Genomic DNA, 61971 nt, shown 5'->3' on the forward strand with positions numbered 1-61971 from the left:
AACCTCCAGTGCACAGAGAAGATTGCATGAAGTGCTCAAGAAGACAAAGTCAGAAGGAACAGTGAAGTTTCTTGGAGTATTAATGGGCCCCACTGAGGGCCATTGACAAGCAAGCTTCCCCAGGGACTTGTTAGAGCAGATAATTGGAAGCCATGATTACAGGCAGACCAAGGCACTGGGATGGTGGCTGTGATGCTGAGCAAAGCCTCCTTTGTCTTGTGAAGCAGAAAGGCCAAGGCCTGATCCCCAGAGCCTTGGCAGGGAGATCGTGTCCCTCCTGCTGGCTCAGGGCCCTTCCTGGGGCAGTGGGATGGAGGTTTGTCTGATGTCAAATGAAAGACTGTGGGACAGCAGCTGCCAGACTCTGCATGGGGTGCAAGGATGCCGTGAGGCCCAAGTGCCATGTGGGCAGTGTGTCTCATCCCAGGATGTGGGATGTGAGAATGGCCCAGTCTGAACAAGCAGTCAATCTCAATGAAATTCTGAACATCAGCTCTCTCAGTTCTAGTGCCCTCCTTTGGACAGTCTCCTATAGTTTTAAGTCTTTTATGTTCTATGGTGCCCTGAAGTGCACCCAGTGCTCCAGGTGAGGTTGCAGCAGAGTAGAGCAGATGAGGACAATCCCTTCCCTCACCTAGCTGGCAATGCCATGCTCAATGAACCCCAGGGGACAGTTGGCCTTCCTGGCTGCCTGGGCACACTGCTGACTCACGTTCCATTTGATGTTGGCCAGGACCCCCAATCCCTTTCAGTGGCACTGCTCTCCAGTGTCCCATATCCAGTTAATGTGTACATCCAGGGTTGCCCACACCCAGGTGCAGAATTGGGGACTTGTGCTGGTTATACTTCATGTGCATTTTTTGTTTACCCAGTTCTCTTACTTGTCCACAATGCTTTCAAAGTGTTCTCTACCCTCAGTAGAGGAAACAGCTGTACCCAGCTTGATATCATCAACAAATGTACTCAAAACATCTTCTAGTCCTACATGCAAGTCCTTGATGCAAACATTATAGAGAAGTGGCCCTCAAATGGAGCCCTGGGAACCCTGCTAGTGAACATCCACCAGCCTGATAGAACCCCATTTAATGTAACCCTTTAGAGCCAGACCCATCGGCCAACTGCTCACACATTAGATTATATTTCTGTCTAGCCCAGTGCAGGAAAAAATGGTCCAGAAGAATTATCTAAGTAACAGTATCAGTAGCTCCAGTGAAATCCTCAATGATAACCTCAACTGGCTTCCCTTGGTCAACTAGAAGTGTGACCTTGTCATAAAAGGACATTAAGTTTAATAAGACCTACCCCTCATGGATGTGTGTTGGCTGTGACCAGTGACAGAATTGTCCTTCAGGTGTTTCTCGGTAACTCCCAGCATCATTTTTTTCCATAATTATGCCAGGTACTTAAGAGAGTCTGCCAGCTTTGTAATTGCCTATGTCCTTTTTCTTGCTCTTGTTTAAAACTGTCTCACAGATTTTCCACCACAGTTTACAAGCACGAGCACATAGCTAGGATCACCCCAGGCACCTTGGTCATCACTGTGTCTGTGTGTGAGCAGTGCAGTCCCTGTTGAATAAAGAGCAAGGATTCAGACGAGGGGCTCACACACAGACACCTCAGTGTGCACATCTGAACTCAGCTAAGGAGACTCCCAGCTCCCATGGTTCTGTGAAGGACAGAATCCCACTTCACCTCCAGGGTTTCCATCAGCTGATGAGTTGCCTAATTTTAGGCTAAGGATGTGATGGCCTGATAGTAATTGGACAAATTGAAATGGCTTTTAAATTGTGTTAGAAAGAAACTTCTTACACGCAGGCACTGGAAAATGTTGCCCAAAGAGACTGTGGATGATCCATCCCTGCATGCATTCAAGATCAGGATGGATTGGGTGCTGGACAGTCTGATCTGGTTGTTGGCAACCCGGTCCATGGCTGGGGGCTTGGAAGTAGGTGATCTTCAAAGTCCCCTCCAGCCAAAGCCTTTCTATGATTCTGTAATCTTATGACTGCATTTACAAGTCATGAATGGAGGATTTCCAGATTTGCCATTTGTTTCTCTCATGATCAAATTTCTTCTTGCAGGAACAACTGTGTTTCTGTAATCCAGTGGATGTGTTGGTTAGTTGAGCTGACTTTGAAGTACGTTCTATAGTGATGACCCTGTTGAGTTGGAGGAGCTCTCAGTTCAGGAGGGCCATGGATATCTCCATGGAGAGAAGGAAATCACATCATCTGCTGCTGAGCTGTGCTGGGCTCCTGGAACAAAGGGAGGTCCTACAAATGGGCAGCACCGCAGAGAGACAACTGTGCCCAGGAGCAGCTCCAGTGCAGCACGCAGCAGGGCTGGGGGCATGATCTGCAGGTGACAGGGACAGAAGAAGGAGACCTTACAGGCTGTGTGACACGTTAGGCTGCAAACTCACTAAAGGAGCATTGCTCACAGCCCTTGACAAGGTAAGACTCTCACTGAAGGTAATGCAGCTGCTTTTCCTGGAGGGATCACTAAATCTGGGACATCCCAGTACAGGTCAGGCTGCATAAACTGTTTCTTGATCATGGAAAAAGACCTGCTCCAGCTGAAAGCTTCTGTGCTGCAGCATCAGAGCACAGCCCTGAGGGCTGCGTGTCCCAGGACGGCTGCAGGCTGTGCAGCCGGGGCTGCAGCCGGGTGCCCAGGGCTGTCCTGCAGAGCAGGTCCCTGCTGTGCCCCAGGGGCTGTGTGCCAGAGCAGGGACTCTGCCGCCTGCCAGGCTCAGCACTCCGCACTCAGCACTCAGCCTGCCTGGGGAGCTGCCCAGGGCACTGTGGGGAGACGTGGGGGGGATGGAGCCCCCCGGCAGGGCAGGGCAGGGCAGGGCAGGGGCCTTCTGCTGCCACAGCTACTGCCTGGGGCAGGGGGATCACAGATAGAGTGCACCACAGGGCACTGCCAGGGACCTTTGTATAAGGATAACAAAAGCGGGAATTTTAGGCCAACTTTTCTCTCTCCTGCTTCTATGGAAGGGTAAATCATTTGTCAATTTTGAGCACATCAACTGATAATCCTGAAGTGCCAACACTTTCCTCATAGGAAACTCCCACCCAGAAACATCTCTGTCCTCATGATCATCATGTCCGATGCATGAATCACCTCCTGTGCAGACAGAGCTCCAGAGAGCAGAGCAGAGCATCTCCCTAGGCACATGTCCATCACCCTCTGCAGTCCACAGGGCCTGAAAGTGACTGCCTCGGACTGTGGGCAACGCAGTCTGTGAGGCTGGGAAGGAGTTAGCTTTGCCTTATTTGAGATGCCATCTCCCTGATGTGTCCTTCATAACTGTGAACTGGCCTTAAGGATGCAAATCTTTCCTATAGCCTGGAGAGCCAAGACCAGGGGTGAAGCAGAGAAGGGCTATGTGCAAGGAAATGCTGTGTTGTTGATGAAATGACTGGTAGGAATCCTTTGCAAGAGTGTGATGATGAAACCTTGCTCAGATCCCTGGAGAAACGGTGAATATTTGTTATGGGCAGTGCATTCTTGTTCTCTCAGCAGGATCTGGCTTCTTTATATGTAACACAGAAGTGCAATCATCTTCCATCTTCAAAATTTACAAACTCAAAGCAGTTGGAAGCAAGTCCAACCACCTCCCCTTACCCTGCAGTAAGCAGAGGTGAATCCCTTTGCCTCTCAACTTTCACTCACAGCCTTCTATGCTGAGTGCAGCAGAAGTGCTCAGGATTTCTTATTTAGGCAAAAACTCCTTGGGCATCATGAGTACGATGAGTATTTGTATGAAAAAAAAAAACAAAAAACCTAACATTAAAACTTCTATTTGCTTCCCACACATTTCTGGCATAAATTGTGCAGATGCTAAAAAGTACTTCTGCATTAGAAGTGATTTCATCTGACGCATTCTGGAAAGAAAATCTGTCCCCACAACACCACTACATTCCCATGTACCCACAGGGACAAAACTGCTTCCTTCAGAGACAAAGGGCAGAATAACTCCTGGCAAACTCAACCTCATGAAATGTATCTCAAATCACAGAGCTGAATGCACACTTTCCACACAGAAATTCATTGTCACTGAATTTTGTACTTCTTGGACAGATCTCCATGCCCAGAAGTTCCACATGCCCAACAGCAGCTCCATCAGTGAGTTCCTCCTGCTGGTGTTGGCAGACACGCGGCAGCTGCAGCTCCTGCACTTCGGGCTCTTGCTGGGCATCTACTTGGCTGCCCTCCTGGGCAACGGCCTCATCAGCACAGCTGTAGCCTTCGACTCCCATCTGCACACCCCCATGTACTTCTTCCTCCTCAACCTCGCCCTCCTCGACCTGGGCTGCATCTCCACCACTCTCCCCAAAGCCATGGCCAATGCCCTCTGGGGCACTAGGCACATCTCCTATGCTGGATGTGCTACACAGACCTTTCTGTTTGTCTTCCTGATATCGGCAGAGTATTGCATTCTCACCATCATGTCTTATGAACGCTATGTTGCCATCTGCAAGCCCCTGCACTACGGGACCTTGATGGACAGCAGAGCTTGTGCCAGCATGGCAGCAGCTGCCTGGGGCACTGGGGTTCTATACGCTGGGATGCAAACTACAAATACATTTTCACTGCCTCTCTGTCATAAGAATGTTTTGGACCAGTTCTTCTGTGAAATCCCTCAGATCCTCAAGCTTTCCTGCTCACGCTTCTTCCTGAGGAAACTAGGGCTTCTTGTGTTTGGTATTTTTGTGCTATTTTGGTGCTTTCTTTTCATTGTTGTGTCCTATGTGCAGATCTTCCGGGCCGTGCTGAGGATGCCCTCTGAGCAGGGACGGCACAAAGCCTTCTCCACATGCCTCCCTCACCTGGCTGTGGTCTCCCTCTTTGTCAGCACTGCCACATTTGCCTATCTGAAGCCCTCGACTCTATCATCCCCATCCCTGGACCTGGTGGTGTCATTTCTGTACTCAGTGGTGCCTCCAGCAGTGAATCCTCTCATTTACAGCATGAGGAACCAGGTGCTCAAGAATGCAGTGAGGAAAATGATGTCATGGTCACATTTCAGCAGGCATAAACTTCACATCTGTCTCAACAAATGACTACCAGTGTGTCCCATAACACACCTATATTAAGTTTCTTACAGATTATAATACATATTTATGTTAATAGCTTCATTTTTCTTTGCTGTTCATAAATATATGTGTGTGTGTAATTATCATTAATGGTTATCATGTTCCTATACATATGTTTGGCTTCCTTATACTTGTACTGAGGCATCACCCTGCTCTCTTTCTCCTGGAGCCCATAGGAACTCTGGGTCAGTGCTGACATTCTCACAGCCTCTGTGTTCCATCTCCATATCTGCAGGCAAATGAGATGCAAGGACCATGGGGCTGATATAGGTTTGATTAGCAAACGGGATCAAAGTATTAGTAAAAGGATCAATATATTACATTAGCAAATAGAATCAGTGTGTGCTCATATTAAATCTTCACAGTTTAGTTTTGATTGGTGTGTGAACAGCCCTGTTTTTATCAACAATCCTGTTTCACAGAAGCACTGAAATCACTTTTTTTGCCTCCACCTGGTGCAAGGACTTGTTCTTGAGTTTGGTATGAACTGTTCGCAGTTATACTGCACCAAGACAGAAAGTTGCTGATTGTGGCAAATCTAGCAGTGGAAATTTGCCAAACTGGGGGAAAAGAGCTAAAAGGTGAGCCAAGGTATACTGTGATGAAGAGGAAGATGAGCTAAAGAGGAGGAAGTATGTGTTGTGAGAAGGAAGACATGATATGAGGGGCTGTGTTGGGGGCACATCTCTGTACCACTGCACGAATGCTGCCCCACAAAGTGCCTGCACTGAGCTGCCGGGGGCTACGTGTGGGGCGGTGGGGCCAGGCTGTCCTGCAGAGGGGTAGGCACACGGAGCCTCATGCTGCAGGGCTGGGATCCCAAAATCACCCTAGAACTCAGCACCCAGCTGTGCTGTGCTCACCTTGCCAGGCTCCCAGGTGCCCCCTGTGCTCCTCTGTCACTGTCCCTCCTCAAAAGGATGGGGGAGAAAACACATCTCAACAATTCCTGGTTTGAGGCATAAAAGTGCTTTATTTTTCCCTTGCTTAAAACCCAATGACAATAAGTTGTGAGTGTTAGTAGCTACATATCAAATGCAGGCTTTTTTTTTTTTTTTTTTTTTTTCCCCTTTCTTTTTTTTCCTGCATACTTTGGAACAGGTATTGCATTCAGCGTCCCTTTCACCTTAATATATTATTGGCAACGACACCTAACCCACAACACATTTGACTGATATTCTATTTTATTTTATGGCTTATCTTCCTCTCTGACCGTGAAATACCCCGGGATATGCAGCTCTTCTTCTCTTCTGAGAACCAGGTATCTTCAAAGTTGCCGGTCCAGTGAACTGGAATATTAGCTCTTTAATTACCCGTGCTTTACACGACATTATGATGTATAATACCAATAACAGAAGCATAAAACCGTGAAATGGATGCAGCTAACAGGTTGTGATCAACGGTTCTGGGTCACGGTGGAGGTGGTCACAAGCAGTGTCCCTCAAGGATCCGTCTTGGCACTGCTGCTCTTCATCATCTTCATCAGCAACGTAGATGATGGCATCAAGTGCACCCCCTTCAGGTTTGCCGATGACACCAAGCTGAGCAGTGCAGTTGATCCATTGGAGGGAAGGAAAGCCATCCAGAGGGACCTGGACAGGCTGGAGAAGTGGCCCCATGTGAAACTAATGAGGTTCATCAAGGCCAAGCACAAGGTGATGAACTCGGCCCAGGACAATCCCAGGTGTTTATACAAACTGGGGGAGGATCTCCTTGAGAGCAGCCCTGTGGAGAAGGACTTGGGAGTCCTGGTGGATGAGAAGCTGGACATGAGCCAGCAGTGTGCACTTGCAGCCCGGAAGGCCAACTGTGTGCTGGGCTGCATGAAAAAAGGGGTGGCCAGCAGGGAGAAGGAGGTGATTGTCCCCCTCTACTCGGCTCTTGTGAGGCCCCATCTGCAGTACTGCGTCCAGCCTGGGGCCCCCAGTACAGAAAGGACGTGGAGCTCCAGAGGAGTGGGTCCAGAGGAGGGCCACTAAGGTAATCAGAGTGCTGGGGCATCTCTCCTACGCGGAAAGGTTGAGGGAGCTGGGCTTGTTTAGCTTGGAGAAGAGAAGGCTGCAGGCAGACCTCATTGTGGCCTTTTTCAGTCAGAGGGTGAAGCACAGGGATTGGTTGTCCAAGGAGGCTGTGGATGCCCCATCCCTGGAGGCATTCAAGGCTGGGATGGATGTGACTCTGGACAGCCTGGTCTGGTGGTTGGTGACCCTGCCCGTGGCAGTGGGGTTGAAACTGGATGATCACTGTGGTCCTTTTCAAGCCAGGCCAATCTATGAATCTATGATTCAGTGATAAACTGTGTGTAAACCCGGAGTAAAGTGTGAGTACACTCAGAGTAGTGAGTCAGCAAACCTCAAGTAAGGTCTGAGTAAATCTGAAGTAAAGTGCAAGTAAGCCCAGAGAAAATTTTGTGTAAAGCTGAAGTCAAGTGTGAAGAAACCTGACTAAACTGTTTGTAAACCTGGATACAAGAGTGAGCGATGTCGGAATAGTGTGTGAGTAAACCTGGAGTCATGTGTGAGTAAACCCTGAGTAAAGCATGTGTAAACATGGAGTACAGAGAGAACACCTGGAGTAGAGTGTGAGTAAAAGCAAGAGAAAAGACTGAGTAAACCAGGAGAAGCGTGTGAGCAAACCCAAAGTAAATTGAGAGTAAACCCAGAGTAAAGAGTGAGTAAACCTGGAATAAAGTGTGAGTAAAATCCAGTGTAAGGTGTGGGAACACAGTATGAAGTGTGAGTATAGCCGAAGTTCAGTGTGAGTAAACGTGGAGTAAAGTTAGAATAAGATCCAGTGTAAGGTGTGAGAACACTCTGAGTAGTGTGTGAATACACCTGGAGTATCGTATGAGGAAATCCAAAGAAAAGTGTGAATAAACCTGTAGGAAAAAAAAAAAAAAAAAAAAAAAACCTAAAATAAAAACCAGAGAAAAGTAAGAGTAAACCCAGAGTAAAGTGTGAGTTTACACAGAGTAAATTCAGAATAAACCTGGAATAATGTTTGAGTAAACACAGATAAAAGTGTGAGTAAGCCTGAAGAAAAGTTGGAGTAAACCTGAAGTGTGTGTACACTGGGAGTGGAGTGTGTGTGATCCTGAAGTAACTGAGTAAACATGAAATCAAGTGTGAGAAAAACCATATTGTGAATGCACCCAGTGCAGAGTGTGAGAAAACCAGAACTAAAGTGTGAGTAATCACAAAGAAGAATGTGAGTAAATCCAAAGAAAAGCATGAGAAAACTTGGATGAAAGTTTTGGATGAAAACTGGAGTAAATTGTGAGTAAACCCAGAAAAAATAGTGTGAGTCAAACCAGAAAAACGGTGAGTAAAACCCGAACTAAAATGTAAATATATACTGTGAATGGTTTGAGTAAACCCAGAGTAAAGTTTGAACTTTGCAACACTTGAAGAAAAGTTTGAGTAAGCCTGGAGTAGAGTGTGAGAAAAATGCAATAAAGTGTGAGTAAACCTGCATGAAAGTGTGAGTAGACCAGGAGTGAAGTGCAAGTAAAGCCCGGAGTAAAGAGTCAGTAAAAGTTGTAAATTTGGGGTAAACACTGAGTAAAGTGTGAATAAACCTTAAGTAAAGTGTCAGAAAAAAAAACAGAGTAAAGCGTAAAACCTAGAGTCAAGTCTGCGTAAACCTGAAATAAAGTGTGAGAAAACATAGAGTGTGAGCAAACCCAGTTTAAAGTGTGAGTAAAACCCAAAGTCAGAGAAAACATAGAGTAAAGAGTGAGTAAAATCCAGAGTAGAGAGTGAGTAAAATCTGCAGAAAGGTAAGAGAAAACCCTTTACAAATTGAGAGTAAACCTGAGGTAGTGTGCACAAAAGCCAGAGTGGAAGGTAAGACCCATGTAGAAGTGTCAGTAACCTGCAGTAAAGTGTAAGTAAACTCAGAATAAAGTGTGAGAAAGACCTGGTGTAAAGTGTGATAAAGACCTGTTGGTAAAATCTGGAGAAATTTTGAGTAAATCCAGAGTAAAGTATGAGTAAAATTGAAGAAAAGTTCAAGTAAGCCTTGAGTAAAATGTGAATAAAAGATAAAAATGTGTGAATAAAACCGGAGTAAAGTGTGAGTAAACTCGGTGTAAAGTGTGCGGTAACACAAAGTAAGGTGTGAGTAAACATGGTGTAAACTGTGAGTAAAAACCAGAGTAGATATGAGTAAACCTGAGTAGGCTGTGAGTACACCCAGAGTAGAATGTGAATAAAATTCGGTGTAGCGTGTGTGTAGAACCTGGATTAAATTGAGGGAAAACCTAGAGTAAAACGTGAGTAAATCTTGGAGTAAAGTCTAAAAAAAGCCTAGATGTAACTGTATAAAACTGGGAGTAATGAGTGAGGCAAACACAGCAAATTAAGAGAAAACTCGATGTGAATTGAGAATGTGAGAAACACGCTCAGGATAAAAAGTTCTCATCAGGCAAAGATGTTTGGGAAGGGCATTTTATTCATTAATGCAGTGATGGGTGCACACCCCCTATTGACAAGGGAGAAATTGCACAACTACCAGTGTAATTCTTTCTGTTATGTACCAAGGATCTGACACAGGTATAGCCTCTCCTGGCACTCCAGGTATACTCAAACTTTAATTCAAGTTTTCTCACACTTTCACTCCTTTTTTACTCCTTTTTTAGTCCTTTTTTTCTCACTCCTTGTTTATTCTTACTTTTCTCCAGGTTTTACTCACACCATACTCCAGGTGTACTCTCACCTTCGTGTTTTACTTACAATTCACTCCAGGTTTACTCTTACTCACTTACTAGATGTGCCCAGACTTTATTCAGGGTTTTACTTGCAACTTCCTCTGGTTTTTACTCACTTTTTATTCAAGTCTTACTCACACATTACTCTGGCTTTACTCTTACTTTTCTCCCAGCTTACACTGGGATCACTCACACTTTAACCTGGGATCACTCACTGTTCACTCCAAATTTACTCACACTTTATTTCGGGTTTATTCAGATCTTACTCAGGTTTTACTCACTCTCTATTCCAGTTGTGCTCACAATCTAATCCAGGATTACTCACACTTTTCTTCTGCTAATTTCAGACCTTACTCAGGGTTTACTCACTCTCTACTTTGTGTCTACTCTGGGTTTTACTCATACTTTACTACAGGTAATCTCAAACATTACTCCGGGTTTAACCTTAGTTTTCTCCTGGTTTTACTCACGTTTTACACCGGCTTTACAAACACTTAACACCTGGTTTAACTCTCACTTTACTCCGGGTTTACTCTTACTCTACTCCATGTGGACTCCCCTCTTACTACTGGTTTACTGCAACTGTGCTCAAGGTTTACTCTCACTTTACTCGTGGTTCACTCTTTTCTCTGGTTTTTACTCACACCACTCCTGTTTCACTAACACTTTACAATGGTTTACTCACACTTTTCATCAGGTTTACGCAAACCTTACTCAGAGCTTATTCATTCTCTACATCAGGTGAACTCACAATTTACTCTGTATCTTCACACAGTTTACCCCACATTTACTATCACCTTACTCTGGGTTTACTTATACTTTACTTTGGGTTGTCTCACACATTTCTCCATCTTTACCCTTACTTTTTCTCCTGGTTTTACTCACACTTTGAACCAGGTTAATGGACACTTTATCTTAGGTTTACCTTCCCTTTACTCCGGGTTTACTCTTACTCTACTCAGGTTGTACTGACACCTTTCTGTTGGTTTTGCTCACCCCTTACTTCTGGTTTTACTTACACTTTACTCTGGATTTTACTCACACTTTACTCAAGTTTTTCTCTCGCTTAACTCGTGGTTTACTATGTCTTTTCTTCAGGTTTCACTTACACTTGACTCCAGGTTCACTCACAAGTAACTCTGGGTTTAATCACACTTTACTTTGGGTTTATTCAGACCTTACTCAGGGTTTACTCTCTCTCTACTCCAGGTCTACTCACATTTTACTTTGGGTTTACATACAGTTTACTCCAAGTTTACTTACACTTTACTCCAGGTTTACTCACAATTTTCCCCAGGTTACCACATTCTCTTGCTTTACCCTGTCTTTTCTGTGGCTTTTACTCACACTTTACCCTGGGATCAGGGTACTTGACTCCAGGTTCACTCACAATTGAAATCAGTCCTACTCAAACCTTACTCAAGGTTCACTCACTCTACTCCTGGTGCATTCAAACTTCAGGTTTACTCACACTTTACTCTTGCTGGACTTACATTTTACTTTGTGTCTTCCCACACTTTACTCAGGATTGTAGTTCCAACTTATTATGGGTTCTACTCACACTTTACTCTGGGTTTACTCTTTCTCTGGGTTTACTCACACTTTTCTCCAGGTTTGCTCACATTTTATTCCAGGTTTATTCACACTTTGTTTTTACTGACACTTGCACTGGTATTACTCACACTGGCTTTTTATCTGGCTTTTACTCACATTTTACTCCAGGTTTACTCATTCTTCAAGCTTACTCAAAATTTACTCTAGGTTTACTCACACTTTACTCCTGCTTTTTCTCACCCTGTACCAAAGTTTTACTCACACTCGTTTTACTCAGGGTTTACTCACATTTTAGACAACATTTACTCACACTTTTCTCTGGGTTTACACATACTTTAGTCTGGTTTTTGTCTCAGTTAACTCCATGTCTTCCCACATTTTACTCCGGTTCCACCCACACTTCACTCCTTGTTTACACACACTTCACTACACATTTACTCCTACTCTACACTGGGTGTACTCATGCCTTACTCCAGGGTTTACCCACACTTCCCTCCAGGTTTAATCTGTACTATGGGTTTTACTATCACTTTACTCTGAGTTTACTCACACTTTTCTCCTGCCGTTACTCACCCTTTACCCCAGGTTTAATTAATTGTAGAAAATAATTTAAGTCAAAAGTTTTTTGCCTTCATAGTGTTGAATTGGCAGCTGCAGATTTGACTTTGCTTAGCCAAGTTTTCGCTGCCAGTAACATGCTTTTCTACAGCATCATTTTCTACAGGCAATTAGCACTGACAGTCATTCTCTCATTTTTCGCAATAACGATGCTAACTATCCTATCTCTGGAATGCAAGGTTGCAGGCTCAGACAGTAAAACCACAAATTAATGAAGAAGTAGCAGATTGGTGAATGGAGTTGTGGTCGATGAGATGACCAACCAGAAGCAGCCAAGCGTCCTCCATCCTAACCCAAGCTTAAGAAAGTAACACAATGACTTTCATCGCAAAGACGGTATGTGTAAAATAACTGAGACTCAGGGTTGAGGGGGGGTATCAATCATTTTTGGGAGTCAGTGTAATAAACCAGCCTATTTGTGGACATCTAATGCATATGTAAGCAGCCTGCTCTTTAAGTATGTGCATTTCTTGCCCTCCAGTATGCAGGCTAGGTGGCAATATCCCCTCTGCATCTGGCGTGCATGCAGCCCTGATTAAACACACCTGCTTTAGAACTACTCAGTGGTTATAGAGTTTGATTTCCTCACATCAGTTCCATTCCCCAGTTCAGCCCTTGTCAGCCTTCCTCAAGTGCATCTGGTCCCACCGCCTTCCCGTCAAACTGAAGAGATCACCGCTCTGCCAGTCCCAAAATGGGACCCCGGGAGAAGAACCCTTCTGCACGGCGGGGGGAGGCTGCGGCCCTGAGTCCCAGGCCCTGGACTCAGGTCACTTCCCCACTGCTCTCCAATCTCGGCCCAGCGCGGCTCCTCGGGGCAGAGAGGGAAGCAACCCTTCAAATCCATCTCACATATCTCTCCACAGAGATAAGGATGTGATGTGGGATCATGCCAAAGGACTTTCAACAGTCCAGCTAGATTTTTGTACCGGTCTGTGTAACTGATGTACTGTCAAAGCATCCACATTATCATTCTGACCGTAAAGAACCACAGCATTTAATGAAGCTTTGGGAAAGCACTCATTTCTCATTTATATCCTTAAAATATTGAGCTAAACAAAGCATTGTGAATCTCAGGACAGTGGTTGTGTTATAGTAAAACACATCTTTTTACAGCACACACAAAGAAATTGTTCGTAAGATTGATTCTTTGCTTACAAGTGGCACCTGATAGATGCGTGTGTTTCTGTAACGTAGCAACCTTTACTTTGGGATCCAGAGAGCTGTTATTGGAATGGTCCAGAGTTCTGCAAATGACCAAAGCATTCAGAAGTGAATCATTACCTGAACTGCACTGACACAACAGACTGGGTCTGACAGCAAGAACAGAAATAACTAAGGGGTACACGGGGTTACTTTAGGGAATTATTGGTAAATATTAGGGGAAAAGAAAGAAAGAAAGAAAGAAAGAAAGAAAGAAAGAAAGAAAGAAAGAAAGAAAGAAAGAAAGAAAGAAAGAAAGAAAGAAAGAAAGAAAGAAAGAAAGAAAGAAAGAAAGAAAGAAAGAAAGAAAGAAAGAAAGAAAGAAAGAAAGAAAGAAAGAGAAGAGAAAAGAAAAGAAAAGAAAAGAAAAGAAAAGAAAAGAAAAGAAAAGAAAAGAAAAGAAAAGAAAAGAAAAGAAAAGAAAAGAAAAGAAAAGAAAAGAAAAGAAAAGAAAAGAAAAGAAAAGAAAAGAAAAGAAAAGAAAAGAAAAGAAAAGAAAAGAAAAGAAAAGAAAAGAAAAAGAAAGCTCAGGATGTGAGAGGACAGAGAAATACAAAAGTGGCATATCATTTTAATTAGAGTAAGTAGGTAAAGGAACAAGAGGGATGTGAAATCCTAACTGACTGTGAGCAGATTTCTGTGTTGGAAATCATTTAAATTATATAAACAATTAGTCATGTGTTGTGGGTTACGTATGGTTTCAAATAATATATTAAGGTGGAAAGGACGCTAAATGCAATAGCTGTTCCAAAGTGTGCAGAAAACATTGCATTTGATATGTAGCCATTAATACACACAATTTGTTCTCATGGGTTTTAAGCAAGGAAAGAATAAAGCACCTTTTCCCTCAAACCAGGAATTGTTGAATTCTGTTTTCTCTCCCATCCTGTAGGGGAGGGGCAGTGACAGAGCAGCATAGGAGGCACCTGGGAGCCAGGCAAGGTGAGCACAGCACAGCTGGGCGCTGAGTTCCAGGCTGATTTTGGGGTCCCAGCCCTGCAGCAGGAGGCTCCGTGTGCCTTCCCCTCTGCAGGACAGCCCGGCCCCATCACCCCACAGGCAGCCCGTGGCAGCTCAGTGCAGGCACTGTGTGGCAGCATGCGTGCAGTGGTACATAGATGTGCCCCCAGCACAGCCCCTGATACCGCACGTCCTCCTTCTCACAGCACCTACTTCCTCCCCTTTAGTTCATCTTCCTCTTCATCATGGTGCACCCTGGCTCACCTTTTAGCTCCTTTCCCCCAGTTTGGCAAATTTCCATTGCTTGTTTTGCACAATCAGCAGCTTTCTGTCTTGGTGCACTATAACTGCCAACAGTTCATACCAAACTCAAGAACAAGTCCTTGCACCTGGCGGAGGCAAACAAATGTGATTGCAGTGCTTCTGTGAAACAGAAGTGATAAAAACAGGGCTGTTCACACACGAAGCAAAGCTAAACTGGTAACATTTAAGATGAGTACACACTGATTCGTTCTGCTAATGTAATATATTGATCCTTATACTAATACATTGATCCTTTTGCTAATCCAGCCCATATCATGACCACTGAACCTGCTGGCCTCTCATTTGCCTGCAGATACAGAGATGGAACACAGAGGCTGTGAGAGAGTCAGCACTGACCCCGAGTTCCTGTGGGCTCCAGGAGAAAGAAAGCAGGATGATGCCTCAGAGAAGTGATTGGAATCCAAACACATGTTTAGGAACACAATAACCACTAATGATAATTACGCATATATATGAACAGCAAAGAAAAATGTATCTATTAATATAATTAAATATTTTAAACATTAAAAAAAAATAACATAGGTGTGTTAGGGGACAGACTGGGAATCATTTGTTATGACAGAGGATAAATTTATCCCCACTGAAATGTGACCGTGACATCATTTTCCTCACTGCATCCCTGAGCTCCTGGTTCTTCATGCTGTAGACGAGGGGGTTCACTGCTGGAGGCACCACCGAGTACAGAAATGACACTACCAGGTCCAGGGATGGGGAGGAGAGGGAGGCAGGCCTCAGATGGGCAAAAAAAGCAGTGCTGAGAAACAGGGAGACCACGGCCAGGTGAGGGAGGCACTTGGAGAAGGCTTTGTGCCGTCCCTGCTCAGAGGGCATCCTCAGCACGGCCCTGAAGATCTGCACATAGGACAAAACAATGAATACAAAGCACCCAGATGCTAAAGAGGCACTGATCACAAGAAGACAAATTTCTTTGAGGTAGGACTGTGAGCAGGAGAGCTTGAGAAACTGGGGGATTTCACAGAAGAACTGATCCACTGCACTGCCTTGGCAAAGAGGCAGTGAAAATGTATTGGCAGTGTGCAGCAGGGAATTAAGGACCCCAGTGCCCCAGGCAGCTGCTGCCATGGTGGCACAAGCTCTGCTGTCCATCAAGGTCCCATAGTGCAGGGGCTTGCAGATGGCAACGTAGCGGTCATACGACATGATGGTGAGAATGCAATATTCTGCTGAGATGAAGAAGAGAAAGAAAAAAAGACCTGAGCAGCGCATCCAGCATAGGAAATGTGCCTGATGTCCCAGAGGGCATTGGCCATGGCTTTGGGGAGAGTGGTGGAGATGCAGCCCAGGTCGAGGAGGGCGAGGTTGAGGAGGAAGAAGTCCATGGGGGTGTGCAGGCAGTGGTGGCAGGCTACGCCTGTGCTGATGAGGCCATTGCCCAGGAGGGCAGCCAGGTAGATGCCCAGCAAGAGCCAGAAGTGCAGGAGCTGCAGCTGCCGCGTGTCTGCCAACGCCAGCAGGAGGAACTCGCTGATGGAGCTGCTGTTGGGCATCTGCAGTTCCTGGGCCTGGAGTCCTGTTCACAGTGCAGAAAATAATGACAAGTCAAGACCATTCACACAGAAACTCTTCCCACCATTATATAGAAGTTTTTCTATGTGTATGGAAAATGTTCATTTATCTCCATAGCATGAGTTTATTTTAATGAGCTTTACTGCACCTTAAGAAGTAGAAGCTGAAAGAGCTCTTACTTTCCTCTCATTCCCTAATCATATCCAGGATATTTTACTCTTACAAGTGATTTCCATGTCTCATGTCTTTACCCCTTCTGCACTCAGAGTGCCCATCCCAAACTCTATGCACTTCACTTTCTGTTAGAGAAAGCTGCCTGTTTTCAGGATAAGTGCTTTATACATGTCTGCAGAGAATTACGATAATTTCAGCTGGTGCTGTCCTTTGGGAGAAAAGAGGCTGAAAGCACATGGGGAGGTTGTTCATATAACTGCAGACTGAGAAACAGATAGTTTAAGATTCTCAGAGATGTGTTCATATTTCACAACTCCTTTCAGAATTCTGTGTCCAACTCATTATCTTTCCCTAAGGACAGGTATGGGAAAATCCCTGTCTTGTCTCTCCTCTTGCAAAGTGCCCTTGGAAACTCTCTGGGATGCAAAGAAGCCGTGATCCCGTTGCCCCAGGCAGCAGCTGTGGCAGCAGAAGGCCCCTGCCCAGCCCTGCCCTTCTGGGGGGCTCCTTCCCCCACACATCACCCCGCAGCGCCCTGGGCAGCTCCCTTGGCAGGTTGAATGCTGAGTGCTCAGTGCTCAGTGCTGAGCCTGGCAGGCAGCAGAGTCCCTGCCCTGGCACACAGCCCCTGAGGCACAGCAGGGACCTGCTCTGCAGGACAGCCCTGGGCACCCGGCTGCAGCCCCTGGGCTGTGCTCTGATCCTGCAGCATGGAAACCCTCAGCTGGAGCAGTTCTTTATCCATAATAAAGAAACAGTTTATGCAGCCTGAGCTGCACTGGGATGTCCCAAATTTAGTGATCCCTGCAGGAAAAGCCTCTTCATTTGCTGCAGCCAGAGACTTACCTTGTCAAGGGCTGTGAGAAATGCTTCTTCCGTGAGCACACAGTCTGCTAATGTGCCACACAGCGTGTAAGCTCTCTTTCTTCTCTCCTCTCTCTGTTACCTGCAGATCATGCCCCTAACCTTGCTTGGCTGTGCTGTGCAGAGGAGTTGTTCCTCTGCAGTGCTGCCCACTTGTATGAGATCCCTGTGTCCCAGGAGCCTGGCCCAGCTCAGCAGCACAGGATGGGATTTCCTTCTCTCCATGGAGACCTCCATTGGTCTCCAGAGATGACATCTCCTCAGGGACAGCAGGGTCATCACTGCAGAACGTCCTACACAGTCAGCTCAGTTAATTACCACATGTCCACTGGATTCCACAAGCATGGTTGTTCCTAGAAAAAGATGTTTGACCATGAGAGAAGCAAATGCCAAATCTGGAAACAGCCGCTAAAAAGCTCTAAGTCATAACATTACAGAATCATAGAACGGCATAGTGTGGAGGAGACTTGAAAAATCACCTAGTTCTAGCCCCCCAGCCATGGAAAGGGTTGCCATCTACCAGAACAGGCTGCCCAGGATCCCAACCAACCTGACCTTGAATGCCTGCAGGTATGGGCCTCCACAACTACTCTTGGCAACATTTTCCAGTGCCTGTGTGTAAAAAATGCCTTTCCAATATCAAACCTTAGTCACCCCTTTTTATTTTAAAGCCATTTCCATATGTCCTGTTAATATCAGACCCTCTCATCCTAACCCTAGAGTTATTCATCTCATCCGCTGATGGAAAACCTGAGGCTGAAATGGGATCAGTTCCTCACAGAACCGTGAGAGCAGGGAGTCCTCTTAGCTGAGTTCAGATGTACACAGTGAGGTGTCTGTGTGTGAGCCCCTCATCTGAATCCTTGCTCTTTATTTAACAGGGACTGCACTGCTCACACATAGACACTCAGGGATGACCAAGGTGCCTGGAGTGATCCTAGCTGTGTGCTCGTGCTTGTAAACTGTGGTGGAAAATCTGTGAGACAGACAGCTCCTTCCTGAGCATCAGCTGAGGGCCAGAAGGGAGGTATTCTTGGCCATCCTAAATGCCACCACAGCCCTGTGCTTGGGGCACCCACTGTGCCTTTTGCACCTGTCCCCATGGAGCATGTTGTGTTATTTTGCTGACCAAATGGATGCTCACAAAAGAACAGACAGACCTTCCTCTCTGCTCCATCTGTGGCATAGTCTGGAGTTGAAGGCATTACAAAGCTATGAAACATCTACATTATTTCACTCATGACTCCTTATTAGTTTGCTCTGAGCTCTCATGTGGATGGCATCAGAAGTAGTTTAGGGTAATGTCAGATCCCATACAGAGAAAGATGGCAAACATTGTCCTTATTTTAAACATGAGGAAGTAAGAGGACATCAGTAATTACAGAACTGTCATTCTCACTTCAGTGCCTGGTAAATTTATGGAGAAAATGGTGCTAAGAGTTACTTAAAAACACCTGAAGGATAATTCTCTCGTTGGTCACACCCAACACAAGCTCATGAGGGGAAGGTCCTGTTTAACTTAATGTCCCTTTATGACAGCATCACCCACTGAGTTGACCAAGAGAAACCAGTTGAGGTTATCCTTTAAGATTTCAATAGAGTATAGAGAGAATAGTTTGACTATTTCTCACAGTATCCTTCTGGGCAAAATGTTCTGCACAGGGCTACACAGAAACATAATTTGATGGATAAGCCGCTGGAGAATGGGTCAGAACATAAAGAACATAAAGGACATACAACTATGGGATACTATCTAAAGGAGGGCACTAGAACTGAGTGATCTGAAGTTCAAAGTTTCATTGGGATTGACTGCTTGTTCAGACTGGGCCATTCCCACATCCCACATCCTGGCATGAGACACACTGCTCATATGGGATTTGGGCCTCACGGTATCCCTGCACCCCATGCAGAGTGGCAGCTGCTGTCCCACAGTCTTCCATGTGACATCAGACAAACCTCCATCCCACTGCCCCAGGAAGGGCCCTGAGCCAGCAGGAGGGACACGATCTCCCTGCCAAGGCTCTGGGGATCAGGCCTTGGCCTTTCTGCTTCAGAAGACAAAGGAGGCTTTGCTCAGCATCACAGCCGCCATCCCAGTGCCTTGGTCTGCCTGCAATCATGGCTTCCAATTATCTGCTCTAACAAGTCCCTGGGGAAGCTGGCTTGTGAATGGTCCTCAGTGGGGCCCATTAATACTCCAGGAAACTTCACTGTTCCTTCAGACTTTGTCTTCTTGAGCACTTCATGCAATCTTCTCTGTGCACTGGAGGTTGATGGACTCAGCAGCAAATGCTCCCTGGGACCCATTACAACCTGAAGAGCCTTCCTGTGCCTTGTGCCTTCCTGTCATCTTCTTCAGGTGTTCAGAACTTGTGCAGCAAACTGGACAGGTATCGGGAGAGAGTTAAAATTTGAAGAGAATGATGGGTATTTATGAAGACTATTTATTTATTTATTTATAGTTGGGTTTAAACAAGAAGATGAAGCAGCACTTTGTAAATGATATTGATCCAGGATGTCCCCTAACGACCTTTGCCTCGTCACTGTGTGGACAAATGTCCTCTGCAGCTACCCCACCCCATTTCTACTCCCATTGGCCCCATGGGACTTGCATCAGTTTTCCTCACATCACTTTTCTCCTCTGCAGTCACCTGCTCAGTGCTAAACCTTGTTTGCACCATCTCCCACTGGCTTTCCTCAGAGAACCAGCTGCACATGGGTAATGAAAGATTTCTCTCTCTCTTTTTTTTTTTTTTTTTCCCAATAATTGTAAACATGATGCAATTGAACGAACTGTAGAGCAATGTAATCAACTGCATGCCTTGTCCAAGCCACACCTAATGAGGTTTGTCTTGGGAATATTTGTGCAAGAAATATGTTAGGCAGAGATAGGAAGGCATAGATAGAATCACAGTTAAGGAGTTGATCAAGGAGTCCATCAGACTTTGCAGAAATGTTGCAAGTTCCAATAATCTCCCTGAAGTTCACAGATCAGCCAGATAGTTGGGAGGTATCTGAGTGAACAAAGAGCAAGGGAAGGAAAAGATTGTAGAGCAGTGGGAAGAGCATGTGTCCAGATGGCCTGCTGAAAACTTGTCCTGAATCATGGTCATTGATTTAGGAGAGCTGGAGACAGCTGGAGGATGAGGGACATCAAACACACAGCAGGGTAGAGCAGCGGTGGACGCTGGGCATTGGTCACAGGGCATTGGCACTGGCACCAATTCCTCAGAGAACCAGCTGCACATGGGCAATGAAAGATTTCTCTTTTTTCCAACAAACAGAATTCCTTCATGATGAACAATGAAACACAGTCTGTGTCCCCGTATCTGAAGGCATGTGTTTCCTGCTAACACAGTTCTGCAAAATGTTGTTCTTTTTTGAATAAAATAGAAAGGACACAAAATCCCCTAGAACTCTTGAATTTTCAACTTAAAAAAAAAAACAGATCTCATGAGTATTTCAGAACTTGAGAGGTGTGTTAACTCATTTTCACTGATTTCCATCTTGGTCTTCAATCCATCCAATTCAATTCAATTCAATTCAATTTAGTTCAATTGCTTCAGTTTTATTGACAGGAACATCTTTCAGACTTACAGCTTCAAAAATAAGAGAAAATCCATCTCTGCTTTGAACAGAGCCTGGCACTCCCCAGAATTTCCCTGCTGAGAATTGTCCATGGCAGCTCTCAGTGTTTCCACTAATTGAGTCACACTGTGGTACTGAGATCTTCTCACGTTCTCAGACCTTGTTTTAGAAGGTCACATGCAGCACAGGAGGCTTCACGCCCTTCATGCCAGGTAGCATGCCCCATTTCACTGTGAGCTCACATTCACCCTAGATTTCCTTTTGTTGTGTATATATTTCTAAAAGCCCTTCTGTCTTTGATATGCCTGGGCAGGTTCAACTCTGTGTGAGCTTTAGACTTTCTAAACTAATCTCAGCAGGTACACTAGGACAAACACTCTGCATTGCTCCCAGCTGACCACTTCTTGTTTCCAATTCCTATATCTGCATTCTTTCTGTACTGGGCACCACAGACACTTGAAGAAGCCAAGGTGTGCTCTCCTGAAACCCAAGGTGTGAACTTGACTTTTGCCCTCCCTTCAGACTCCACAGCTCCACCATCCCATGGCCACTGCAGACCAGGTTCACTTGGACCTTCAAATTCTCCACCAGCCCTTCCTTGCCAGTGAGTATGAGATGCAGCAGAGCACCTCTCCTCTTTGGTTTCTCTAAGGCTTGGTGAACAAACTGTCAGCTGTGCTCTCCAGGGATATCCTGGATCTTGTATGCCCTGCTGTGCTGTCCCTGCAGCAGATACTGCAGTGGAAAAGGCCCCCAAAGGGGACAAGGGCCTGAAACATCAGGCTCCTATCTGTCTGCATTGGGCACCTTCCACTTCCTCCTCATGATCAGGAAGCCAGGAACAGACACTGTTGGTCTCCTCTATTTGCCATTGCCATTCACTCTCACCTGGCTGCTCTGCCATCCCAAGGAAGAGCTCAGGGCACACCCACAGAGGGCAGTTCCTCTTTTTTGTCTCCTCTCCCATCTATCATGAAGACTCATGCTACAGTCCAGTTGTGTTCCTGTGATCCAAACAAGAGCTCAGGCCTGCAAGTGTACAAAGCTATGTAGCCCAGCACATACTGGTGTTCTCATCAGTGTAAAATCACATAAGAAAACATCCTATTCAGGAGGCATTATTGGATTCAGTGCATCCATGGTATCTATGAAGGTGGCACATAATCATTGGACCCATTATGGGTAGCTAAGTTATCCAAGCAGCATGGATACTCCTGGACATGTCTTTCCTGAAGGCCCTGTGCTGCATTTGCAGCTGCATGTGAGTGTGCTGGACAGCCCAGGGAACTGGCATGACACTAGGCTGCTTCTGATGTCATTCACATGAGAGCACATAGAAAACTGAGGCTTCTTCAGACGAAGAACAAAGATGTGCGTCAGCTCTGTAGTGCCTTGAGCTCCAGAATAGGCAACAGATGGAGAACAGAGGAAGATCTGCCTCTTCTTTTGTGAGCTCATCCATTTAGTCAGCTGAATAACTCTGCCTGCTCCACGGAGATGAGTAAAAAAGACATACTCCAGTGCCCTAAACGCAGTGGTCTGTTGTCATTTAGGATGGCCAAGAATAGCTCTAACCCCTCTCTGGCCCTCAGCTGATGCTCAGGAAGGAGGTGTCTATCTCAGGGATTTCCCACACACTTCACAAGCACTAGCACACATCCAGGAGCATCGCAGGCACCTTGGTCATCACCCAGGGTCTGTGTGTGAGCAACTGACTCTCCACTGGAGGACCAAGGACTCAGAGCAGGAGCTCACATGCAGGCAACTCCTTGTGCACATCTGAACTGAACCAGAGAAATCCCAAACCCATTTCCACCATAGAGTTTCCATCTAGGGATGAGATGCCAGCACTACCTCAGCTGGATCACTGCCCTGCCCAGGGCAAGTCCACCCCTCCCTGTCCTTGCCTGTGTGCACTTTTTGATACAGCAACACTCACTGAAGGGCTAACCGTATGTCTGGAATTGGTCCTTGTCCAGTGGGCATTTGGTGGTTAATGCAGCAGATTTCAGAGTACAATCATGACACTGCTGTCTTTTAGGAGCTGTTGGCCACAGAGACCCAGGGACATCTCAGGAGAGATCATCGGGAGGATAGAAATCACATCCTCTGCTGCTGAGCTGGTCTGGGCTCCTGGGACACAGGGAGCTCCTACAAGTGGGCAGTGCTGCAGAGACACAGCTCTGACTAAGAGCAGCTCCCGTGTACTCTGCATCAGTACTAGCAGCATGTTCTGAGGTGACATGAAGATAGAAGAGAAAGGAGAGAGGGATTACAGGATGTGTGGGGTGTGAGCAGGCTGCGACCTCACTGCAGGAGCATTGCTTTCAGCCATTGACACAGTAAGTCTCTCACCATAGGTAATGCAAACACTTTTCCAAGAGGGATCACCAAATCTGGCACATCCCAGTGCAGATCAGGCTGCATACACTCTATGTTTCTTTATCATAGAATAAGAGCTGTTCCAGATGAGGTCTTCCCTGCTGCAGCAGGGAATGAATGTTAGGTTTCCTTTGCAATACATGTGCTGATGAGGCACTGCTGAAGTATGTTGAGAAATGATGAATATTCCGTGATGGGCAGTGGATTCCTCTGCTCTCAGCTGGGTCTGCCTTCTTTTCACAGTGTTCTGGGAGTGTAATCCATCTCCCTCTTCAAAACTGACAAGCTCAGAACAATTAGAAACAAGCCCAACCAGCTGCCCTTTCTCCACACTAAGCAGACATGAATCCTTTTGCCTCTCAGGTCTCATAGGCATTCATACTGAGTACAGCAGAAGTGCTCCGAATTTCTCAATTCAGCAAACCCTCCATGGACACACTGAGTGAGAGGATGGAGTGCAGAAAAAACTATCACTGCAACTTCCATTTGTAACCCACATATTTCTGGCTTTGAGTCCACAGATGCTGACAAGCACTTCTCTATTAGAATTTACTTCATGTGATACATTTTGGAAAGAAAACCTTTCCCTACACGACCACATTTCCCTGTCCCTATGGGGACAAGACTGCTTCCTGGAGAGAAAAAGTGCAGAAGCCCTCAAGACAAACTCAACGTCAAGAAATGTGGCTCACATAACTGGGGTTAACTGAAAATTTTCCACACTGAAATCTCTGTCTTTAACTTTTGTACTCCTTGGACAGGTTCTTGTGGCAAGAGGCAGCAGATGCCCAACAGCAGCTCCATCAGCGAGTTCCTCCTGCTGACGTTGGCAGACACGCGGCAGCTGCAGCTCCTGCACTTCTGGCTCTTGCTGGGCATCTACCTGGCTGCCCTCCTGGGCAACGGCCTCATCAGCACAGCCGTAGCCTGCCACCACCGCCTGCACACCCCCATGGACTTCTTCCTCCTCAACCTCGCCCTCCTCGACCTGGGCTGCATCTCCACCACTCTCCCCAAAGCCATGGCCAATGCCCTCTGGGGCACCAGGCACATCTCCTATGCTGGATGTGCTGCTCAGGTCTTTTTCTTTTTGTTTTTGTTTTCAGCAGGGTATTGCATTCTCACCATCATGTCCTATGACCGCTACGTTGCCATCTGCAAGCCCCTGCACTACGGGACCTTGATGGACAGCAGAGCTTGTGCCACCATGGCAGCAGCTGCCTGGGGCACTGGGGTTCTTTTTGCTCTGCTGCACACTGCCAATTCATTTTCACTGCCTCTCTGCCAAGGCAGTGTAGTGGATCAGTTCTTCTGTGAAATCCCCCAGATCCTCAAGCTCTCCTGCTCAGAATCAGACTACCTCAGGGAAATTGGACTTACTGTCCTTAGTGTTCTTGCCTTTTTTGGTTGTTTTATATGCATTGTTGTGTCCTATGTGCAGATCTTCAGGGCTTTGCTGAGGATGCCCTCTGAGCAGGGACGGCACAAAGCCTTCTCCACGTGCCTCCCTCACCTGGCCGTGGTCTCCCTCTTTCTCAGCACTGATTTTTTTGCCTACCTGAAGTCACCCTCTCTGTTGTCCCTTTCACTGAACCTGGTGGTGTCATTTCTATACTCAGTGGTGCCTCCAACACTGAACCCCCACATCTACAGCATGAGGAACCAGGAGCTCAAGGATGCAGTGAGGAAAATGATGTCATGGACAAATTCCATCTATGGCAAACAGGCTCAGACTCTAATGTGAATGATACAAATTGTTTTTTACAGGTTCTCACATCACTTATATACACTCACAAGTTTCCTTTTTTACCTTTCCTATCAGCCTTTACAACTTTCCCATTTGCCTTTTCATGTTGACAATGTATTCCACAAACATTCCTTTTCCGTGCAGACAGGCAGTAACCCAATCAGAGCTGTGCACCATTCCTTTTACTTTTCTTCTAGATATATCCTGTGTTCTCAGCCTTGCTTTCTCATGCTGCTTGTCTTGCTCCACCACTTCTGCTCTAAATAGTCTATCTTGTATTCCCACATCCACCAGGGATAAACTTCTCATCTGTCTCTACAAATAATTCTAAGTCTGTCCAGTAACAGGCCTACATTATGATTTTTAATGTTTATAATATTTATTTATATTAATAGATACGTTTTTCTCTGCTGTTCGTGTGTGTGTGTGTGAGTATCAGTAGTGGTTATCATGGTCCTATACAAGTGTTTGGCTTCCTTCCACTTGTACTGAGGCATCACCGTGCTCTCTTTCTCCTGGAGCCCATATGAACTCTGGGTCAGTGCTGACTCTACCACAGCCTCTGTGTTATCTTTCTGTATCTGTAGGCAAATAAGATGCCAGCAGGCACTGTGGAGGCAGTGGGGATGCAGCAGACCCAGGACAGGAGGCTGAAGGAAGATTCCTCAGGCATACCTGTGCACACACAGTGCCTTTGGAAATGTTCCATTGTCATTCCAAGCATTTTGCACACCCGCAGACTCTCAGGGAGAGGATTTATCAGCACTCATCCCTGTCGACCTGGGTCTGCTGCCCACTCTGATCAGCATGGCCAGCACAGTGTCATCATCAGATCAGATCAGAGGAGGGATGGAGTCTGATGGGAGTTGATGTGCTCATAAAATCTCCCTGAAGAATCAAGTACGACCAGGACCCCATGACCTTGCTGCTGTTGCTCAGTCTCTGTCCCAGGCAGAAGTCCTTGTGACAGTCTCCCAACCCTCAAGCTGGCCATTACCCCAAAGTCAACCGTGGTACAAGATGAGTGTGCTGGGGGACAGATGGAACATCAGAGTCTGGTTGTGACCATTCAAAGGGTAATCCCTCTGCTCAGTCCATGCAAGGACGTCAGCCTCTGAGAGCCCACAAGAGGAGGGAGCTGGCAGAGGTGATCCTGGAGCCCTGGAGACCACCCCATGCCTGTGGGGCCATGAAGCAGGGTGCCTCAGGGCACAGATCCAGCAAAGCTTCCTGTTGTGTGAACAGAAAGGAGACACTGCCCAAGGAAGCTAGCAGCAGATCCAGACCTCATGCCAGTGATTTCCAGCAGCACTTTTCACTGTAATCTGCTGAGGGCTGAGGGCTGAAATGGGACCATTCCACATTCTCCCTGGGTTCAGTGCCTTCACTGGGGAGTGGGCAGCCTGGCCGCACCCTCTCCCAGCCCAGAGCTCAACGGAGCTCAGAACAGGGATGGCTGTGAGCTGTATAGGATATGTTGGAGCTGGGCAGGGAACAGCCTGTGGGGGAGGCTGCTGGAGCAGAAGGTCAGTGCATGCTGACAGGGGCTATGCTGGGGGCACATCTCTGTACCACTGCACGCATGCTGCCCCACACAGTGCCTGCACTGAGCTCCCTGTGGGGCGGTGGGGGAGGGCTATTCTGCAGAGGGGAAGGCATATGGAGCCTCATGCTGCGGGGCTGGGACCCCAAAATCACCCTGGAACTCAGCACCCAGCTGCGCTGTGCTCACCTTGCCTGGCTCCCAGGTGCCCCTCCTCAACAGGACAGGGGAGAAAACACAACTCAACAATTCCTGGGTTGAGGGAAAAGGTGCTTTCTTCTTTCCTTGCTTAAAACCCAGTGACAATAAACTGTGAGTGTTTATGGCTACATATCAAATGCAGGCTTTTTCCTGCAAACTTTGGAACAGCTGATGAATTCAGCGTCCCTTTCACCTTAATATATTAATTGAAACAACGCCTAACCCACAACACATTTGACTAATAGTTTACATAATTTAAATCATTTCCAAGACAGAAATCTGCTCACAGTCAGTTAGGATTTCACATCCTTCATATTCCTTACCTATTTACTGTAATTAAAGTGATTTGCTGTGTTTGTATTTCAGTTTTGTTCTCTCACCTTGTTTGAAGGGTGAGAAAAGGGCCCCACAGTAAAAGAGTAGAAGGTGAGAAAAGGGCTTCACAGGGACTGAGGATAGGGGTAGTTAGAGATAGCTTATAGAAGCAAGAATGTAGAGATTGTTAAAGAAATAAGGGATGGCAGACACTGGGTCTGGGATAGTGAAGGGGATGAAGGCCATACTGATAAGGCTTGAGAACAACCCAAGAACATTTGGCAGGAAGGTGATGAGATGTCCACAGGGCAAGAAGAAACAGGTTTGGGGGGATGTCCTCCTGAAAGATCAGAAGTTTACAGCAAGAAAAGTCAAAAGCTTTTGTGAGGAAGACAACAAATCTTCATCCCATGACCCACAACGCACGTGCAAGAGGGGAGGGTCTGCATGCTAATGAACTCTCGGGGGTGTAATGAATATGTATCTGAATTCCAGGAAAACTATTGATTATGCATTTGTTTGGCCTATATCTGTAGCACCATTTTTCTGGATGGTGTGCAAGTTAGGTGGATCTACCCCTTTGCACCCAGTGTCTGCGCAGCACTGAATAAACCGTACCTGTTTTGCAACCTTACTTGGGTTACAGAGCTTGATTCCGCATGTCTGCACTTAACTCTGGTTTTATTCACACTTTTCTCTGGGTTTTACTGACACCATACTCTGGGTGTGTACACTCTCTCTTCTGGGCCTACACACACTTTACTCTAGGTGTTTCTCACACTGGACTCCGGGTTTGGTCACACTTTACTCCTGGTTTGCTCACAGCTTTCTACCGGTTTTACACACACTTTGCACAAGGCTTGCACACTTTTTACTCTGGGTTTGCACTTGCTCTACTCTGGGTGGACTCACACCTTACTCTGAGTTGTACTCACACTTTACTCCTCATTTACTAACACTTTACTCCGGGTTTTCTCACACTTGACTTGGGCTTACCTCACACTTTATGCCAAGTTTGCTCACTCTTCTTTCTGGGTTTACTCACACTTCTTTTTTTGTGTGTGTGTTTTACTCAAACTTTACTGAAGGTTTTGACGTGTGGAAATCAATCCCTATAGCCTGTAAGGATATAGAGAAGTTATTTTTTATTGGCAATTGCACAAAAGCCCTGGTGCAGGGGGTATCATTCCTCCAAGCTTGCACCACATCAGGAATACTTGTGGAACAGATATAGGCCAAACTAATACATCATCAACAGCTTTCCTGGAACTCGGATACATATTCATTACAATCCCGTGACTTCATTAGCATGCAGACCCTCTCATCTTGTGCGTGGGTAGTGGGTCAAGGGATGAAGATTTCTTGACTTCCTCACAAAGGCTTCTGCCCTTTCTTGCTGTAAACTTCTGACCCAAAGTGAGGGCATCGCCCCAAACTGGTTTCTTCTTGCTCTGTGGACGTCTAATCATCTCTCTGTGAAATGTCCTCGGGCTGTTCTCAGACCTTATTGGTATGGCCTTCTACACCCCCTCACTATCCCAGACCCAGTGTCTGACATCCCTTATTTTCTAACAAGCTCTACATTCTTGCTTCTAGAAGCTATCTTTAATTATTTCCCTTCACTCCCCTTATTCTCATTCACTTTGAAGCCTTCTTGCCTTTTTACTTCCACTTATGGGACCCTTCTCACCTTTCACTCACACTTTTCTCAGGGTTTTACTGACACCCTACTCCGGGTGTGTACGCTCTCTTTTCTGGGCCTACCCACACTTTACTCCAAGTGTTTCTCACACTTTACTCGGAGTTTACACACACTTTATGCCTGGTCTTCTCACCGTTTTCTCTAGGTTTTACTCACACTTTGCACCAGGCTTGCAGACTCTTTCCTCAGGGATTACTCTTGCTCTATTCCGGGTTTCCTTTCTCTGTGTTTAACTCACACCTTACTCTGTCTTAACTTACACTTTACTCCGGGTTTTCTCACACTTCACTTGGGCTTACCTCTCACTTTAGTCCAAGCTTACTCGCACTTTACTCTGGGTTTACTCACACTTCTTTTTTGAGTGTTGTTGACTCATACTTTACTCAAGGTTTCTTCAAACTTTTCTTCAACTTTACTCACACTTTCCTCTGGCTTTACTCAGGCTATTCTCCGGGTTTTACTGATACCCTATTTTGGGTGTGTACACCCTCTCTTCTAGGCCTACCCACACTTTACTCTGGGTGTTTCTCACACTTGACTCCGAGTTTACTCAGTTTTCTCCAGGTTTTACTTACACTTTGCACCAGGCTTGCCCACCCTTTACTGTGTGTTTGAACTTACTCTACTCCGCGTGAACTCAATCCTTCCTCTGGGATTTACTCACACTTTACTCCACACTTTTAGTACTCTTTACTATAGGAAAGAAAGACTTTAAAGGGCACCCAATATAAATGTTTTCTGATTTAAATTAGTGCAACTTGTTGCTTTTGGGGAATCATTCACCATTTGATATTGATTCAGACTGTCTCTGAAGGAGATCTGCATAGACAGGAAAAGCAATTGCTTGAGGCCTGACACTGTACAGACAACCTGACTGCTCACCTCCCCAGGCCTGACGTGTCTGCTGTATGCCACCTGGCACTTGCATCACTTTTCCCGACAGCAGAATCCTCCACTGAAATCTACAGCTGGACATTACAGTTCCTTTACACCGTTCCTTCACCTGCTTTCCTTAGAGAACTGTCTGCACACAAACACAGGGCGTTGCTTCCTACTTTAAAACAAACAACAGTAAAGCATGATACAATTTCACTAAAACAAGACACACTCCTCAGCCGTATCCCACCAGCATGGTTCACTTCCCAAAAGAATAAGTACTTTACATAGGTAGACAGGAAACAATAAATATTAATAGGAAATGCATATTAATTGAAGGATAAATGACAAGGAGCAAAGCTCCACTGTGTGATCACAAGCATTCCATGCCATCTCCAGAGGCCCCAGAGGTCCTGTCTGGGACAGGCAGCTTTCCGAGAGGACCTGCAGGAGACCAGAGCCCTCTAGAAGCTGCAGATGGAACTTGGGAAGAGGGTCTCAGGGCAGTAACTGCCAACTGTTGTCTTTGTCCCTGTAGCTGCAGCCCAACCCAGCACACTCAATGCCCCCCAGACAACTTAGTGGAGCCCTGGGGGTGACCCAGCACTGAAATGGCCACTAGGATGCCAAGAAACTCTGATTTATTCTCAATAAACAGAAACATTCATGAACCATTGTGGGTCATTGGTGTCAAACTCAGCCTAAAAGACTCAAGTATAGGTCACAGTCACTGCGGTGAAACCCATCACATTGGGAAAAGTCCCACCAAACTATGGAAGTTGAAAAAGAACAGTGTGAAAAGAACTATCAGGTCAGTCCTCAGATGAAGGGTATGTAAAATTTATCTGCTACAGAGGCGGAGAGCAAAAGGCATTGGATTGTGACTCAAAGAACTAAAAGAGGTCTAATTCATTTAATCCATGAGCTGATACAAACACTGTCAGAGTGAAGGACACTGGTTTATGACATAACGTGAGGAAGAAAGGAGGTGGCTGGTCTATGAAACGTTGTTCCTGTGCCATGACCAATGCAGATAGCGCTGGAGTAGAAGCTCCGGGCCACAAGCACACTGAGCACAAGTCCTCACTTGCCAAATGAACATGGAGGCCTCCACTGAAAAAATGCTGCTTCACATCACCTTTTCTCTCTGGACTCTGCTCCACACCATCAAGCCTACTATCAGTACCCCCAGGAGCCCACCAGGCTGGCAGCTGGGAAGAGTCAACGTGGGGACAGGAAGCACATCCCTACAGCACTCATCCCAGCAGGGACAGGACAGGGCAGAGGAGCAAGGGAGAGGCAGGCTGAGGACAGGTGGCTGGAGTGGTGATGTGAGCTCACTGTCACTGCAGCACCTGAATGGCCCCTGGAAGATGTGCCGGCCGGCAGCACTGGGAGGTCATGGAGTGCATCAGCAGTGACAGCACTGGAGAGGGGGGAGGGCAAGGCGGGTGGCAGAGCTCCATCCAGGTGCTGGCTGCGAGTCTTCTCTGGTGCAGCCACCTGCAGCAGGAGGGCAAGCAGAGCATGTTCCTTCTCATCCATCCTCTAACTCACAGAAATTCTCCATAGCGCTTCTCCAGGACCAGCCCTACTCCCACAGATCCTTGTCCAGGGCAGTGTGTCCTTGCTGGCCTGGCAGAAGCTCCCTGTTCCCTCCTGCTTCCCTCCCCATGCTCTGTGCAGGGCCCTGAGCTGGTGGAGCTGCTCTGCAGAGTGAGGGAGCTGTGGTGCCCTGGGACACCGGGCTGACCCTGTGCTGCTCAGGGTGGAGGCAGTCCCAACTGGATGGGATCTCTATTGTTGAGTCTCTCTCCATCTGCCCAGTTGGCTCAGCAGCACCACTGCAGAGCCTTCATTTGCCTGTGGGCTCCTCAGACTCCCCTGTTCCTTTGAATCAGTGGTCTGTTATTGCATAAGGAACTATTCTTTGCCTTACACTGACACAGTCTCTTACACTGTCCCTGGAGATCCCCTGGCATCTCCAGGATGCTTCAGATTCCTGTCCAGGACAGCATCTGCCATTAGTCCCACCGCAGTAGGGACAGTCCCACAGAGACATGTTCAAGACCCGTTACCATTTGCTGGGCCATGTACAACCAAGAAGGGAGCTCTCATCCATCCTTTGGTCCTCATTGATCACCCTGGGACTTTGAACCATGCAGAACCCCTGGAAAGCAAGAGGACTTTCCCGAGGGCAACTCCTTGGCTGTATTCCTGGCACAGATTTGGAAGGGGTGTTCAGCCCTCTGACCCTGCCCTGAGCAGCCCCTTCTGTTATGATGGTCTCAGCAGGGTGGCCAGCTGTGGCACACTCCTGCACACTGCCTGCCTGCCTGCAGCCAAAGGGATGCCACCATAGAGACAACAGCACTGCCACCAATTGCACCAGAACTGAGAGCTGACACAAATGCATGGACACAAGATAGCAGTTGGGAACATAAAGAGAGCAGCACTGAAAAGGCCACATCCTGCTGCTGCCCATGGCCGTGGCTCCAGGGAAGCAGCAGCACAATTCAAAGGCAGCAGAAAGTCCCCTCCAGGCTGTGATGAACATCCCTCAGGGACACTGCTGCTCCTTGTGGCATTTGTGTCTTAGTTCATGACCTTCTGCTGATGATCCATACTGGATGGGAGGCAAAAAAAATGATCCTGTGTTGATTTCTTTATCTATTCATAGAACCTGGTTCCTTAAGTACAATAGGTTCAACACATGGAAGTAAAAATAAGTAAACAAAAAGACTGATGATGAATATTATTTAATTGGAATTAAATTTATTTTAAGTATGACAAAGAAATATGAAGAAAAAATGGAAACATCACATAAAATCGATCACACTTTGCTTAACTTCTTTGCAGTCTTGAGGGTATGATGAACATCGTTTTGATGGAGAAACAATGTATAATGGATAACTTTCCTGATGGCACCCTTGAGCTCCTGGTTCCTCATGCTGTAAATGAGGGGGTTCACTGCTGGAGGCACCACCGAGTACAGAAATGAAAACACCAGGTCCAGGGATGGGGAGGAGAGGGAGGCAGGCCTCAGATGGGCAAAAAAAGCAGTGCTGAGAAACAGGGAGACCACGGCCATGTGAGGGAGGCATGTGGAGAAGGCTTTGTGCTATCCCTGCTCAGAAGGCATCCTCAGCACGGCCCTGAAGATCTGCATGTAGGACAGCACTATGAATAAAAAACACCCAAATAAGACAAGGACAGCAGCCATGATAAGTCCAACTTCCCGGAGGTAGGATTCTGAGCAGGCGAGCTTGAGTATCTGGGGGATTTCACAGAAGAACTGATCCACAGCATTGCCTTGGCAGAGAGGCAGAGAAAATGTATTGGCAGTGTGCAGCAGAGCAAAGAGAGCCCCAGTGCCCCAGGCAGCTGCTGCCATGGTAGCACAAGCTCTGCAGTCCATCAAGGTCCCGTAGTGCAGGGGCTTGCAGATGGCAACGTAGCAGTCATAGGACATGATGGTGAGAAGGAAATATTCTGCTAATAACAAAAAGAAAAAGAAAAAGACTTGTGCAGCACATCCTGCGTAGGAGATGTGCCTGGTGCCCCAGAGGGCATTGGCCATTGTCGGAGCTCAGCGGGAGACAAACACACGACCACAGAATTGATCAGAAAGTCTCAACTTTAATCAGAAGGTTGCGTGCATTTATGTTGGCGCTAATGAAGCTCATACACATTGCAAAGCCCGAGCTCCTGCTAGGCTCTTCAGCTACTTGTTGCCCCAGCCCTTCTTTGTACTTTTTGTGATTAGACCATGCCATACATCTTTCTTATTTCTACATTCTCCTGCCTTCCTACACATCCTGTTACATTGCTCAAGGACTCTCGTCTCATTAGCCGAATACTGTCTGTGTGGCCTTTCTCAACCAGCCAGGTCTCAATCACACTCTCCACACTTCCCTTGTTTTCTTTTTGGACAACTAGGCTAACTCCTACTACCTTATCAATTGCTCAGTGTATTAAGTGATGTAGACAAGAGAACACACATGGCACCACCAACAGTAACACAATTAACACCCCCAGTATCATAAGCATGAATCAGATGATGTCTCGAAACCAGGGACCAATTCCTAGCCCACGGAGCCAGTCCTCTAACCCCAAACCCTCTTCCTGCAAATGGCTGGTGAGGGTCTGTAGCTTAGCTATTTGTTGGTGTATTGATGACGAGTGTTCCATGAGGTTCATGCAGCACATTCCATCAAAGTCCTCACATCCGTGCCCATGAGCCAGCAGTAAAAAGTCTATAGCGGCACGATTTTGCAGCGTGGCATGCCTGACTGAATCTGTATCTACCAACAATTCCTCTAATACCCTTGAAGTGGCATTTGTCTGCTTAGCCAATCAGAGCCGTGAGATGTTCTTTCTTCTTCTGAAGGTGTCCTTGGTTCTCATGCCACTTATCTTGCTGCACAGCTGCTGCTCCGTGCAGTTTTTCTTACGTTCCCATATTTCCCCTTTTTTTGTTTATTAGCAAACTTCTACCATGCTATAAAGTAATAACACTAATTATATTAATAATACAATCATTATAACTCAATCAAGGCCTCGATTGACAATGCTATAAGTGTGAGAAAGGAAACAAGGCAAACATAACATCATGACAAGAAATACTGTTAACCTACTAAAAAGAACAAACACGTGTTTGGTCTGCAGCCCAACTTTCTGCAACCTGGAAATAAATCCCCAAGGGCCCCATTCTGTGCTAATCTCTAACTGCTTTGAAAGAAGTCTTCAACTTTTATATATTCTGATATATTGATTTTGAAAAATCACTAAGATTTGTACAACAGATGCTTTTAGAGTGCTCATGATTGTGCCTTTGGGCTAATAGAAAATTAATAGTTGAGGAACTTTACATGCCAGATAGAACTAGGGGCATTATTACGTACTGACCCTTGAGAAACAACAACCTGCAGAAAAAGGGTGGTGAATGCGATAGGCAGTGCCAGCAGGGCGTCCCCTGCTTCAAGGCGCACTTTTCCTCTCTCACCCACCACAGATTCTCTCTTTCTTTTGTTCTTCTCAGGGTCCAAAGAGTATTTTCCATTTGTACACTGCATCCGCATGGCCAATGCGTGATACAGAGGCCAAATGGAACATCTGCTTGCAGAATGAACTATCAAGGTTAACTCTCTTAGCGTGTGCCTTTGTCTCAGGTGCTTCATGATCATATTTTAAATTCCCAAATAGTGGGATGAAAGAGAGTTAATCATTCTATAATATAAGGTCATCCTTTGCTTGGGATTCCTTTCCAGGTTTTGTCTTAGCGCTACTAATACATTAAAATAGCTATCTCCATAGATTTCAGCATTAGTAACATTAAATCCTGTTAATTCACATTCAATCTATTACTAAAAAAAAAAAAAAAAATTAAAAAATAAAAATAAAAACCACACAACAAAGGTTACTACTCTGCTATTTGCAATACAACAAGTTACAAAGCAAAACCAAATAATAAGAAGCACATAATCCCAATCACTATGAGTTCATGGTCGTTTCAAGCCTGGTTTCAGTCTTTCTCATCATTTCACATCCTGACACCGTTCTTTTTGTGGGTTCCGTGAGCTGCAATGGGAGTACGCACAACCATTTCCCCTTTTTCCTTTTGTGCAAGCAAGACAGTAGTGGTCAGTTTGTTAAGTAAGCATGGCGTGACGATTGTGTTGTTTAATATCAGTCCGAGATATTTCCAGGGGGGTGTATGCTGGATCTTTTCCGGTGCTATCACTAGTCCTTTGCTGCCAGTGTTTCATGCAGGAGTGTCATCTGTTGCTCAGTGTGTGTGGACTTCTGACGCTCGCAAAGGTGCAAGAGCTGCCATTCCTGTGGCTGACTAGCTTGTGCCTGGGCTTTTAATCCCTCACCCAGATCTGCGATTGCCTTCACTAATAATGCTTGTGGACCACTAGGTATATTTGATATTCGCTGTAGTGCTTCTTCTATTGTCCATCCACTACTCAATGTGTTTAAAACTCCACGAGTTGTAGAATTGCAATTTTGTAATGCACATTGTTTTAACATAGCTCCCTTCATGTATTCAGGTACCCCTGCAGCCTCTATAGCTGTCGCTACCCTAACAATAAAGCTCCCGAAATCCTCACTCCTTCCTTGCTGGATTCCCATGTATGAGGGGAGTCCACCTGGTGCCTTAATTCTGGACATGGCATGCCTAGCCAATCGCATAGATTCCCTCAATTTGTCTGGACCTAAGAGGGCTTGAGTCTCCATCCTCACGTATGGTCCCAGCCCTAATAGTTCATCAAGTGTTACCCCATGCAGCGGATCTCCTGGCTGCCTCTGAATCATCACACTCTGCTGGCACAGATCATGCCAGTGAGCATTAAACAGCAATAACTGATGCTGAGTAAATATCAACTTTGCTACTCCCCTTATGTCTGCTTGTAGCAATATTTGTGAACCCCAGATAAAATCCAACATTTGCTTCACCGGCTCACCCATGACTCCACACTGGCTAACTGTAGCCCTCAGCTGTGACAATAATTTCCAATCTAATGCTGATATGGTTGCCTGCATTCCTCCTGCAGCCAAAGGAGTATAGGTCACAGGGCACGCCAATTCCTGCACCGCCGCCGCGCCTTCACCATCCCCCTGCTCCATGCATGCTTTCGCTATGCTCGCCCACGCCTCTCTGCGCTCTCTTGCGATTGCCTCCGCCAGGGCACTTTCTGCCCCAGGGACCGGCTCATCGCCTTGCTTTTCTAGGGCAGTTGCTGAAGGGGTTAATGGTTCCACAAGTGGCGCAGTTGGAATAGTCATTGGCTCCGAGCCCGCGGCTGGAGCATTTACAGGCTCTGAGCCCGTAGCCCGTTCAGCTGGGATAACGATTGTGCTTACGGCAGGAGGAACTGCTGGCGGCCAATTCCAGTAACCCTCATTTCGCTGGTGTGCCCCCACAGCTTGTTGAGCTGCCCTTTTCTCTCCCTGACTCTGAAGCAATTCATTATGAACTGCCTTCCATAATTTCCCCAGTTTCCTTGTCACTTTATCGTCCTCTATCATAGCCTCCCACAACACATCTCCAAACTTCCGCCACTCACTCAGCTCATGAACTGAATAAGGGTTAGCAAGCAAACCCCAGCTCTGACCATAGGCCAATAATCCAGGGAGCTCTTTATTAAGATCTATTCCTTTTATCCCGTGCTTTTCTAAAAAGCGAGTAAATAATTGATAAGCTGCTTGTCTTTCCATACCTAAGTTTCAGCGCTGTTGCAGCCTTGCAAGGTCCGGCAGCCCGTATCGGTCAGGTCTCACAGAGTGTCCTGAGGCATGGCACCTCTTCTTTCTTGGAGTGCTTTTGCCATCCCCGCTGCTTAGGGACCCGAACTTCCTACGCCGCTCGTCTGGTTCTATCCAACGGGTTATCACGTCAGGGTCACCATTTGGCGGAGCTCGGCGGGAGACAAACACACGACCACAGAATTGATCAGAAAGTCTCAACTTTAATCAGAAGGTTGCGTGCATTTATGTTGGCGCTAATGAAGCTCATACACATTGCAAAGCCCGAGCTCCTGATAGGCTCTTCAGCCTACGGCTGAACACATCAAAGGCAAGGCTAAGTCATGGAAAACAACAAAGAGAAGGCCGCGTCAGGGGCCGGGCCCAAAGAGAAGGCCGCGTCAGGGGCCGGGCCCAAAGAGAAGGCCGCGTCAGGGGCCGGGCCCAAAGAGAAGGCCGCGTCAGGGGCCGGGCCCAAAGAGAAGGCCGCGTCAGGGGCCGGGCCCAAAGAGAAGGCCGCGTCAGGGGCCGGGCCCAAAGAGAAGGCCGCGTCAGGGGCCGGGCCCAAAGAGAAGGCCGCGTCAGGGGCCGGGCCCAAAGAGAAGGCCGCGTCAGGGGCCGGGCCCAAAGAGAAGGCCGCGTCAGGGGCCGGGCCCAAAGAGAAGGCCGCGTCAGGGGCCGGGCCCAAAGAGAAGGCCGCGTCAGGGGCCGGGCCCAAAGAGAAGGCCGCGTCAGGGGCCGGGCCCAAAGAGAAGGCCGCGTCAGGGGCCGGGCCCAAAGAGAAGGCCGCGTCAGGGGCCGGGCCCAAAGAGAAGGCCGCGTCAGGGGCCGGGCCCAAAGAGAAGGCCGCGTCAGGGGCCGGGCCCAAAGAGAAGGCCGCGTCAGGGGCCGGGCCCAAAGAGAAGGCCGCGTCAGGGGCCGGGCCCAAAGAGAAGGCCGCGTCAGGGAATGCCAAAACAGCACAAGACTGATGAGACCATTACATAGAACACCAAAACGGAGGGCAAGGCCCAAGAAAACACCGCCAGGAACGCCAAAACGAAGGGCAAGGCCCAAGAAAACACCGCCAGGAACGCCAAAACGGAGGGCAAGGCCCAAGAGAAAAATGCAGGGAACGCCAAAACGGAGGGCAGGGCCCAAGAGAAAAATGCAGGGAACGCCAAAACGGAGGGCAGGGCCCAAAAGAACGCCACCACAGACACCAAAACAGAGACCAAAGAGAATGCTGCAAGAAATAATCAGGCAAAGAGGAGAGGCAAGGGGAACGCAGAAAGAAGACAACAGACAGCCTGTAAGGCACGCTGAAATGCAGAAATGAACTCCAGGTACTCTACCTTGTGTCTTACTAAGTAATGGGTAAACATTGCCCTTACCTCTTGGGCAGATTATTACCGTCAGCAAAGTTGGCTTCCGGGGCATCACAGGAAATGTAGATTTCTGTTCCTGGCTGTTCTCATGAAGAGCCACAGATCGCTCTGTGCAGTTGTTATGGCGCTCAGGAGTGCCACAGCTCTCCGCTGCCACCTGTTGGACACAATACAGTAATTAAGGCACTGCTCCACATATGTGGGGGCTGCACCCTGTGCACACTGCTCTAATGATGTCACAAAGGAGCATTAGGGATATAATTAATGCTATTTGTTGGCTTGAATTGTTAAACTAACTATGACTTCTTTTCTGCACTACAATTAGGATGAAGGTTACTTTGACAGAAAAGAAGGGGTGTTATTTTTATTGCTGCATTTCGGGTTAGAGACATTTTTTACATCAGGCTAAGGGTTAGGGTGACAGACACATTGCAGGTAAATGTAATTATCGTTAGAGCTCTCAGTAAGCTAGGGGTTCAGGTCAAGATTACAATTAACACTGCCTCCCAGCCAATCCCAGAGAGCCAAAGGCAAAGGCGAGCCAAACTCCCAGGACAAGCAAAGGGAAATCCAAGGTAAAGGCAAAGCAAACAGCTAAGGCTAAGGGAAGGGCAAAAACAAGGAAAATAGACAACAAAAAGCTATGGTGAGGGCAATGAGAGTGCAGCAGGGAAGGCCAACAGCAAAGGGCAAGAGAACACAGCAAGAAACACCAAAACAGAAGGCCAAGAGAACATGGCAAGAAATGCCTATGCAAGAGCTAAGAGAACATGGCAAGAAATGCCAAAACAGGAGGCCGAGAGGACGTGGCAGGGAACGCCAGAACAAGCGGCCAAAGAGAACATGGCAAAGAAAGCCAATACAGAAGGTCAAGAGAAGGTGGCTGGGTAGGCCAAAACAGGAGGCCAAGGAGAATGCCACAGGGAAGGGAATGCCAAAACAGGGCGCCCAGGAGGACATCACAGGGAACGCCCGGGCAAGGGCTATGAGATGGCAGGAAATGCCGAGGACAACGGGCAAGAGAACATGGCAAGAAATACCAAAACAGAAGGCTAAGAGAACACAGCAGTAAATGCCTAGGCAAGGGCTAAGAGAACATGGCAGGAAGTGCCAAAACAGGAAGCCAAGAGGATGTAGCAGGGAACGCCAGAACAAGTGGCCAGAGAGAACATGGCAAAAAAAGCCCATGCACAAGGCCAAGAAAAGGTGGCTGGGTAGGCCAAAACAGGAGGCCAAGGAGAATGCCACAGGGAATGCCAAAACAGGACACTGAGGAGGATGTCACAGGGAACGCCCAGGCAATGGCTGTGAGATGGCAGGAAATGCTGAGGACAACAGCCAAGATAACATGGCAAGAAATGCCAAAACACGAGGCCAAGAGAACATGGCAAGAAACACCAAAACCAAACACTGAAGAGAATGCAGCAAAGAAAGCCAAGTACAATGGCCAAGACAATGGGGCACAGAACACCAAAACAAGAGAGCAAGAAAATGCAGTAGAGAATGTCTAGGGTAAAGAGAAGGAGAACACTGCAGTGAAAGGCCAGAGACAAATAGAATGTGGGAAGGACAGGCAGCCTTTGGGGTACCCTAAAATGCAATAAAGAGCTCTGGGAGTGCTACGTTGTGCCACGCTACATAATGGGTAAACATTGGTGTGCGTACACTGCCCTTACCTGCTGGGCAGACAATTACCAGTCAGCAAAGTGGGATTCTGGGGCATTCCCGGAAATCCAGCTTTCCATTCCTAGCTCTTCTCATGAAGATCCACACATCACTCCATGCAGTCGTTACAGCACCTGGGAGAACCACAGCTCCCAGTAATGCTGCACAGTAATGAAAGCACTACCCTGCATACATTGGGGGGCTGCATTCTGTGCATGATGCTGCTCACCAGCAGCACTGTAGCTGAGAACAACGCACAAGGAAAAGGCTCAAATACCCAACAACACTTTTGCTTCCATCTTCTCTGATAACTGCTCATTATACCCAGCCCTCACCTTTGGCTGTGCAGGTGGAGATTGAGAAAGCAATGCCACCCCCACCAACAACCTCCCTGCCCCACACTGTGAGTCAAGATAGGGTTTGGGATCACCTGAGGAACCTGAACATCCAGGAGTCTATGGGTCCCAATGAGATGCATCCCAGAGTCACGAGGGTATTCGCTGATGCAGTCAACAAGCCATTCTCAATGGTATTTGAGAAGTTGTGGCAGTCAGGTGAAATCCCTGGTGAGTAGAAAAAAGGCAACAGCACACCTGTTATTACGGATAAAAAGGATGACCCTAGGAACTACCAACATGTCAGTCTCACCTCTGTGCTGTGAATGATCGCAGAACAGATCCTCCTGGAAGTGACTCTAAAGCACATGTTCCAGTGCATCACCACCCTGAGTGAAAAACTTCCTCCTAATATCCAACCTAACCTTCTCCTGTCTTAGTTTAAAACCACTCCCCCTTGTCCTATCATGATCCACCCTCATAAACAGCTGTTTCCCCTCCTGTTTATCCACTCCCTCAAGTACTGGAAGGCCACAATGAGGTCTCTCCAGAGCCTTCTCTTCTCCAGTCTAAACAAGCCCAGTTCCCTCAACCTTTCCTAATAGGAGAGGTGCTCCAGGCCTCTGATCATCTTAGTGCCCTCCTCTGGACCCGCTCTGAGAGTTCCAAGTCCTTCCTGTGCTGGGGGCTCCAGGCCCGGACGCAGTTAAGCAGATGGTGCCTCACGAGAGCCGAGTAGAGGAGGAAAAAAAAAATACAAACAACCTCCCTCTCTCTGCTGGCCGTTCTTCTTTTAATGCAGCCCAGGATATAGTTGTCTTTCCAGGATGCAAGTGCACACTGCTAGCTCACATCCAGCTTCTTATCCACTGGGATCCACAAGTCCTTCTCTGCAGGGCTGCTCTCAAGGGGTTCTTTGCCAAGTTTGTATAAACATCCAGGATTGCCTCTTCATCAGTGACATTGACAGTGAGGGTCAAGTGCACCCTAATGACACCAAGCTGTGGGGTGCAGTGACACACCAGAGGGACAGGACACCATCCAGAGGGACCTCAACAGGCTGAGTAGTGGGCATTCAGCAATGTACCTTCCCAGCCCAGAAAGCCAACTGTATGCTGGGTTCCATCCAAAGATGCGTTGTCAGTAGGTGAAGGGAGATGATCCTGCCCCTCTGCTCTACGCTGGTGAGGCCTCACCTGGAGTGCTGTGTCTGGATTTGGATGGCTGCAGTGTAGGACACAGGCATAGAGCTGTTGGAGTACATCCAGAGAATGGCCACAAATATGAACTGAGGGGTGGAATGCCTTTCCTATAAAGAGAGAAAATTGGGGCTGTTCAGCCTGGAGAATTGAAGGCTCTGAGGTGACCTGGTAACAGCCTTTCAATACCTAAAGGGAAGAATGAGAAAAAATTTAAGTTAGATATCAAGAAAATCTTGTGAGGGTGGTGACACAGTGGAACAGGTTACCCAGACACATGATGGATGCCCTGTCCCTTCCAAGGTGAGGCTGGGACAGGCTCTGGGCAACCTGATCTAGCTGTGAATGTTCCTGTTTATTGTGTGGCAGTTGGACTAGATCATTACAGATGGTACCAAGTACTCCAGCTGGGATAATCTGCATGCGTCACAGAGCCTCTCTGGACCAGTCCCAGTATTCAGCAGACCAGGGACCTCACTTCATCACACTGTTGGGAACCAGAGCTGTAGAGCTATTGAATGGGGGACAGGGGATGGAAGGAAGAGGGATGGGGGTTTGGGTGTCATAGAGATTAGGAAACTAATAGGATCTCCAGACAATTAGGATGAAGATATCTGGGGTGATGCTGAGTACATTGGTCCAGAAGAGGATAATCCTTGGCCTTCTATAAAGATGAAGTCAGATCTGCTGTTCAAACAGAAAGGACTGTAGGATCCCAAGGTGATCAGTCACGATGTGCTCTGAGAACAATGCCTTGGGATCCATTACCATTGACAAATTTGTAAGGGAGATATGGGAGAGAACTAGACAAAATAGGAACAGAATACTTGTTACCACTATGCTCAAGTGGTGCAGACCATATTACGCTCAGTGAGGATGAAGCAGATGGCCACTATGTTCTGGGAGTGTTCTTCATGTCCTGGTCGAAGCACCTCACTCTATCATCAGCCGTGTAGCGCAGCAGGCTGGGAGAATAGACCCCATGGAGAAAAGTGAGCCACCTGCAACCCATTTGATCCCTAAGTGAGCTTCCCACAGCTATCAGAAACCTGCCTGCATACAAGCTAGTGCACAAACACGGGGCTTGGAATGCTCTGTTACCTGCCCAGTAGATCTCAGAGTGCTTACACCCCTGATGAGACAAACTCCAGCAATCCCTAAACCCCATCAAGCTAAAAAAAAAAAAGAGATCAGCTGATTTATTACATGTAAGGGCGCACAGAATGCCCTTAAACAACTCTGTAGGTTTCGAACAGTGCATGACACTCTTAACTACAGTCATGAAATGGGATGATGGAGGTGCACACAAACCATGTTTGGAGCCCCAGGTTGGAGATCATGCTGTAAGAACCATGAAATGGTGAACAGAGGTGGAACCAGAAGATAACGAGCTCAAAGATTTGCTTAGAAGACCTGGAGAATGAAGAACCTCTTTATGGAAAAGGATGTTAGCTCTGGGCATTCCCACAACAGCAATGCTCAGTCAGCTAACCAGCATTATCCTGAGGCTGATAGAAGCATTCCAGAAATGAGGGAGCAATGAAAAAAAGAAACATGTTAGTCCTTCAATCACCATATCAGAGAAAGGGAGATAACACCTTCATCTCCCTTAGAGAAGAAAAAAGGGCATCATGATGACAAACATGCAAATACAGCTGCTCTAATCCAGTTTGGAATCCCCCCAAAAAGGTGGAGCTCACAGCCCTGAAATAAAGAATTACATGCCCCGTTCCAAATACTCACCCCACTCTCCAAGGGAAGCTGCCACCAGGATGCTGCATCTATGGCCACCAGCCCTTAAATGTAGTCAGGATACCCCAGAAGGGGATATCACAGCCCTGAAATAAAAAAAAGAATAAAAGTTATCCCATTCCAAGGATGAACACTCAGCCCACACTGCCAAGGAAGCAGTCTCCAGGTAGAGATGCTGCCCTTGTGGCTTCCACCCCTTAAATGTGGTCAGGATACTTAAAAAAAAAAAAAAAGAGAGAGAGAGAGATTACAGCCCTGAAATAAAGAAACCACTTACCCCCTTCCCAAGGACCAACACTTGCCCATGCTCCACAGGAGACAGCCTACAGAGATAAACGCTGCCCTTACAGGTGCCAGCACTTAAATGTGGTCAGGATGCCCCAAAAACAGGAAAAATCACAGCCCTAAAATAAGAAGGAATCACTCACCCTTTCTCAAGGACCAGACCTCGCCCCATACTCCCAAGGAGGCAGTCTCTGAAGACAGATACCACCTTTAAGGCTGCTACAGCCCTTAAGTGGGGTCAAGATCTACCAAAAAAGGAGAGATTGCAACCCTGAAATAAAGAATGAATCATTCTGTTCTAAGGGTTCACTCTATGCTCTAAAGGAAACATTCTCCAGGTACAGTAGCTGCTCATTCTGATGCCAGACTTTAAATGTGATCAGGAGCCCCCCAGAAAGGGAGATTACAATCTAGCAATAAAGAAGGAACCAATTACCCCATTCCAAACACACTCACCCCACACCCCAAAGGAAGAAGTCTCCATAGAGAAGTACTGCCCTTATGGTCTCCAGCCCTTGAAAGTGGTCAGGAACCCCAAAAAAGGGAAAGATTGAAGCAAGAGCCAACGTAACAACAACAAGCAGCAAGAGCCAACGTAACAACAACAAGCAGCAAGAGCCAACGTAACAACAACAAGCAGCAAGAGCCAACGTAACAACAACAAGCAGCAAGAGCCAACGTAACAACAACAAGCAGCAAGAGCCAACGTAACAACAACAAGCAGCAAGAGCCAACGTAACAACAACAAGCAGCAAGAGCCAACGTAACAACAACAAGCAGCAAGAGCCAACGTAACAACAACAAGCAGCAAGAGCCAACGTAACAACAACAAGCAGCAAGAGCCAACGTAACAACAACAAGCAGCAAGAGCCAACGTAACAACAACAAGCAGCAAGAGCCAACGTAACAACAACAAGCAGCAAGAGCCAACGTAACAACAACAAGCAGCAAGAGCCAACGTAACAACAACAAGCAGCAAGAGCCAACGTAACAACAACAAGCAGCAAGAGCCAACGTAACAACAACAAGCAGCAAGAGCCAACGTAACAACAACAAGCAGCAAGAGCCAACGTAACAACAACAAGCAGCAAGAGCCAACGTAACAACAACAAGCAGCAAGAGCCAACGTAACAACAACAAGCAGCAAGAGCCAACGTAACAACAACAAGCAGCAAGAGCCAACGTAACAACAACAAGCAGCAAGAGCCAACGTAACAACAACAAGCAGCAAGAGCCAACGTAACAACAACAAGCAGCAAGAGCCAACGTAACAACAACAAGCAGCAAGAGCCAACGTAACAACAACAAGCAGCAAGAGCCAACGTAACAACAACAAGCAGCAAGAGCCAACGTAACAACAACAAGCAGCAAGAGCCAACGTAACAACAACAAGCAGCAAGAGCCAACGTAACAACAACAAGCAGCAAGAGCCAACAATCACCATTTTCCAAAGGTCTGCACTCACTCCCAAGGAGGCAACCCCCAGGTAGGGATGCTGCCCTTACTGTTCCCAGCCCTTAAATGTGGTCAGGGAGGGGGTGGAGCCAAGGTCAGCCCTATCCGCTCCCATAGGTGAATTGCTTCCACCTGTGCTCACAGGGCTGGCTACACCCCTCACCACGTGCTCAATCACTGCTTCTGACTGTAACCTAACAGTTCCTATAAGGCCTGAAGCAAAAAAAAAAAGACAAATAACAAGCAGGCGATTGGATCTGCCTGTCCGGCAAGGGGAGTGTTATCAGTGGATGAGCAACAATGGCACACATATTTTGATTCAAGTCTGTCCTCAAAGGCAATTGGTAAAATTGCCTGACTTTCTAAAATTGGTGACTCTGCGGGTGACACTGGGGTGACATAGGGCTGACATTGGGCTGGGATGATGTGGGGGGGTGATGCTGGGGGGTGATGTTGGACTATCACAGGGGGGGACATCAGGGAGTGATGTTGGAGTGATATTGTTGGGGGGAATGTAGTGGAAACCCTAAGTTGTGGCTTGAAACAATGATTGAGAAGGGACAAACCAGAGGAGCTCAGGTTCATGAAACGCACCTGAGTGATGGAAGGGGTGGATCCTGGCTCCACCCTCCTCCCAGGCCTTATTTAAGTGTTGGCAGTGGGAATGAGAGGCTTTTGCTAGAGGTCCCTGCTTGCTTGAGATCTTCTAAAGTTAAGCAGATTTTGTTCCTTGTTTTTGTGTTCACAGCTGCTGTGTTTGAGCAAGTCCTCACTTATTGCAACCTATTAATGCTATTGTTGTTGCATTTTCCACCACATTGCAGTATTACAGGCGGTAATTACTGGTGGGGGTGATGTTGGGGTTTTTTTTTGAGTAGCATTGTTGGAGTGAAGCTGGGAGGTTACACTGAGATAAGACTAGGATGCTGCTGGAGTTTCACTAGGGGGTAACATCAGGGAGTGATATTGGGGTTACATTGTTGGGGTGACACTGATGGGGGCACACTGGTGTGATACTGGGGTGAAACTGGGTCGAGGTTGTGCAGTGATGCTGTAGGGTGATGTTGGAGTTTCTCTGGGGGATGAGATGAAGGAGTGATGTTGTTGGGGGGGTGATATTATTGAGGTGATGCTGGAAGGGAAGTGATGTTGGGGTATCACTGAGGGAGGAATCAGGAAATGACGTTGGGGTGACAAGGAAGAGACATTGGGTGGTGACGTTGGGCTATCGCTTGGGGTAACATCAAGGAATGATATTGTTGGGGTGATGTTACTAGGAAGGATATTGGGCTATCCCTATCTTAAGGGGGTTTCAACAGGGAGTGACGCTGCGGTGATGTTTGGAAATGACTCTGGGGAGTCCTGGTGGGGTGTGGCTGGGATTGACATCAGGAAGTGAAGCTGGGGGGTGACACTGGAGTGAAATTGGGGTGATACAGGGGTGATATTAGGGGGTGACACTGGGGGCGATGTTGGGTTATCACTGGAGGAAGTGATGTTGGGTTGATGTCGGGGAATGAAGTTGTGGGTTGATGTTGGGGTATTACTAGGGTTTAACATCAAGGAGTGATGTTTTGGGGGGAACGTGGGGGTGACACTGGGGTGATGTTAAGTGTGACATTGGGGGAGACATTACTGGGGTGAAATTGTTGGGGTGACACTGGGTTTATTTTGGGGAGTGACACTGAGAGGTAATGAGTATGACTGGGGGTGACATCAGGGGGTGATGCTGGGGGAACATTGTTGGGGTGATACAAGGAATGACACTGGGGTGGCACTGCTGTGACAGTGGGGTGATATTAGGGAGTAATGTTGGGGGGATGAGGTTGGGTTATTGCTGGGGGGGTTCAACAGGGGGGTGACACTGGGGTGATGTTGTAGTATTACTGGGGGCTGACATTGGGGATACTGGAGAATGATTCTGGTGTGTCATTCTAGTGACAAGGGTGATGTTGGGGCTTTTCTGGAGGGAGTGACATCAGGGAGTGAATGCTGGGTGGTGATACTGTTGGGGATCTAAAGGCCCCTGACTGAAGAATGATCCTGGAATTGAATAAGGTATTTTGGCAGTTTTAACAGAGTTGATATTTGTGGCTGTGGCTGCAAATGTTTTGTGGAGAGAGCTGTCCTTGGTATTTGGTCTTGTTCTTGCAAAGACTTGTTTTGCAAGTTGATGTTCCACTTGGGCTCTGTATCACACGCTGACCGCATGAGTACAGCATGCAAGTAGAACAAACCCTACAGACCCTGGGGAGAATGAAAGCGGGAGAAAGCACGGAAGTGCACTTTGAAGTGGGGGATGCTGTGTTGGTGCTGCCAATCGAATCTACCTCTGGCATGTTCCTTCTCTCTCCTCTTCGGTGGCTTGCCATCTCTCAAGGGTCAGATAGTAATAGCACACTTGCTTAGGGAGATTCTGCTTCCCACTTAATGGAATTATCTAACATTTCAGAGAGCGACACTGGAGGAAGTGACACTGTGGTTGTGGTGAAGTGATGTTGGGATATCAATAGGGTTGACATCAGCAAGTAGCACTGGGGTGACACCATTGGGGTGATGTTGGAGTACCACTGGGATTTAACATGAATGACTGATGCTGGGGTGAGAGCGTTGGGGTATGACAATGTTGGAGTGACACTGAGGGTTGATACTGTGGTGATGTTGGGGGGTGACACTGTTGGGTTGATGCTGGTGGGTGACGTTGGGATGATAGGGGGATGATATTAAGGAATAACGCTGGGGGAGTTATTCTGGAGCATCCTTGGGGGGTGACATCAGGGGGTGTTGGGGGCTGATGTTTGGGGTGAAATAGGTAGGGCTTGGGAGTAGAGTTTGGGGGAAAATAGTAAGGATTTGGGGCTGATACTTGGGATGAAATAATGAGGTTTTGGGAGCTCAATTTGGGGTGAATTAGCAAGGACTTGAACCTGGAGTTTGGTCTGAAATACTGATGGTTTGGGGCTGGAGTATGAGGTGAAATAGGCTTTGGAGCCTATTTGGATGGCAGTTTTCAATGTAAAAAACATGTTCTTTACAGTTTCCTTGCAGGAAGAGGATAAAGAAACTCTGCTTTTACACAGGAGGGGATACGATATACCTTCAGCAGACTCCCACTGTTGTTCAAGCCACCTCACTGAACTTTGACAGAAAGTTTCACTGCCTTAGAATGTGAAATTGTATCCGTGTGTAGATATTTTAATTGCAGGCACATACCCTGGAAAGGTGGGGGAAGTGGCAGCAGCACTAGATGACTCAGAAATTGAGATTCCACCTGCAAACTGTCAGGGACTAAGAAAAGAAGTAAAATTTTAAGGCAGCAAAGACCAGCAAAATTGTGCAGACTTGACTGAACCAAAGTGAAGATATGTGAACTAGTGTGAACAGAAGTGAAGCCATGCAAAATTTTACAAAACCACGTGAACTTCATGGAACCTCAGTGAAGACCAGTGATCCTGAAAAGTCTTCAGTGAACCAGGGCGGACTTCTGCAAAGCCCAGTGAAGACCCACAAACCTGTACAAAAATACCATGAATCCGCACAGACAATACAAGTACACCAAGTGAAAACCCACAAAATTGGGCATCCTTTGGTTTATTTGGGTTTGGAATTCTGGCAATGCAACCCAACTGGATAAGTCCCTTGTAGACTGGTAGTATTTTCTTCACAAATAATGAAATCTGAATCAGTAGGACATTGTTCATGCCCTATTACCTGACTCTTACCTTCTCCTCCCCTGGTTTCTCATTGCCTGAGTACTTCAGGTTCACAAAAGACAAAAATGAAACAACAAAAAAAAGAAAATAGGGGGAAAAAAAAAGAAAAAAGGGAAAAGGAAAGAGTAAAAGAAAGATGTAGAAAAAGAAATAGAAAAAGAATAATAAGAGGAAATAGAAAATGAAATAATTAGAATTATAAAAAGAAAAATTATTAGAAAAAGAAAAAAGAAGAATTAAATTAGAACGGGAATAGGAAAAAGACAAAATAATTGGAATTAGGAAAATAAATAGAAAACGAATTGGAAATAAACTAGAAGAAGAATTGGGAAAGGCTGTGGAAAAAGAACTGGAATTAGGAAAAAAAGAACTGGAATTAGAATTACAAAAAGAAAAAGGAAAAGAAAACTAATTAGGGAAAAAAGCATTAGAAAAGGATAACAATTAAGAATTAGAAAAAGATAAAAAGTAAAAGAATGAAAAAGAATTAGAGTAAGAAATAGAAAAAAAAAAACAAGAAAAGGGGAAAGAATGAATTCTAATTATAAAAATTATTAGAATTAGAAACAGAAAAAGAAAATAATTAGAATTAGAAAACGAAAGAGAAAAATAATTAGAAAAAGAAAAATGAAGAAGAATTAGGATTAGAATTGGAAAAAGAAAAAACTGGAAAAAGAATTGGGAAATGAGAAAAAATTAGAAAAAAATATTAGAAAAAGAATTGGAAAAAGAACTAGAATTAGAAAATGAAAAAAGAGTGAAAAAATAAAAAACCATTAGAAAATGAGTGAGAAAAAGTCTAGAAAAAGATAAAAATAGAACATGAAAAATAAAAGAGTAAGAAAAAAGAAAAGAATTAGAAAAAATAGAATTAGAAAAACAAGAATATGGAAAAGAAAATGAAAAGAAAAGGAATTGGACAAAATGAACTGAGAAAATAAGTGGAAAACAAAATAGATGAAGAATTGGAAACAGAACTGGAAATGGAATCAAAACTGAAAAAAGAATTGGAAAATGAAAAAGAAGAGAAAGGAAACAAAAGCACTAGAGCAAGAGAAAGAATATGAAAAGAAAAGGAATTAGAAAAAGAAAAACCAATGGATAAAGAAAAAGAATTAGAATGATAATTGGAAAAGGAAAAAACTGCAAAAACTAAAAATGCAAAAAGAAAAACCTGGAAACAAAAATAATTAGAAAAAGATTGAGAAAAAATAAAATGAATTAGAAAAAGGAAAAATATAAAGAAAAAAAATAGAAAAGTATCAAGAATTACAATGAGAAGTAGAAAAAGATTTAGAATCAGAAAAAGAAAAGAAACTGATTCAGAAAAAGGACAGAAAAAAATCGAAAACGAATTAAAAAGAAGAATCAGAAAAGAATTAGAAAATGTAAAAGAAAAAAACTGAAATAGAAAAAATGAAAAGGATGTGGATTGGGGAAAAGATTTGGAATGGGGAAAAGAAAAAGAACTACAATTAGAAAAAGAGTTGGAGTTAGAAAAAAAAACGAAATAGAAAAAAAGAAAAAAAGACTTGGAAAAAGAATTAGAAAAAGAAAAAAACAAGAGTAGAATAAGAATTAGAAAAAGAATTAGAGAAATCATTAGAAAAGGAAAAAAGAAAATGAAACAAGTATTAGAAAAAACAGAAAGTATTATAAAAAGAAAACGAAGAATTAAAGTTAGAATGAGAAGTGGAAAAAGGAAACGAAAAGGAATTGGAAAAACAATGAAAAAAAATGAAAATTAAAAAAAAAATTAGACAAATAATTAGAATTAGACAAAGAAATAGGAAAAAAAAAAAATGGAAAATTATCCAGAAAAAGAGAACACAAGAACTACAATTAGAAAAAGAACTGGGATTCAAAAAAGAAAAAAAAGGAAATAGAAAAAGGAAAAAGACTTGCAACAGGAAAAAGAAATAGGAAAAGAATTAGAAAAAAAATAGAAAAACAAAATAGATTAGAAACAGGAAAGAAAAAACAGATTTAGAAAGAGAAAAAGAGAGATTTAGAAAAAGGAATGGAAAAATAATTGGTAAAGGAAAAAGAAATTGAATGAGAATTGGAATGGGAATTGTAATATGATGAAGAAAAAAATATGGAAAGGAATATGACAAAGAAAAGGAACATAATGAAGAAAAAGAGAAAGAAACAATTGGAAACGGAAACAGAATTGGAAACAGAATTAGCAAAAGAAAGAATTAGAGGAGTAGAAAAAGAATTCAAAACAAAAAAGAATTGGAAAAAGACTTTTAAAATAAATTAGAAAGAAAAATAAAAGGAAGTAGAAAAGGATGTAAAAGAATTAGAAAATGAAAAGGAGAAAAAAGAAAAAGGTAAAAAGGAAAAGAAAGGGAAAAAACAGATTAGAAAATTATTCAGAAACAGCAATGAAAAAAATAAAAGGAACTGGAAAAGGAATCGGAGAAAAGGAAAGCATTACAATTAGAAAGTGAATTAGAAAATGAAAATAAATTAGAAAAAGGGGGGGAAATAAAAAAAAAGAAACAAAAGAGAACTGGAAAGGGAACTGAAAAAGAAGAAGTTAACTCTAGAAACCCCAAGTCATACATGGCCCTCACTGGAAGCCTGTTTTGGAGCCTACCTCTTCTTTTTGCATCTCACTTGGTCAAAGCAGAGCAGTCAGCATTTGGGTCGCTGTAGCTCCAATGAGGCACAGATTGACAACATGAAACACTAGGAAAGAGAAACAAGAAACATTGCATAATGGCAAGAAATGATATTGAACCCAAAAAGAAAAGAACAAACCTGTGTTTGGTAGGAGTGACAGAAGCCGCAGACATCCCATTGGTAATTGGGAGCCTAAGCCAGCTACTGTGGACGTGGTGAGTGTTGGTCAAGCTAGAGTTGAACTCCATCAGGGTACATTTGAACTTTGTGAGCCCTAGAAGACAAGAGAGAGAAGGAACGTGCAGGCGGCGGATGTGAGAGGCAGTGCCAGTGGAGCATCCCTTCAAGGGACACTTCTCCTGTCTCACCCAGGACAGCTTCTCTCCTGTTTTTTTTTCTTCTCAGGGTCTGCATGCTTTGTTTTGTTGGCACACCGCATCTGCCTGGCCAGAGCGAGATATGGAGACCAAGAGGAACACTTGCTTGTAAGTATATGGTGGGGAAGATGGTGTAAAATAAGAACATCTGGTGAACACAAAGTGAGCACGAGGGACAACCAATGCCATGAATATAGGACCTCTACAAGCATGGGAGTGGCCTCAGGGGTCAACATAGCTTGTCGGACAAAATAAGGAGTGCATCTTGGCACCCATCTATGGCTCTGGTTTCCTGCTGTAACCACCAAGAGCCTCAGTACCGTCCTCGCACGGCTCAGAGGGCCACAGTTCTCCAATGCCACCTGTTGAACACAAGACAAGATTTTCTAATAAGGATGAAGGAATCACCCCTTTCCAAGCATGTGGGCATGTCTAACACTGCAACCCAAAGAGATCAGGAAGGGCAATAGCATCTGGAGTCTCCAGTCCTGGAAGGAGAAAAGAAACCTCCACACGAGATACTAAACAACACGGGTTAGTAAGACTTAGGTGTCATTCTAGAAACCACAAGTCATACACAGCACTCACCCGAAGCCTGTTTTGGAGCCTACCTCTTCTTTTTGCATCTCACTTGGTCAGTGCATAGTAGTCTGTGTTTGGGTCATTGTAGCTCCAATGAGGCGTCAATTAACAGCATGGAAAACAAAGGAAAGGAAGAGAAACACTCCATAATGGCAAGAAATGATACTGAACCCAAAAAGAAAAGAACAAACCCATGCTATTTGGGAGAGACAGAAGAGCTATTAGTACTGACAAACAACACAAGATGGGAGCAGAAACAACGACATAAAATACTCACGTTATTAGTTCTAATGCAGAAACAACATTCCATTCCTACATAAGTACACAAACACTGTGTAATTGCACAAAATGACCATGACCACTTTTGAGGAGCATGCTGCTCCATGAGAGCTCATGCAGTGGGAGAATGAGGAATGCCTGAATCCAGGTCCATGATCTCTTTTGGTACCATGTGGGGTAGCTTCTGGAGACTGCAGGACTCTGGCATGACAAGCAGCCCACAGGCAGGAACAGGAGAGCGTCAAGATCTGCTAGCGAGAAAGAAAAGGAAATCCCTGAATCTTCTTTCTCCACAAGCATTTGGGATTCTTTCTTCTTTGCAGGAAAAAAAACCCAACCCCATTGTGATTCAGTCCCAGCACAATTATTAGGTATATGATATGTACCAAAGCATTGCATATTGTTAGGACAAAAGCTGTGGCATAGTTAGTGAGAGGATCACAAGTAAAATTAACTAGATGTCACCAAGATTAAAATTCTCTTTGAAATTTGTATGCATTGTCCCAAATCACCTTTCAAAATTCAGTGGGTAAAGCATTTCTTTTACCTTCCACAACTTAGAGCTAGGGAGACATTATTTGAATTATGGCAAGTGCATCTACAATTAACTGGTGGACTTTTTATATTAGTTCTTTCCCACTGAGATAATACACTACATAATAACTGCTGATTTGTTCCCAGTGCTGATAGGGAAAACTGCAGGGGTGTAGCAATGCACAAGATCACTTGTTAATCTGACACCCTAGTTTTATTCTTTATCCTGCATCTCTCCGGAGTTGGGGGCAATCGGCCAGTGCTATCCTGGCCCTATTCATTTCCTGAATGCATTTAATCACTGTGTTTAACCATGGTTGAAAGGGTTAAGCCTCTGTTAGAATTAGAATTCAGTCCCATATGCCCAGTACGGCCAATATGGGCATGGCTCCATGAGCAGCCAGTGACTGTGGTAAGGTCATCATAAGCAATTACAAAAATTAATCTGAAGAAGATTCCTGTCCAAAACAGTGACTAATGATACCATGGGGATCCCAGAGAAAGGAACAGAGCGAGAAGGGAACATGTGAGGCACAGAAATAGGATCAGCATTCATTAGCATTTGGAAAACAAGAGAGAACTTCCCGGTTCCAAAGGAACCAAGGTTAGAGGAAGCATAACTGGAAAAGAAAACAAAACAAACATAAAACTTCCTGGTCCCAAGTGAACCAAAGTTAGAAGGTAGGTGAAATCCAGATAGCTAATTTTGTACATTTCCTCCTGATCATCTTGAGCCTTTCAGATGTATTTGTTAAGAGTCTCCCTGAGGGTTAAAGGGACAGGACCAGGGTGGGGCAAATCAATCAACACTAGTTGTCCTGGGGAGTAATCATCCCAATAATCAGCTCTTTGAGTAAGGGACCACGGGGCACAGTGGTTGCCAGTGGTGGTCCCCAGTAACCCTCTGATTCCTTTTCAATCAACAGGATCTCATCTCCCGCTGTTAGTGGCACTTTCCACACATACTGATTTCCTAGGTGTGTAACCAAAAACATTCCTTTATTTGGCTAGTTCTGTAGCAGAATAGGGAGACCTCCTCGATATGAACATCAGAATACCCACTTTCAGTCTCTTCATATGCATGCCCAGTTTCTATCGGAAGGCAGAGAAGGATCACCAGGTTTTCTGATTTGTCTTTGTAACCAATTCCTGCAAGGACTGAATAATTTGGGTTTCTGCCGTGTGCTGTTCATTGTGGATCTCTACGGCAGCAGTAAGAGCAGCTCCTGAAACTGCACAAGTGATTGATTTTCCCTTTTCCTCCACCATACGAGTTTGCTTGTGGAGGGAATCTATATGATCCACAACTCCCTCTAAGTTGGGCCAATTATTCTGTGCCCAATTCATCTCCGTGGGGGAGAATTTGGCACCGTGCTTTTCTAAGAGGTCAAGGAGTGGATTCCTGCCCTCATTCCTTTTTTTTTTTTTTTAATTTGCTTTTTTTTTTTTTTTTTTTTTTTTTGTTAATGATCATGCCTCAAAATGAGGAGCAATCTCTTTGGGGGGGACAAACACATACTATCAAAGTCCCAACAATTTACTCCTTACACCCCCAAAGTGTACACACATACTCTCTTCTACCAATAGGGCACTTGCTGCTACCACCTGGACACATTCAGGCCAACCTCGAGATACAGGGTCTAGTACCTTGGACAAGTATGCAATAGGCTTTCTCTAAGATATTTATAAGCATTGTTGGAAATAGCCAAATAATTTTCCAGGACAGTATCTCTGATCGTTATATCTATCTTTATTCCCAACTGCAATGGCGGGCCTCCTGCAAGCAGGAGAGCGCAGAGAAAACAGTGTTACGTCTTTTATCCCCTACTGCCCGACCCTTATCTCTTTCTCCCCGGCTCCTCACTGGCTGAGTACTGCAGGTTCACACTCTTTCGCGACACTTCACTAATTGTACGAATACCAAGAAAGCACAAATCCTTACCACCCAACCACAAATATCTTAGTTGATCAATTGCCTTCTAACAACTGCTTTCTTAACAAACATCTGGTCGTAAGTTTTGGATGTCTACTTTACAACATAAACATAACCTCTTAACTGCTTCATTACCCCCTAGCATTTGTGCCGTTTACACTGGGTCATTGTTCAGGTCATCCGTCTGTCCTTGCTTAGAGATAAGCTTGGAAAGAGGACAGAGGGCAGTATCTTGGAGCCTGCCTACGGCATCCTAACGTTCCCACAGAGTGGGACAGTTCTGCTTTGTGTAAAGGCCCCGACTCCTTGAGAGTCTGTTCAATGGACTTCACTTCTGCTGGCCTAATGAACAACGTTACAGTACGTTTCCCAGGTCAGAATACTATACCCACATTGTTTAGAACATTTGAAGTCTGTTGCAGCTTTGGGAGAAAGAATTTGTCACGTAATTCGGTAACTATGTCTCTAAAATATGTCACTAATACGTATATGGTAATCTTACTTTTCACATCAGCTATTTCTAAGGACATGCTACAGCTTCATTCTTTAGATCAACTGCCCCTTTCAATATCCAATGCAGAAACACCACTTTCACTTTCCACAGCATTTACCAGAACCACAGAACGGCAGGGGGGCAGAAAAGGACCACAACGATCATCCAGCTCCCCAGAACCCCCACACCCCCTCGCAGCCGCCTACAGCCTCGGATCTCGCTAGAGCCCCCCCCGTCGCCTCCCTGCAGCTTCCTGGAGCCCCGCACGGCCCCCCTCCCCGTCCCGGGACCGTTCTCCCGCACACCTCCGGCACAGCTGTCCTCAGCACTCGCTCCCGTCGCGCCGCGGCTTCCCTCTCGGTGCTGCCCGGACATCTCCGGCTGCCTCCGCGCTCTCCTGCGGGGCGGCCCAGGCGGCAGGAGCGGCGCTCTGCGAGGAGAGCCGCGCCTCCGACAGCCGGCTCCCAACGCTCGCTCCCGCGCACGGCGGCTCGGCCAACGGCAGCCGGCGGAGCTACCGCGGACCAAGGAGACCCCGGGGGCGGGGCGGCGCCGCCGCTGCCCAATCAGAGGCAGGGGGCGGGGCAAGGGAGATGCTGCTCAAGGTGAGCTCCTCCTGCCGCAGCGTGATGACGACAGGTCTGCACGGCCAGCTCCTAGGTCGGGAGCCAGGAATGGACACGGCAGGAGGAGAGAGGCGTTAGGGAGCAGCCGAGGCTTCGAAATGCATCAAAAAGCCCTGAAAAGCATCACAAAGCCACAGCCAGGAAGCTCGGGATTATCACGAGCAGCATCCAGGATGCTAAACATCATTTGCTACCATACCAGATGGTAGCTGAGCTCTCGCTGCAGACGTCCCAAAGCCAGACAGAACGGGAACAAACCCAAAGCTCTGCTGCGCGCACCCCACAGCCATCGCGTTGCAAGCTGGAGTGCCTTGCTCTTCGTTGCATTCGTCCCAGTCTCTGTGAATGAAGACTCGGAAGGCAGTCAAGGCGTTGATTGAGCACGAGCGTGCTTTTATTATTATGTAAAAGACAGGAGGGCATGAGAGGTCCAGGGTAAAGATGGGACTCATCCTCTCTTGTCACAGAGAGAGTGGCTCAGAGCTCTCAGTGCTGCTGCCTGGTGCCTGGAGCTGGAGGCGTGATTCTAAGTCCCCCTCCAAGAGGCTCGGCTTCTCCTCAGCGATGCTGACCTGCTCCTGCGTGGAGGTGCTGCTGCTGGGGCACTCGGACTGTGCTTGGGCTGGGCTGCTCTGCAAAGGCACTGGGTCACAGTCCAGGCTGGTGACCAGGCTGGTGTCTGGCAGGCTCAGGTCAGCATCTTCAGCACAGCCGGGAAAAATGAGGGCATGAACTCAGATGAGCTCCTTCTCTCCATCGCTGTTGTTATGTGGAAGGCTGTCATCTGAACAGCAGCAGTTTGTGCTTCCTAAGAGCTCTCCATTGATGGAAGCACACAGCGCATCATCGCTGCTTGCCCTGGCTCTTCTGGGTAGACAAGGGCTCGATTCACCTAGGAAGGATACACAAGGGTTAGTGTCAAACTTTCACTGTCCAATGTCTTGGTGTTGTCTGTCAGGTAGCTTTAAGCAGCATGCTAGATGCTCCCTGGCCAGCTCTAAACAACAACAACAAAGAATGGAGTTAGCAATAGCTGTTAATTAAGTCTGCGCTGTCAGCTGAGCAAAGAATCCCGTGGTCTCCTCGTCCCCCCTAGGGAAACAAAACCGAGACACTGACAGGCTGAATTATGAAAGCGGTCGTTGACATTTGGTTAGGTAGTGATGGCGGAAAGAAGCAAATAGGCTTCCAGCAACAGTGCCACTGTCTTGACAGCAATCCTTGTGCAGGTCCAGATCTTGACTTAACAAGAGACTCATTTGGGAAAGACAGGAGTTAACCGAAGTTGTGGTTAGGCACGGGCTTGAATGCTAGAAGGAGGTACAAGTCCACTTGTATTGCATGAATTCTATGTTGCTGAAAAGCAAGGCTTTGAAAGCTGGATTCGCACCCTTACCTGCCAGCACCACGACTTCTGTCTCTGAGGGCTCCCTGGGACTGCGCTGCAGTCGGCGTTTGGCCACAGAGGATGGTTTCCGCAGGCTGAAGCAGGAACGCCAACTGCCAGCTGGTGATTCCTTCGTCTTGCTGGGTGGACGTTGTCTGGAGAGAGAAAACAGTGACTGGTGTGAGTCGTGCGTGGTGCGGGGTGAGGGAAGAGCTGCACTGAGCTCTTGCCAACAGTTGCTTGTTCCTGGCACCGCCTGGTTTCTGCTGAAGCACAACTTAGAAACTCGCTCTCTTTCAAGCAGTTGAGGATGGTTCCGCTCCTATAGCTCAGCCCTGAAGTCTTGCTGGCTAAATTCCCCTAAACTGTGTCAAGCAAGATGCAGAGCACGTGAGCAAAGGCTCCGCGGCTGTACAGGACAGCATCTAAGGGATGGCTCTTCTGGAGCCAGCAGGCGTAACTGCTTTCTGAGGAACCGTGCAGCCATAAAGGAAATTCAAAAGCACCTCTGACTCTGACATCAACACCTCGTCGGCCCCATCTCACCGCCAAGTTTAGTTTCTAGTGCCAGCAGGTCTGACCAACAGCTCTGCTTAGAGGAGAACCGGAACTGGTTTCAGGCATGTGGCCCCGACAGCTGGAAAACCCCAACGTTTCAAGGTAGAGCCAGCTCAGGCCAGGGTAGACGTCAGCATGGCTTTATACATCTCGTGACTGCGTGCCCAGCAAGGAAGGAATGGCAGCCTCGTGTGGCTAAACCGAATATGTTAGTTGAATCTCAGAGTCCAAAGGGAGCGGAGATTCACTGCAACAATTCACTTCAGGCACCATTACTTTAATTTAGTTTCCGCATGTTTTGGCGCAAGAAATAATGGGGGAAAAAAAAACAACAACACAACCCACCCAAACAATGATGATGGTTGCTGGAAAACAAAGTCCTCTTTACCTTTCAGATGGAAAGTTGATGATTGTGTGGAATTTCCCCTGTACAGCTGTGGGGCCTTCTTCCACTTCTATGTCCCTGCTCTGTGTCACAACGGAAGAGCTGCTGTGGCCTCGCCTATGAGCCTGTGCCAGACCTTGCCAACTTGGCTGATCTGAGCATGCCAGAGGGGATCAGATCACAAAGTGTCCATTTCAATTGCAGCTTCATGTAGGAAAGAAAACCAGCTAACAGGTGTGAATGAATTAATTCATAAGCTGCACAACGAGGCTATTCTTCATAAAAAGACCCACATGGATTCCTAATCCAAAAAGAGAACAACAAGATTTAATACCGATGGAAGAGGTTCCTGGTCCGAAGCCTCATCCTCTTACCCAACTTTCCTTGCCTCGTACTCTTCCCCAACTCCTGGACGATGCCCACAGGCTTGAACTCAGATCTCAAATTCATAGGACCTGGCCTGGTCCCCAAGCCTCAGTCCTGCCAGACATACCCCGGTGCGTAGACTCATCCCCAGAATCTGACTGGACATTGTCATTCTGCAAACGCCCCATCCCAGCAGCAAGGGATCAAAGCATTGGGACAGCTGAAACAAAAATGTCATGAAAGTTTCCTATTAGCACTGATCAAGAACACATCTACCCCTGAGCAACAGGATGGGAGACAAACAGCAGAAGACAACCAACCTGCAGAACCCGCTCCGTTGGGGTTGGTCCAGATGTTTGTATGCTCCCTTCCATGGCCCAGGCCAAGCTTGCTGAGCTGCTCCTCCTTTGTGCAGGGGGAGAGCGGCGCAGATGCTACGTGGTGGCTATGCACAGCATGCCTTTGACTTGATTCTCCTCTCTCCATCTTCCATTAGCAAGCAGCATTTCAAATCTCTCCTTGCAAAAAATCACCTAGGTAAAAAAGAACTGGCAAACTTGCTTTTAAAGTTTCCTTATTTATACAACTTGATGCTTTAAAGCACAAGCTCACCTAGCAATCACCTACCTTAGACAAGCTCAACCTGCAAGGAAAAGTAATTCTTCTGTGTCTGCAGACTTTGCACACATTTCCAGGTGCAGTAGTCAGCCCAGTTCTCAGCACAGCTTTACCAACCACAGAAACCCAGTTTACGCCCGCCGTGCTTTTCTCTCTTCTGAAACGCTGCATTGCTGCAAGAAGCAATGAATAAAATCACAGAATCACAAAACTGGGGTTGCAAGGGAGCTCCAGAGATCACTGAGTCCAACCCCCCCTGCAAAATGGGTTCCCTACCACAGGCTGCACAGGTGGGCATCCAGGCGAAATATCTCCAGAGAAGGAAAATCTACAGCCTCCCTGCTCCAGTGCTCCATCATCCTTACTGTGAAGAAGTTCCTTTCGTTTTGGTGCGGAACTTCTTGTGTTCCAGTTTATGGCCATATCCCCTTCTTCTGTCCCCAGAGACCTCTAAAAAGTGGTTGGCCACGTCCTTTTGACTCCCACACTTAATATAATAAGCATTAATCCAGATCCCCTTTTAGTCTTCTTTCCTCAAGGCTGAACAGACCCAGGTCACTCAGCCTTTCCACATTGGGGAGATGCTCCAGGCCCTTTATCACCTTCGTGGCCTTCTGCTCGACTCTCTCAAGGAGAACCCTGTCATTTTTGTATCAGGGAACCCACAACTGGATGCAGTACTCCAGGTGAGGCCTGACCAGAGAGGAGCAAAAGGGGAGGATCAGCTCCCTTGCTCTTTTTAATGCACCCCAGGATTCCATTGGCCTTCTTGGCTGCCAAGGCACACTGCTGACTCATGGCCAACCTGTCATCCACCAGGACACCCAGATTCTTCTCTGCAGAGCTCCTCTCCAGCATGTCATATCCCAGCCTGTACTGATACTTGTGGATATTCCTTCCCAGGTGCAAGACTCACCACTTGCTTTCGTTACAGCTCATCTGGTTTGATACTACCCAGCTCTCCAGCCTGTCCAGGTCTAGCAGCACAGCCTTTTGGCGTGCCAACCACTTCACCCGCTTTGTCTCATCAGTGTACTTACTACGGGTGGACACTATCCCCCTCAGCAAGGGAGCTGACAAACATATTGAACAAGACCATGTGAGAAATACTCAAAAATTTCGGGTTAGGCAAGAAACTTAATGATAGCAGCAAAGTTTATTTGTTATTGCAATACTGGGCTCATATGCCCCATTAGCAAGGGAGAAACTGTGCACCAGTCAGCGAAATTCATTCCGTTCTATACTCTAAACTGAACGCAGGTAATGCTCTCCTGGCACTCGCTCACTGGTTGAGCATCTCAGGCTTGCAATCTCCCCGATGCTGTTGCTATGATACATTTCCAATGAGGTCCATTACCAACCTGTTGTTTTTCGGTATGTTTTGTACTTCTCCATGGAGATACGAGGGCCAGATTTCCAAGAGTTCTTAAGAAACTTATCCTTGGTCTTGAGAGTGAGCATCTCACCCCTCCCTCTCAAGTATGGCAACCCAAACAGCATGTTATATGGTGATACTCCTAAGTCTTTTCTGGGAGCGGTTCGTATTCTGAGAAGGGCTAAAGGTAAACGCTTTGTCCATGGTCATTTGGTCTCTAAAATGCATTTTGACAAGTGCTTTGTCAGCATCTGATTGATTCATTCTACTTTCCCTGAAGAAGGAGGGTGCCAGCAAGTATGGAACTCCCACTTGATTTCTAAAGTTCTCATTAGCTCTTGTAGGACTTGAAGTAAAGTGGTTTCCCTTATCTGAGACCATATTCTACATAATCCCATATCTAGGGATCGTGTCCAGATGTAGAGTCCTTAGTGCAGAAAAGACATGGACCTGTTGGAGCATCCAGAGGACCAAGGGTAAATCCTGCTTGACTAATCCATTGGCTGTCTGTGATGGTGTCCCTAGACATCAATAGACAAGCGAAGAGCCACTGATATCATCTACCAGGACTTCAGTAAGGCCTTTGACACAATACCCCGCAACATCCTTTTTTCCAAATTGGAAGGACACGGATTCGATGGGTGGACTGTTCAATGGACAAAGACCCGGCTGCAGGAGGGAGTGCAGGAGCCGATGGCTCCGTGTCCGGATGGCGATCGGTGATGAATGGCATCTCAAAGGGGTCCGTGCCGGGGCTGAGATTTTTCGATATCTTCGTCAGTGACATCACCAGCGGGATCGAGCGCACCCTCAGAAACCCTGCTGACAACACCAAGCTGTGGGGAGCAGCGACACGCCAGAGGGACAGGATGCCAGCCAGGGGGACCTAGACAGGCTTGAGAAGCGGGCACAGACAAACCTCATCAGCTTCAACAAATCCAGGCGCAGTGTCTTGTACCTGGGACAAGAGAACCCCCCACTACCAATACATGCTGGGGGATGAAAGGGCTGAGCCTAGGCCTGTCCCAAAAGAGCTGGTGGATGGCAAGCTGTACACGAGCCAGCAAAGTGCCCTCCCAGCCCAGAAAACCAGCCACATCCTGGGCTGCACCAAAAGATGTGCGGTCAGCAGGTGAAAAGAGGTGATCCTGCCCCTCTGCTCTGTGCTGAAGAGGCCTCACCTGGAGTACTGCGTCCATATGAAGAGCCCTCAGTGCAGAAGAGACATGGACCCGTTGGAGCACATGCAGAGGACGGCCACAAGGAAAAAAAAAAAAGAAGAACCAAAGGATCAAACACCTCACCTGTGAGGACAGGTTGAGAGAGCTGGGGCTGTTCAGCCCGGAGAAGTGAAGGCTCCGAGGTGACCTGGTAACAGCCTTTCGATACCCAAAGGGGAGCTAAAGGAAAGAAG

At 46.4% G+C, this 61971-nt stretch overlaps 4 protein-coding genes, 1 long non-coding RNA gene and 1 pseudogene across 13 annotated transcripts; 2 read left to right on the forward strand and 4 right to left on the reverse strand.

Moving 5' to 3' along the window:
• Nucleotides 1–2883: 2883 nt before the first annotated feature.
• On the forward strand, nt 2884–5072 carry LOC149911587 (olfactory receptor 14J1-like). The gene has a single exon (XM_090133620.1). It carries the CDS (start codon nt 4005–4007, stop codon nt 5070–5072), a length of 1068 nt encoding a protein of 355 aa, XP_089989746.1. The 5' UTR covers nt 2884–4004.
• Nucleotides 5073–15018: 9946 nt separating this feature from the next.
• Nucleotides 15019–15633, reverse strand: LOC149911588 (olfactory receptor 14J1-like). Its single transcript, XM_090133621.1, has one exon. The coding sequence runs from the start codon at nt 15631–15633 to the stop codon at nt 15019–15021; it is 615 nt and encodes a 204-aa protein (XP_089989747.1).
• Nucleotides 15634–23791: 8158 nt separating this feature from the next.
• LOC149911589 (olfactory receptor 14J1-like) lies at nt 23792–24751 on the forward strand. Its single transcript, XM_090133622.1, has one exon. The coding sequence runs from the start codon at nt 23792–23794 to the stop codon at nt 24749–24751; it is 960 nt and encodes a 319-aa protein (XP_089989748.1).
• A 7418-nt stretch (nt 24752–32169) lies between these two features.
• Nucleotides 32170–34738, reverse strand: LOC149911590 (olfactory receptor 14J1-like; annotated as a pseudogene).
• Nucleotides 34739–34802: 64 nt separating this feature from the next.
• LOC149911591 (uncharacterized) lies at nt 34803–37010 on the reverse strand. The gene is made up of 2 exons (XM_090133623.1): nt 36618–37010; nt 34803–35945 (listed from the first exon to the last, which is right to left on the reverse strand). Exon 2 carries the CDS (start codon nt 35938–35940, stop codon nt 35134–35136), a length of 807 nt encoding a protein of 268 aa, XP_089989749.1. The 5' UTR covers nt 35941–35945; nt 36618–37010; the 3' UTR covers nt 34803–35133.
• A 548-nt stretch (nt 37011–37558) lies between these two features.
• On the reverse strand, nt 37559–59137 carry LOC149911592 (uncharacterized). 9 transcript variants are annotated; one of them, XR_016463162.1, is made up of 9 exons: nt 58885–59137; nt 58202–58784; nt 57265–57410; nt 55548–56760; nt 51183–52530; nt 51019–51110; nt 42952–43046; nt 40323–42380; nt 37559–40237 (listed from the first exon to the last, which is right to left on the reverse strand). It is a non-coding gene; the product is annotated as an uncharacterized LOC149911592 (long non-coding RNA). The 9 variants fall into 9 exon arrangements; XR_016463161.1 differs by having other exon boundaries at nt 37559–39808; nt 40105–42380; XR_016463159.1 differs by having other exon boundaries at nt 37559–38166; nt 39686–42380.
• Between the last annotated feature and the right edge of the window lie 2834 nt (nt 59138–61971).

This window comes from Phasianus colchicus, unplaced genomic scaffold, assembly GCF_987193195.1.
Source record: "Phasianus colchicus unplaced genomic scaffold, bPhaCol1.hap1.1 HAP1_SCAFFOLD_88, whole genome shotgun sequence".
In the NCBI taxonomy this organism is placed as follows: Eukaryota; Metazoa; Chordata; class Aves; order Galliformes; family Phasianidae; genus Phasianus; species Phasianus colchicus.

Excerpts from the sequence above, each read along its gene's own strand:
- LOC149911589 (XM_090133622.1), top strand. The coding sequence starts at position 23,792 with ATGCCCAACAGCAGCTCCATCAGCGAGTTCCTCCTGCTGACGTTGGCA.
- LOC149911591 (XM_090133623.1), bottom strand. The coding sequence starts at position 35,940 with ATGCAGGCAACCATATCAGCATTAGATTGGAAATTATTGTCACAGCTG.
- LOC149911587 (XM_090133620.1), top strand. The coding sequence starts at position 4,005 with ATGAAATGTATCTCAAATCACAGAGCTGAATGCACACTTTCCACACAG.
- LOC149911588 (XM_090133621.1), bottom strand. The coding sequence starts at position 15,633 with ATGTCGTATGACCGCTACGTTGCCATCTGCAAGCCCCTGCACTATGGG.